The sequence below is a fragment of the Rhinatrema bivittatum genome, chromosome 2 (genome assembly GCF_901001135.1).
Source record: "Rhinatrema bivittatum chromosome 2, aRhiBiv1.1, whole genome shotgun sequence".
NCBI classification, from domain to species: Eukaryota; Metazoa; Chordata; class Amphibia; order Gymnophiona; family Rhinatrematidae; genus Rhinatrema; species Rhinatrema bivittatum.
The window spans coordinates 18,750,435-18,821,336 of NC_042616.1; the positions used below are offsets into that span (position 1 = coordinate 18,750,435).

A 70,902-nucleotide genomic window follows, 5' to 3' on the forward strand; every position below is an offset into this window, starting at 1 on the left:
TCTGTTCTGTCTTTTGAACATTTGAAAAGTAATTGCATAACAAACATGTACTGGCAGAGCAGACACATATTCAGAAAATATCGCAAAATGTAATCATCTTTGCCCAGGACTCAAGGTTTAAGAAACGAACACACTTTCCTTCTGGTACAAACTAAGCTTTAATAAGGAAAAAAATGAGGATTTCAGTGCCTTTTGGCGCAATCCTGGACTGCACTTTTAGGAACACAGATAACAGAACAAATCAGATTGGCCTCTTTAGATAGCTGCGTTCTCTACCACCATTGATGCCAAACTTCAGGAAATCCAATTGAAGATAAGACCTAAAATGTATATAGATGGGGTGAAGGCATATAAAATGAAAGTGAGGGTAACAGATGGTTGTATTAAATGTCAGTGTTTCACCTGGACAGCTGCATCAGGGAGAACTTGATAACTCTTCCTACGACAAGAAATTCACAATTGTAAAAGGAATTAACATCTTTAAAACAGAAAATCCTCCTTTTAACCAACCTTGAAAATGATGCACTGCTCTCATAGAATTCATCAGGTATTCAGACGTGACCGCAGCCTACCTCATTTTGAATCAACTCGAAAAGTAGCAACTTATGTAGTAGTGCTTGGTTGTGAACCCACGTTTACTATTGTGGGAACTGTTTGTCAATCAAAAGAACTTGACGAATCACACCCAAACCACGTAGAGCTAAAGAGCTCACTTCGTTGGTCCATTGCTAAAACCTAAGTGTGCTCTTGGATTAATTGCATGGCTTTAACGATATTTACCTTTTTACCTACGTTTCGAATTTAACTCAAGTCAACCCACCAGACATCCCTCTCAACCAAGCGCACGAAAAAGCAGAGGATTTGGCCAGCTTCTTCAGTAACAAAATTTCCAACCTGCAATCACAGCTGAAACCCAACACCATAGCTCCATTCAGCACATACCTTCATCCTTGCAAAGGCTCTTCTATACAAGCTTTTGATCCTATTGCAACATCAGAGACAATCTCAGTTTTGAAGAGAATGAAACCTTCCTCTCACCCATTTGACCATATCCCTTCCAAACTACTGCTACTAATTCCAGATACCATCTCTAAGGCCCTGACTGACATTATCAATTGTTCCTTAACACAAGGAATCTATCCAGATGACCTGAAAATTGCTTCCATCAAACCCCTCTTAAAAAAACCTAATTTAAATCCCAAAGACCCCTCAAACTTTCGCCCAATCTCCAACCTCCCGTTCATTGCTAAGGTAATGGAAAAATTAGTTAACGCCAGACTATCAGAATACCTTGAAGACCACAATATATTACTCCCACCTCAATATGGCTTCCGTAAATCTTTAAGCACGGAATCACTTCTCATATCACTAACAGATTACATCATCATGGGCCTGGACAAAGGTCATGCCTACCTGCTGATACTCCTCGACCTATCTGCCGCCTTTGATACTGTTAACCACGCACTCCTCATAAATCAACTAGCGAACATCGGAATAACAGGCGCCGCACTGGCCTGGTTCAAATCATTCTTGGGAAACAGAGGATATAAAGTCAAAATACATAACAAAGAATCTCAGTTTTATCCTTCCACGCTAGGAGTTCCTCAGGGCTCCTCCCTTTCTCCCACGCTCTTTAACATTTACCTCCTCCCTTTATGTCAACTATTAACTAATCTGAACCTCAAATATTATCTATACGCAGATGACGTTCAGATTATCATCCCTATCAAAGAATCCCTTACAAGAACCATAAAAGTCTAGGAAGATTGCCTTCTAAAAATTGACAACCTCCTATCCAGTCTAAATCTAATCTTGAATACTTCGAAAACTGAACTTCTCATAATTTCGCCTGAAAACAGTAACCTCGCCTCAAATCCACCAACCGGCTTTCAAACATCACAAGTGAGAGACTTAGGAGCCATCATTGATAATCGGCTAAATCTAAAATCTTTTGTTAATCAAACTACTAAAGACTGCTTTCATAAACTGCATGTCTTAAAAAGAATTAAACCACTTTTCCACTCCCACGACTACAGGACAGTCTTGCAATCAATAATCTTTTCTAAATTAGATTATTGCAATTCCATTCTTTTGGGTCTACCTGGCTTCTCACACTAAACCCCTTCAGATGGTTCAGAACACTGCGGCAAGAATATTGACAAACACAAGAAGAAGAGAACACATAACTCCGATTCTCAAAGACTTGCATTGGCTGCCAGTTCATTACAGAATCTTATATAAGTCTATTACCACCATTTACAAAGCTTGTCATCAACTCTCTCCGCTTAACCTCCAAATCCCATTTAAAAAACATACCTCCGCCAGACCAATCCGAGAGTCCTACAGAGATTCACTACAGGTTCCCCCTGCTAAAACCTTTCACCACACGACTCTTAGAGACAGGGCATTCTCTACAGCAGGACCTACATTGTGGAATTCTATACCACCAGAACTGAGACAGGAACCCTGCCTTCCAACTTTTAGAAAAAGACTAAAGACCTGGTTATTTATGAAAGCCTTTCCAGACAACAATCAAACCCAAAATCAATATAATTAACTCAGAACACCCTTCAGGATAATCAACAGTTTTGACAATCCCATCAATTGTACAATCCCTTTTAAACTGGCAGGCTTTCCCAGTTATTCTTCACTGTTAAATTACTATCTCCTTTTCTTCAGTTCCAAGTTGTAATATGTCCCTGTTTTATTGTAACTGCAATTTTCCCTTCTTTTAGCACTTGTTAATGTTTTTTATCACTTTATTGTTGTTCACTCCCTGTTATTTGTAAACCGGCATGATGCGATTCCCTTCGCGAATGCCGGTATAGAAAAAACTCAAATAAATAAATAAATAAATATTGATCCTTTATAGAAAATGTACCCATTCAATACTCGTATTTAAACCATGTGGTACTATGCTCTGCAATTCAAAAACCCACCTTTGTTCTCTCTGTAATAGATACTTATCGTTATTTCCTCCCTGCGGATGTGATTTTACTAACTCAATTACAAAGAAATGTCGCTCTTCAAATGTACGATTGTTTTCAAGGCAATGAGAGACCATGGGGGAGCCTCAATCCTTTTATTTTTGAAGCAACTGCGATGTTTAGAAATGCGTGTTCCTAACATTCTGCTGGTCTTTCCAACAGAAATCCTCATACAGGGACCCAGAACTATATAGATAACATCTTTGGTAGCCCAAGTGGAAAATTGTTTGAGTTTGTATTCTTTTCCAGTGGCTGAAGCTCAAGAGCTACTTTGCAGGCTAAACAATGTCTGCACTGAGAGCGCGTAGAGTGAGCTATGACGCCCCGAGGCGGGTCCCGACCCGCACCGATATAAGCCGCAGAGATGGCGTCCTTTATCCAGCGCGCAAATGTAGACTTCGATGCCGATAAACCTTTCTTCGGGCCCGACCAGAGCACAAACAAATGATCGGATACCTGGAAGTCATTTGTAGCCTCCAGGTAGTGGAGAAGCGTGCGCTTGACGTCTAAATGACGAAGAGACCTCGATTCCTCTGGAGCGAACGCCGGGAGTTCCACCGTCTGATTCAAGTGGAAGGGAGAAACCACCTTCGGGAGGAAGGACAGCACTGTACGAAGGGAGACACCCGCTTCCGAGAATCGAAGGTAAGGCTCCCTGCAGGATATTGCTTGCAGCTCCGAGATGCGGCGAGCGGAGCAGATGGCTACGAGGAATACCGTCTTGATAGTCAGATCCTTAAGAGTAGACCCACGGAGTGGTTCAAAAGGTGCGCCCGACAGGGCCCGGAGAACCAGGTTGAGGCTCCAAGACGGACAGGGATCCCTGACCGGCGGTCGTAGGTGCTTAACACCCTTAAGAAAACGTGCGATGTCCGGCTGAAGAGGAAGAGAGATCTCCTTCTGTACTAGCGCATTCAGGGCTGCCACTTGAACACGGAGAGAATTATAGGCGAGTCCCTTGTCCAGGCCATCCTGCAAAAACTGAAGAATCAGTGGTACCGTCGCCTCCGTGGGCCTGGCCCCATGATCGGAACACCAGGCCTCAAAGACCTTCCAGACTCGAACGTAGGCAACGGAAGTAGAAGGTTTACGGGCCCGTAGCATAGTCGAGATCACCGCCTCCGGATAGCCTCTGCGGCGGAGACGGCGCCATTCAAAAGCCATGCCGCAAGACAGAAGAGTTCTGCCTGCTCGAAAAATACCGGCCCCTGGTGCAGTAGACGAGGAAGATGACTCAGTCGTATCGGACCGTCCACCGCCATTTGAAGAAGATCTGCGAACCAGGGACGACGTGGCCACTCCGGGGCAACGAGGATCACGGACCCGCGGTGGTTTTCTATTCGGCGCAGGATCTTGCCCACTAGGGGCCAGGGGGGGAAGGCATAGAGCAACTGATCTGACGGCCACGGAAGGACTAGAGCATCTACCCCCTCCGCGCCGCGTTCTCTCCGACTGAAAAAGTGCGGGGCCTTGGCGTTGAGGGCGGTCACCATCAAATCCAGTCGTGGTGTTCCCCAACGGCGAACCAGTAGTTGCATCGCCTCGTCGGAGAGAGACCATTCGCCGGGGTCCAGCTGCTGACAACTCAGGTAATCTGCCTGAATGTTGTCCACCCCGGCGATGTGAGAGGCCGCGATTCGGACGAGATGAATTTCCGCCCATGCCATCAGGAGCGTGGTTTCGAATGAGACAAGCTTGCTCCTCGTCCCCCCTTGTCGATTGATGTAGGCCACGGTGGTTGCGTTGTCTGAGAGGATCCGTACCTCTCTGTTCCGAGTCAGGGGAAGGAAACGCTGAAGCGCCAGGTGCACTGCCCTGGTCTCCAGGCGATTGATCGGCCACCTCGCCTCCTCTGGTGACCACGTCCCCTGCGTGGCGCTTCGTTCGCAGACGGCGCCCCATCCCACGAGACTGGCATCGGTGGTCACCACCACCCAATTGGGAACTTCGAGCGAGACGCCGCGAGCCAAGTGAGACGGGACCAGCCACCAAGCTAGACTTTCCCTGGCAGTCGGTGGAAGTGGTAGGATCATCTGATACTCCTGTGATACCGGTTTCCAACGGGAAAGAAGAGACGCCTGCAGGGGTCGCAGGTGCGCAAATGCCCAGGGTACCATGTCGATGGTGGAGGCCATCACTCCCAGGAGCTGCAGATAATTCCAGGCGGTGGGTTCCGACAAGGCAGAGAACTGACGTACGTGTTCCCTCAAGGAGTGGGCCTTGTCCGGACGCAAAAACACCATGTCTTGCTGAGTATCGAAGCTCGCTCCCAAGAAATCCATGCGTTGGGAGGGCACGAGGGAACTCTTGGAGAGATTCACCACCCAGCCCAGGGAGCGGAGGACTTGTAGAACCCTGGCCACTGAAGCCTGCCCGTGTGTGAAGGACTTCGCGCAAATCAGCCAGTCGTCCAGATAAGGGTGCACTAGGATACCCTCCTTCCGAAGCGCCGCCGCCACCACAACCATGAGCTTGGTGAAAGTCCGAGGAGCGGTCGCCAAGCCGAAGGGTAGAGCCCGGAATTGAAAATGCTGTCCGAGGATCTTGAAGCGGAGATAACGCCGATGAGCCGGAAGGATGGGAATGTGCAGGTACGCTTTCGTCAGATCCAGGGAGGCAAGGAACTCCCCCTTGTGCACTGCGGCAATCACCGACCGTAGGGTTTCCATGCGGAACCTGCTGACTCGCAGGGATTGGTTTACCTCCTTCAAGTCCAGGATGGGCCGAAAGGAACTGTCCTTCTTGGGCACGACGAAGTAGATGGAATAATGTCCCAAGCTCACCTCGGCGAAGGGCACGGGAACAATGGCCTCTATGCTCTGTAGCCGGTCTAGTGTTTGTTGAACCGCCATCCTCTTGAGATCCGAACCGCAGGGGGAAAAGAGAAACCTGTCCCTTGGCGGACGGACAAACTCCAAAACGTAGCCGTGCCTTATAGTGTCCAGGACCCACTGGTCTGTGGAAATATTTACCCACTCCTCGTAGAATTCTGTGAGACGGCCCCCGATGGTGAAATTGGAGGAGTGGACTACTCTGGCATCATTGGGCGGACTTTGCGGAGGGGTTCCCCTGCCCTGGACCGTCTCGCGCGGATCTCCGCCCACGAAAGGAACGCAACCAGGCCTGGGGCCTGCTGGGGGTTGACCGAGGGCCAGGCTGCCAGTACGACCTGTATCGCCGCTGTGCCCTAGCCCTGGTTCTGGCTGAGGCAAAGGACCGGAAAGGGCGCTGTCTATCTTCGGGTAGTCGATGCACTGAGTTTTCCCCCAGAGACTTGATGATTTGGTCCAGATCCTCCCCAAATAGAAACTTCCCCCGGAACGGAAGGGAGCCAAGACTCGACTTGGAGGAGGCATCCGCCGCCCAGTTACGGAGCCACAGAAGCCGACAGGCCGCTACCACTGACACCATGGACCTCGCTAGCACTCGAAAGAGGGCGGCCTCTTCGGGAGGTAACTCCTGAGACGTGAGAAGCTGTTTAACCTAGAGTAGACTGGCCCACTGTGCAAGTGAGCTGCACATGACGGCACGCATCCCTAGAGCGGAGACTTCAAAAACCCGCTTAAGGAAAGTCTCCAGCTTGCGGTCCTGCGTGTCCCGTAGGGCCGTCCCGCCTGTGACCGGGATTGTCGTCCTCTTCGTCACCGCCGAAACCGCTGAGTCCACCTTGGGAACCCTAATGAGATCCAAAAAATCCTCCGGCAGGGGATACAATTTTTCCATGGCACTGGTGACCTTCAATGACGCCTCAGGAGTGTCCCATTCCCTGGTGAGAAGCTGTAGAAAGGACTCATGAATGGGAAAGGCCCGCGCCCTAGGCCGGAGGGCGGCAAGAACTGGGTCCCCTTTCCTTGAAGACGTAGCAACGGCAGGGGCCACTGGCGCTGGAGGATCCGGTGGAGGATCAAGGTCTAGCTCCTGTATAATCTGGTGAATGAGCTCATCTAGCTCCTCCTCCTGAAAAATCCATAGGGCGCGTGGATCGTCTCCATCCGCCTGCCCGTCAGTATGCGCTGTGTCCGGCGGATCCGAGAGGTCAAAACCTGTTGGTGAAGCCGCCCCCGCGGCACGAGGCCGGGGTGGCAAACCAGTAGTCCCTGGGACAGGGCCAACTGGGTTCTGAGAACCGGGAGGGGTAAGCGAAATCTTAGGGGTCTAGGGAGGAGGAGGGTCCCGCGGAGGGACCCACCGGGCCTACCAGTCCCTGCAAATAAGCACTGTGCATCTTTAAAATAAAGTCAGGAGAAAAGAACGGCAAGCTGGATGACATCCCCGAGGAGGGGCCCTCCTGAGGCCCCCGGTCGGGCAAACCCCCCTCAGAAGCCCGATTCGGGAGAGAGACCTCTCGATAGACCCCTACCCCTTCTGAAGACCTTGCCGCATCGCAATCCAAATCCAAAATGGCCGCCGTTCCCGCCAGTGGCGGCAAAGTGGCCGGCCCACGCTTCCCGGGCTGTGGGGAGGGGGGAACTGAAGTAGAGCCAGGACCGTGCGAGGTGCCTTCCCCCTCGGGGAGGCACCGCGGACAAACCCCCTCCCTCGAAAATCGAGACCCCGGCTCACCTTGAGGACCGCGGCATGGGAACGCCAGGTTCAGAAACGCCTCGGCGGGGGGGGGGGGGCCTGAAAGAGTGAAGCGCACCGCGGGGGGGCCCGGAGTGGCCTTCGCAACCCGCCGAAGAGGTCCCAATTCGCCGGGGGATTCCCCCTGCCGGTGCAGCCGAACCTGCGAAAAAGCGTCGCCGGGCCACGGGACCGTCAGCCGTCGCGTGAAGAGGCCGGCACCACCGGCATCCACAGGGCACCGTCTTGAAAAGGAAAATACCTGTTAAAAAATAAAAAGGTGTCCACTTACCCCAGCAAAGAAGAAGGGAACAGTGGAGTGAGGCAGAACAGAGCAGAGACACGCCTCCTCAAAAATTAGAACTTACTTTGTTTTGGGTTTTTGTTTTTTTTTTGTAAAACTTAACTTGATCCAAAATGCTTAAAGAAAGTGACAGGAAAAGAAGCTCAAAAGAAAGAAGATTGGGATCCTGTCACCCTGGGGAAGTCACTGGTTTCCCCAACTCTCATCTGCTGGAGTCATTAAGATACTGAGCTCCAGCAGAGGGTGTACTGGTATCTATGGTGACGCCCTCGAAGCTTGTTCTGACTCCATCTGCTGGACGGGGGACATAACCCACCGTCTGGACTGATCCTGGTACGTACAGGGAACGTAAGATTTTGTGTGAGTGTACATCAAATACAACAATCCACTTAGCAGTTTATTTGGGTAACATAGATGTAGTCCAATTTATCTTACGTGGAAAATCTTCTTTGCATGTATACTGCATTTTTGTGTTTGAGATGTGTAACCCTCTATTGGGGCTAAATGTTTATCTAAGCTTAAGACCTCACTATTTGCATGTTGAATAATGATATTTAATGAATCCTAAGTGCAAAAATGAAAGGTTAAAAAAATTATAAATATTTATTTTATTTTATTTATTTTTAATTTTTATAGACCGAAGTTCTTGTAGGAACTACAAATCAATCCGGTTTACATACAACTTTTAAATGCCCAAAAAGAGTAGTGGGCTTTACATAGAAACAGTCGAACTTGTATTTCTTGAATGTTTTTCTGTAGTCAACCTTAGGGCTTCCAACTGCCTGCTTTTTACGAGACAGTCCAGCTTCTATGGACTTGTACAGAAGAAATGAGTGGGCACTGGAATTCCTGTTCCTGTGGCACTTCCTGTTTACAGATGGGGAGGGAAGGCAGAACCAGCAGCACCGCAGCAGCCATAAAAGGGGAGATGTGGCTCCTTCCGCCCGAGGCCCCCTCCTCTCCCCTGCAGTGACTGGAAGTGTAGGGAGGACGGGTGATTCCCATCGCCCTGGCAGTGACTCCCTGCACCTCTGGCAGCCCCGCTGTGTGCTGGGAGGTGAGAGCAGAGAGAGCTGCTTCCTCCACAGGGGAAAGTGAACAGAGAAATGACAGGAAATGGAGGGGAGACAGAAAGAGTGGGGGGCAGGGCATGGAGAAGGGAGAGAGAGAGCGAAGGCACATGGGAGAGAGGAGAGGGAACAGAGAAATGATAGGAAATGGAGGGGAGACAGAGAGAGTGGGGGACAGGGCATGGAGAAGGGAGAGAGAGAGCGAAGGCACATGGGAGAGAGGAGAGGGAACAGAGAAATGATAGGAAATGGAGGGGAGACAGAGAGAGTGGGGGACAGGGCATGGAGAAGGGAGAGAGAGAGAGCGAAGGCACATGGGAGAGAGGAAAGAGAACAGAGAAATGATAGGAAATGGAGGGGAGACAGAAAGAGTGGGGGGCAGGGCATGGAGAAGGGAGAGAGAGAGCGAAGGCACATGGGAGAGAGGAGAGGGAACAGAGAAATGATAGGAAATGGAGGGGAGACAGAGAGAGTGGGGGACAGGGCATGGAGAAGGGAGAGAGAGAGCGAAGGCACATGGGAGAGAGGAGAGGGAACAGAGAAATGATAGGAAATGGAGGGGAGACAGAGAGAGTGGGGGACAGGGCATGGAGAAGGGAGAGAGAGAGAGCGAAGGCACATGGGAGAGAGGAGAGGGAACAGAGAAATGATAGGAAATGGAGGGGAGACAGAGAGAGTGGGGGACAGGGCATGGAGAAGGGAGAGAGAGAGAGCGAAGGCACATGGGAGAGAGGAGAGGGAACAGAGAAATGATAGGAAATGGAGGGGAGACAGAAAGAGTGGGGGGCAGGGCATGGAGAAGGGAGAGAGAGAGAGCGAAGGCACATGGGAGAGAGGAGAGGGAACAGAGAAATGATAGGAAATGGAGGGGAGACAGAGAGCGTGGGGGACAGGGCATGGAGAAGGGAGAGAGAGAGAGCGAAGGCACATGGGAGAGAGGAAAGAGAACAGAGAAATGATAGGAAATGGAGGGGAGACAGAAAGAGTGGGGGACAGGGGATGGAGAAGGGAGAGAAACACAGACGGGGGAGACCAAAGGCACATGGGAGAGAGGAGAGAGAAGACAGGCAGTGGTTGTAGAAGGAACAGATGGAATCCTGAGAGAGGAGGGAAGATCAGGGGCTGAGGGGCAAATATATGTAAATGTATGCAAATATGGGGAGGCACCTGGTCCCCAAGTGTCCAGCCCTGGTCCCCAAGTGTCCAGCCCTGGTCTATGGAAAAGTTGGTAACTTTTTTTTGTTTGTAATGCGCTTTATTCATTTTCAACCAGTTATACAGTATTGCATGAAAACAACATCATCCAGGAGTAACAATATGAAAGACTAGCCTAACAATATGCAATCTGAACAGCAAAGCCTCCTGAACACCAGGAGTAACTCCCCCCTATCCCTTACCCCACCCATCCCTCTCCTACCCACCCTCCCCATGCCCAGCACCTTAATCCGACAATCCAGTAATAATGGTCAACTACAGTCTATATCAACTATGTGTTTCACATCATTTGGCAACAAGTTCAGGTAGGGCTTCCCAGTGGCAGCAAGCATCATTTGTTTCTTCTTAGAATTTAACGGAATAGATTTCTTTTCCAAAAGATAGAGATCCAGCATGGGGTCTGTCCATTCTTTTCAGCGTCGGTGCGATGGGAGATAGCAAGTGACGGAGAATTACACGGAGAGCCATCAAACGACTTTTATGTAGTAGGTGAAGAAGGAGGCCCGGTGTTCTTCTCTGTGAATCAGCAATTCCCAATATGCAAAAGGGCGCCTCCCAAGCCAGAGGAGAGTCGTTGAGGTACCGGAGTATAGAAACCCAAAAATGCTGTATGGGAGCACAGTTCCACAGACAATGCAAAAGTGTTGCATTGGGTTGATTGCATTTATGACAAGCATGGGAGGTAGAAATTCCTGCGAGAAAAGCTTTCCTTGGCCATATGATGAGACTGTGAAGAATTCTAAAGTGCAGTTCCCTCATGTAGGCACTACGTGCAACCAACTTATTAAAATTCCAGCTACGTCGAATGGCTGACACTGGGATAGACTGTGTAAGAGCTAGAGACCAATGAGCAGCCACAGCCGCATGTAGCCCATAAGAGTTAGTATCATGCAGGAAATTGTAATATGTTGAAATGGACACCATACTTTTATCTAACCCCCTCTCCCCCCCCAAAAAAATAAAACACAGATGTACATTCATCAGCTATGATTTCCAACACATTTTAATTACATTTATATATAAGATACAGAGTTTCATATTTAAAGGTACCCATTGTTACAGGATTGCACTGAGATGGTGGTGCTGGGTTTCATAATGAATGATGAATGTAATTATCTCAGGGGAGGGTCTATGAGCCTGAAGTTATTTTGGGAGAAAGGGGTACAAGGCTGAAGGTTCACTTAGGGTATTTAATACTCTGGTACCAGCTCTGCCCATAGCACAAAGCCCTTAACCCCACACTGGCACCAGCCTGCAAGGGTCAGAAGGTGGAAGTAGCCTCATGCTGCTCTTGCATGGTCCTGCGAGGGCTGGAAGAAGGTAGAGATGTGTGTGCATTGGTCAGCATGGGCCAGAGGGAGGAGGCAACATGCGACTGCCTCCCATCAGCCAACACGGAGTAAAGCTGCAGCAGCATCAGATTAATGGGGCAGGAGAGATGGAGGAGGGAGCTGGGATTGGGGAGGAGAGGGAGCATGCTGGTCAATAAGTTAAAAATAAAGGGGACCCCCATCTACTAAAGGTTTCCCATGGCCCTCAAGTGGTTAAAGTGGCCCTGGCTGAGTCTGATCTTAGTCTCTCCAATTCACTGCTAATGCCCTCTTAGCACTCGCATTGAGTGAAAGGGAATGTCCTGCTGGAGTTCAGGGGAGTTTTATGCACAGAGAATGTCACATTGCACCTGGAAGTTCTTTTACATCAGGCCCACAGCGCTCAGTATAGTTCAAACAATTTATGTATCGTTCTGGCACATTTTCTTGGTCTCTCACTGGACCAGATCGAACACAGTTATATAAAAACAAATAAATAAACATGTCACCTGTGTGCATTTTCTGGCGTGGTGAGAGGGGAGCGATCTAATGATATATATTCTACGTTTATTGCAAGAGAATGGTCTCTCTCGGGAGCCGGCTCTCCTTATGGGTTTGCTTTGCACACAGTATACCTTGACAGGAATGAACCTCATTTATAAGCCAGAGTATGTTGGGATGATCTCAATCACATGTATTTATTGCTAATATTCTTCTTGGTACTTGCATTGTGCCAAAGAAAGTCTCCTTCTGGAGTTCACAGGATGTAATCTTAACAGGCAACATATCAAGATGCGCTTGGAAATTCTTCTTAATCAGACCAGTGTCACTTGATATGATTGGAACTATTTCTTTTTTTTTTTTTTTAACAATTTTATTGGTGCCACAAATTCTCAAATACAGCAAACATTCTACAATTCCAAGCCTATAAGCACCACATTTTCCGTTTAACACCTTGTTAACCCCCTCCCCTCTTATACATGTAAGTCTTAAACCAAGAAAAGGCAAGAACATCTACAACCTCATTTAACAAAGCTTAAGTAACCATATATTTATAATACTTAAGATACTTATAAGTGTTCATAAGTGTGACATGTGCGTCCAGGGCTCAATGTATGTCCAACAATCTATGGGTCCCAGGTATTTCTCCATCGTAAATATAAGTCCCATGTCTGATGAAATTTCTCTGTCTTCTTGTGTTTACCGGCTGTAATGTGATTCATTGTGCACAGGTGGTCCATTCTACGTAAAACTGCTGCAAAGGACAGACCGATTCTGTTCTTCCACGCTCTCGCTATTTCAAACCGCATCGCTATACATGCCTGCACGCAAAACTCAGGTGATGTAGTTAAGTCTCCAGACTGAGGAGTATTCAACAATGCACTTTCCATTGATAGGCAAACTTTAGTATCCAGTACAGTCATGAGCCATTGTTCTAGTTGCGACCATAAAGGTCTGATACAGTCCCCCTCCCACCACATATGTAAAAAGGTACCTCGAGTATTACATCCCCTCCAGCATGTTCCCTCATGATTTGGTATTATTTTTCGCAAGCGGTCAGGTGTTATATACCAACGGTACAACATTTTATATCCATTCTCTATAAGTATCGATGAAACAGATGCTTTACGAATATTGAGATATATCTGCTCCCACTCGCCCCCATCAACACATCGTTTGAGATCACAGTTCCAAGCATTAATATGTGAGGGTACCTCTGTACATTTAATATTTAATAATTTATAGATTTTAGATAAAAGTCCCTGATGTTTATGAGGAGCGGAACAATATCCTTCAAATAACGTTTTCCCAGCCCTCAAATCTGCTGGAATACTCTGGACTTGGCAAAAGTGTGAAATTTGCTTATACGATAAAAATTCTGTTGCTGGTAGGGAGAATTTCTCTCTAATTTGGACAAAGGTAAGTAGCCTATCATCACCCCAAATATGTTCCAGTCGTAGACTGGATCTCCTTTTCCAAGTCTGGAATGCTGACTCCGGGATGCCTGGTAGAAAGGATGTGTTATGGCAGTGGTTCTCAACCCTGTCCTGGGGACCCCCCCAGCCAGTCGGGTTTTCAGGATACCCACAATGAATATGCATGAGAGAGAATTTGCATGTTATGGAGGCAGTGTATGCAAATTTTCTCTCATGCATATTCATTGTGAGTATCCTGAAAACCCGACTGGCTGGGGGGGTCGCCAGGACAGGGTTGAGAACCACTGTGTTATGGTAAAGGCTGGTGAGATGGTGATATGATTTTGCCCCCACGACTTTAGATTTCCATTTCCTCCAGATGGATAATGTGTGTCTAGTGGTTGGAAGCATGCCTGGGCAATCCTTCCATGTGTTTTTAGGTTGCCAGGGCAGGGCTGCCAAATTCATACTCCCCACCTGTTCCTGCTCTTGCAAAAGCCAAAAGATCTTCATTCAAACATTGGAAGAAGGATCCAACAGAAGAAAATAGGACAAAGCATAAACATTGGCAAGTTAAATGTAAGACATTGATAAGACAGGCTAAGAGAGAATTTGAAAAGAAGTTGGCTGTAGAGGCAAAAACTCACAGTAAAAACTTTTAAAAATATATCCGAAGCAGAAAGCCTGTGAGGGAGTCAGTTGGACCGTTAGATGATCGAGGGGTTAAAGGGGCACTTAGAGAAGATAAGGCCATCGCGGAAAGATTAAATGATTTCTTTGCTTCGGTGTTTACTGAAGAGGATGTTGGGGAGGTACCCGTAATGGAGAAGGTTTTCATGGGTAATGATTCAGATGGACTGAATCAAATCACGGTGAACCTAGAAGATGTGGTAGGCCTGATTGACAAACTGAAGAGTAGTAAATCACCTGGACCGGATGGTATACACCCCAGAGTTCTGAAGGAACTAAAAAATGAAATTTCAGACCTATTAGTAAACATTTGTAACTTATCATTAAAATCATCCATTGTACCTGAAGACTGGAGGATAGCAAATGTAACCCCAATATTTAAAAAGGGCTCCAGGGGCGATCCGGGAAACTACAGACCGGTTAGCCTGACTTCAGTGCCAGGAAAAATAGTGGAAAGTGTTCTAAACATCAAAATCACAGAACATATAGAAAGACATGGTTTAATGGAACAAAGTCAGCATGGCTTTACCCAGGGCAAGTCTTGCCTCACAAATCTGCTTCACTTTTTTGAAGGCGTTAATAAACATGTGGATAAAGGTGAACCGGTAGATATAGTATACTTGGATTTTCAGAAGGCGTTTGACAAAGTTCCTCATGAGAGGCTTCTAGGAAAAGTAAAAAGTCATGGGATAGGTGGTGATGTCCTTTCGTGGATTGCAAACTGGCTAAAAGACAGGAAACAGAGAGTAGGATTAAATGGGCAATTTTCTCAGTGGAAGGGAGTGGACAGTGGAGTGCCTCAGGGATCTGTATTGGGACCCTTACTGTTCAATATATTTATAAATGATCTGGAAAGAAATACGACGAGTGAGATAATCAAATTTGCAGATGACACAAAATTGTTCAGAGTAGTTAAATCACAAGCAGATTGTGATAAATTGCAGGAAGACCTTGTGAGACTGGAAAATTGGGCATCCAAATGGCAGATGAAATTTAATGTGGATAAGTGCAAGGTGATGCATATAGGGAAAAATAACCCATGCTATAATTACACGATGTTGGGTTCCATATTAGGTGCTACAAGCCAAGAAAGAGATCTAGGTGTCATAGTGGATAACACATTGAAATCGTCGGTTCAGTGTGCTGCGGCAGTCAAAAAAGCAAACAGAATGTTGGGAATTATTAGAAAAGGAATGATGAATAAAACGGAAAATGTCATAATGCCTCTGTATCGCTCCATGGTGAGACCGCACCTTGAATACTGTGTACAATTCTGGTCGCCGCATCTCAAAAAAGATATAATTGCGATGGAGAAGGTACAGAGAAGGGCTACCAAAATGATAAGGGGAATGGAACAACTCCCCTATGAGGAAAGACTAAAGAGGTTAGGACTTTTCAGCTTGGAGAAGAGACGACTGAGGGGGGATATGATAGAGGTGTTTAAAATCATGAGAGGTCTAGAACGGGTAGATGTGAATCGGTTATTTACTCTTTCGGATAGTAGAAAGACTAGGGGACACTCCATGAAGTTAGCATGGGGCACATTTAAAACTAATCGGAGAAAGTTCTTTTTTATTCAACGCACAATTAAACTCTGGAATTTGTTGCCAGAGAATGTGGTTCGTGCAGTTAGTATAGCTGTGTTTAAAAAAGGATTGGATAAGTTCTTGGAGGAGAAGTCCATTACCTGCTATTAAGTTCACTTAGAGAATAGCCACTGCCATTAGCAATGGTTACATGGAATAGACTTAGTTTTTGGGTACTTGCCAGGTTCTTATGGCCTGGATTGGCCACTGTTGGAAACAGGATGCTGGGCTTGATGGACCCTTGGTCTGACCCAGTATGGCATTTTCTTATGTTCTTAATGCCTAGGATCTCGTTCTTCGTGCCAAGCGACTAGCGGTCTCAGTTGTCCAGCTATATAATACCATTGAATATTGGGTACTCCAAGTCCCCCCTCCAGTTTAGATTGGTACAATACTCGTTTGCTAACCCTAGGAGGGCGTCTTCTCCAGATAAATCCAAAAAACCACCGCTGCCAGTACTTTATGGCAGCCTCTGGAATGGCAATTGGGAGAGACTGGAACAGATATAATAATCTAGGCAACGTGTTCATTTTAATGGTAGCAATTCGACCTAACCAAGAAATAGGTAATCTATGCCATTTATCTAGATCAAAAAAGATTTTTTTGATGAGAGGTGCATAATTTGAAGAGTATAAATCTTTGGGATGAGAGGTTAAGTATACTCCTAGGTATTTAAGTTTTTGGTTGGCCCATCTAAATGGATGTAGAGGTTTCACATATTGCACCGTGACTTGGGAGCACGAGACATTTAATATTTCTGATTTGTCCCAATTAACTTTGTACCCGGAGGCCGCACTGAACACCCGTATTTCTTGTTCTATGGCTAACAAAGAGTTATGTGGGTTCCGGATTGTAAAAATGATATCATCAGCGAAAAGGCAAAGTTTATGGCATAGTGTACCCACCTCAAAACCACGTATTGTAATATTGTTACGGATACGAATGGCCAGTGGTTCCAGGAAAATGGCAAAGAGCAATGGAGATAGTGGACAACCTTGCCTCGTGCCCCTTCCGACTTCAAAACTATCTGAGTACCCTCCATTGATTTTGAGGCAAGCTCTGGGGTGCTTGTATAGTTTGTGGAGCCATTCACAAAAGTATGGACTGAAACCCATCCTCCTTAATACCCCAAATAAAAACGGCCAATGGACCATATCGAATGCTTTCTCCGCATTCATGGAGAGAAGCAAGGATTCATCTTTGTTCTCATGTGCTAACCATAATAAGTTTACCAATTTACGTATGTTGTCTCCTGCCATCCTCCCTGGCATGAATCCCGCTTGGTCCTGGTGAATAATGCTGAGAATGTATTTATTCATACGGCCCGCTAAGATTCTGGCTAATATTTTAAGATCTACCGTATTTTTCGCTCCATAAGACGCACTTTTTTCCCCCCAAAGGTGGGGGGAAAATGTATGTGCGTCTTATGGAGCGAATATAAAAAAAAAACCAAACAAAAATCTAACAACCCCCCCCCCGACTCCCCCAAGACCTGCCGACTTAATTTCCTACAACCCCCCACCCTCCTGACCCCCCCCCCAAGACCTGACAAATTAATTTCCTGCAACCCCCCACCCTCCTGACCCCCCCAAGACCTGCCAAACGTCCCTGGTGGTCCAGCGGGGGGCCGGGAATGATCTCCTGGCCGTGGGCCGTCGGCTGCCAGTAAACAAAATGGCGCCGACGGCCCTATGCCCTCACTATGTCACTGAGACCGACCGCTGCTATTGGTCGGTCTCAGTGACATAGTGAGGGCATAGGGCCGTCAGCGCCATTTTGTTTACTGGCAGCCGACGGCCCACGCCCAGGAGATCGTTCCCGGACCGCTCCTGGACCCCCGCTGGACCACCAGGGACGTTTGGCAGGTCTTGGGGGGGTCAGGAGGGTGGGGGGTTGCAGGAAATTAATTCGGCAGGTCTTGGGGGGGGGTCAGGAGGGTGGGGGGTTGTAGGAAATTAAGTCGGCAGGTCTTGGGGGGTCAGGGGGGTGGGGGTTGTTAATTTAAAGGGTTGGGATGGGGGGGTTTGGGGGGAGGGGTTCCCAGAGAAAGAAAAGTTTTCTGATCTGGGGAGTGGACCGAAATGGCCCTCCCCAGACCCGAAAACAAAATGGGGAGAAAAAAAAAAGCTATGCACTCCCCTAATTTGCTCCATAAGACGCCCAGACGCAGAGCCGGTTTAGCACAATTTTTATTTTTTTTTTAATTTTCCCCCTCTGAATCCTAGGTGCGTCTTATGGAGCGAAAAATACGGTAAGTTAATTAATGAAATTGGGCGGTATGAGCCACAGATCGTGGGGTCTCGCCCAGGTTTGGGAAGGACGATAATGCCCGCCAAATTTGCTTGGGCCCCCAAAGATTCGCCTCCCCTCAATGAATTGTATACTTTTTGCAGTTGTACAACTAAGTGTGGACCGAATTGCTTATAAAATTTTGCTGTCAAGCCATCGGGTCCGGGCGATTTCCCTGTTTTCATAGAGTGTATGCTTTCTAATATCTCGACCGTTGTAATCTCGGCTTCCAGTTCTCCTCGCGCTTCGGATGATAAGCAGGGTAAGGGCCTGTTAGACAGATATTCATCTACGTGTGTTTGGTGGATATCCTGGTTCGCTCCATATAGGTTGGAATAAAACTCTAGAAATCTCTTACGTATATCTGTATTATTGGTGAGTATGATATCATTTGCAGTTTTGATTTTGGAAATATTATTCTGATATTGGAGCTTTTTTAGTTTATTGGTAAGTTGCTTCCCCGCTTTATTCCCACCCTCAAAGTACTCTTGCTTCGTTATCATCAAATGGTGATTAATCTTATGGGATTCTAGTCTTAATAAGTCTTCTCTTGCTTTCGATAATTTAGTTAAAATCTTCTCTGCTCCAGATGCCTGATGCTGTTGAGTCAAGCTTTTTATAGTGACTCTTAACTCCTGCGCAGCCTTCGAATCTCGTTTTTTAATATAAGTTCCTCGCGAGATCAATAGTCCCCTAAAGTACGCCTTAAAAGCATCCCAAACCACTGGAGAAGGAACATCACCAGTGTCATTTAGTGTGAAAAAGGATTTTATATTATCAATAAGAGTCTTATTATAGTCCTCGTCCCCCAACAGTGATTCATTCAGGCGCCAGAACTTTAGACCGGCATCATACCTGCTTAGCTCAACCTCTGTGATTACAGCAGCATGATCAGTCCAGACCACTGGCATGATATCCGCCTGCTCTATATGATTGAATAGCCCTTTATCTGATAAGAAATAATCTATTCTGGTATAAGAGGAGTGGGGTGTAGAGTAAAATGTGTATGAACGTGATGTTGGATACAGCATCCTCCACACATCTAGTAGGAGCCAGTGATCCATCAGCTCTTGTAACCGGGCTCTATGAAGGCCAGTAGTGGAAACATATCCCCTCGAAGCATCTATGGAGGGGCACCTCACCAAATTAAAATCGCCTCCCACCAGTAGAAAACCTTGGCGGTGGGCATCCCAGCAGAGTATTCAGCTGATCTATAAATGGTCCCTGTTCTTTATTGGGAGCATATATGTTGACTAAAGTATACAGAACCCCATTAATAGAAATAACTAAGATAAGGTAGGAGCCCAGAGGGTCTCAGACACACTCCTTGCATTCAAAAACCAGTGATTGCGCCAACAAGACCCCTACCCCTGTATATTTTGATTTGTTAGTACAGGCTCCATAATATTGATATATGTAAGTAGTTGAAGTCATCAACGATTCATACCTGGCCTTCAAGTGTGTCTCCTGTATAAAAAGGCGATAGCCACCCTTAAATGACCCAATTCCCTATAGAGAAAACGTCTCTTTTCAGGAGTGTTTAGTCCCTTCACATTAAGGGACACAATACGTATGGTCGTCATTTTATCTAACTGCTAAATCCTCTAACAGACAAGCGGTGGACTCGGATAGCACATGTAACCATTAACCTGTTTCTCCGGTATCTTGTCTCCCCCTGGTACACACTCACACATTCCGTAGCACATGTTTGGACTTGATTTCCCATTCCTGCCCTTCCCCTTGTTCTTCCCCACCCCCCTCCCCTCCCTCTGATCTGCTTGTACCTCCCTGCAGCTCTACTTTTCACAACCTGTGGAGGAAGACAATAACTGTCATCACTCCCCAACCTCCCATATCTTCCACAACCATTTTACTATATTGTAACTTAAAGTCCAGTTAACTTAACCAACTGATGTGTGAACTTCAACAAACACTTATCTCCTCATCGTGCTTTGTTCATGGGAAAACTTTAGATAATGCTGGGTATAGTCGAAAGAATCTGTCCCTCAGGTTTTCCCATCTGTTGTCTTGGCGGAGTCCGAGTTCCTTTTCAGTCTGCTGTTCCTGGATGTAGCCCTCTGCCATCTGGGTGGCTGCTCTTTGGGAATATGTGTGCGCGTTTTCCTATCCACCTTTGCCGCGGGTTGAAATCCCTTATCCTTCAGCAGGGTGACTGCTTCTTCTGCCAGATGTATCTGCTCTGTCACCCCGTCCCAGGTGAAGCTGAGGCCGAACGGATGGAGCCAGCGGTATTTTACATTCTTCTGTCTGAGAAATTGTGTGACCTCTCTAAGTTCAAATCTGCTTTGCATCGTCGCCTGTGACAAATCAGCATATATGGATATTTCTTGAGCCTCCCACTGCCATTTATTTTGCTGCTGTGCTGCCGCCGCTATTCTTTCCTTCTGCGAATAGTTATGGAAGCATAGGATGATATCTCTGGGGAGGTTAGCACTGGCAGCACGCAGCGCGCGATGTGCCCTGTCTATTTTGATATCCGTTGGCAATATTTGGGGGTCACTACCAGCTTCATTTAGTAAGTACATGCAAAAACGGGCCACTAGTTTCTCACAGTCAGTATTTTCTGCATTCTCCAAAAAGCCCCTGAAACAGAGGTTCCCTCGCCGTGCGCGATTTTCAAGGTCGGCCATCTTGGCCCGCATGGCAGCATTTTCCTCTTGTAGTTCAGTACAAATCTCCTGCAGCTGGGTATTTACTTCCAATTGGCCGTCCAGCCTGCCATCTATTTCATCGACTCTCCTGCCAACGGAATGTAGTTCTTCACGGAAGTCCTCCATCATCTCATGGATTTCTTTTTTATAATTTTTCAAGTCCTGCCGAATGCCACAGAACCAAGACCTGAATTCTGATCTCGAAGGCGCCCCAGCTGATGTTATATTGAAATCATCGTCTGTCTCCTGCTGCGCAGGCATCGGCGCGTCCGCGGCCTTCTCTCTGGTTTCGTTGTCGGCGTTTCCCCCCTTCTGGTACGAGAAACACTGGAAGTCCACCGTTTTTCGTTTTGCTGCCATTCTTGCAGTTTCCTGTGGTAAACCGCTTCCAATAGATAGCTTTAGGCGTCGGCTAACCCTTATAAAAATTCTTTTAAAGCGGGAGGTTGCCGGGAGCTCGAGAGTTAGGCAGCCATCCGAGTGGCTGACGTCACTTCCTCCGATTGGAACTATTTCTGTATCTTTCTGCCACATTTTCTTGGACTCTGATTGCATCTCTTGGTACTTAAGGATCTTTGCTTTCTCCGTGTAAGTCACAGAATAGTGGCTGGGTACTGACAGCTCTATCAGCAATTCCGTTCTTGTGTTTCTCTCCTTCCCTACAATATCTGGTTTTCACGCATTGTTCTTCCTGTCTGTGGGAATCGGAATGTGCCCGGTGATCACAACTTCTTTGATGTCCCAATGTTTGTTTGGAATGTCGATGTTATAATATTTACACAGCTCCCAATGAATAAACCAGGCTACCTTGTTGTGTCTCTCTGTATACAGGCCTTCGGACATCAATCAAAACATCACATCCGGCAACAAGATATGTAACTGTTTCCAGGTCTGTTCTGCAGAATCTGCATTTGTTCGTTTCACCAGTGTTTTCTATGCTGGCTGCAAACTACCTCGTCCATAGTCCACTCTTCTGACCTGCAGTTAGCAATCTCTCATCCTTAGGTCTGAAGTCACATTTCCTTAACCTCTGCTGGGTCAAATCTTGATCCATGTGGGATTGCTGAAGTAGCTCTTTGTATTTCATATTGTACTTATGCTTCTGCCAATTATCCTTCCTTGTTTGCTGGTCAATTCTTTAAAGAGTTTCTTCTCTTGTCTTGCTAATTCTGTAGCTTCTTTGCCTTCATGTACTGGTGGATCTTCACTCATTCCCTCCATTCGCTGGAATGATTTTTGGACTGAGAAGGATGCTTGCTTGCATTCATCCTGCTCTTCATAAGGAAATTTTTATTACAATCTCTTCATGAAAACAGTTCCTCTCCTGTGTGGATTTTCTGGTGCGATATTAACATATTTTACATAATGGAACTTTTTTCACATTCAGAATAGGAAAATGGTCTCTCACCATTGTGTATTTGTTGGTGACGCTTCAGCCATGCCTTCCAAAGGAAGCTTTTCCCACACACAGAGCATGTAAATGATTTGTTGCTTGTGTGGATTTTCTCATGTTGTAAGAGGTCTGTCTTTTTAATGACATTTTTTCCACATTTAGCACATAAGAATGGTCTCCTGCCTGTGTGGATGTACTGGTGAGATATTAGCAAATACTTACTAATGAAGCGTTTCTCACATTCAGAACATGAGAATGGTCTCTCACCAGTGTGTATCATTTGATGTCCTTTCAGTTTTGCCTTCTGAAGGAAACTTTTTCCACACTCAAGAGCATGTAAATGGTTTGATGCCTGTGTGGATTTTCACATGTCTTGAGAGGTATGTCTTCTTAATGAAACATTTTCCACATTTAGTACATGAAAATGGTCTCTCTCCTGTGTGGATTTTCTCATGTTGTGAGAGGCTTATCTTCCTAATGAAACATTTTCCACATGTAGTACATGAGAATGGTCTCTCCCCTGTGTGGATCCTCTGGTGCAAGACTAGTCTATACTTAGTAATGAAGCCTTTTCCACACTGAGTACATGTAAATGGTCTCTCTCCTGTGTGGGTTTTCTGATGTTGTGAGAGGCTTGTCTTCCTAATAAAACATTTTCCACATTTAGTACATGAGAATGGTCTCTCTCCTGTGTGGATTTTCTGGTGTTGTGAGAGGCATGTCTTCCTAATAAAACATTTTCCACATTTAGTACATGAGAATGGTCTCTCTCCTGTGTGGATTTTCTGATGTTGTGAGAGGTGTGTCTTCCTAATAAAACATTTTCCACATTTAGTACATGAGAATGGTCTCTCTCGTAAGTGGATTTTCTGATGAGATATTAGCATATACTTGGTAATGAAGCTTTTCTCACACTCAGTACATGTAAATGGTCTCTCTCCCATGTGGATTTTCTGGTGCAAGGTTAGTATCTTCTTACTAATGAAGCTTTTCCCACACTCATTACATGAGAATGGCCTCTCTCCTGTGTGGATTTTCTGGTGTTGTGAGAGGCTTGCCTGCGTAGTGAAACTTTTACTGCATTCAGTACATGAGAAATTTTTTTCTCCTGTGTGGGTTTTCTGGTGTTGTGAGAGGCTTGTCTTCCTAATAAAACATTTTCCACATTTAGTACATGAGAATGGTCTCTCTCCTGTGTGGATTTTCTGGTGTTGTGAGAGGCATGTCTTCCTAATAAAACATTTTCCACATTTAGTACATGAGAATGGTCTCTCTCCTGTGTGGATTTTCTGATGTTGTGAGAGCTGTGTCTTCCTAATAAAACATTTTCCACATTTAGTACATGAGAATGGTCTCTCTCCTGTGTGGATTTTCTGGTGTTGTGAGAGGCATGTCTTCCTAATAAAACATTTCCCACATTTAGTACATGAGAATGGTCTCTCTCCTGTGTGGATTTTCTGATGTTGTGAGAGGTGTGCCTTCGTAATAAAACATTTTCCACATTTAGTACATGAGAATGGTCTCTCTCGTAAGTGGATTTTCTGATGAGATATTAGCAAATACTTAGTAATGAAGCTTTTCCCACATTCAGTACATGTAAATGATCTCTCTCCTGTGTGGATTTTCTGGTGTACATTTAGTTGATACTTAGTCATGAAGCTTTTCCCACATTCAGTACATGTAAATGATCTCTCTCCTGTGTGGATTTTCTGGTGTACATTTAGTTGATACTTAGTCATGAAGCTTTTCCCACATTCAGTACATGTAAATGGTCTCTCTCCTGTGTGGATTTTCTGGTGTACAATTAGTTGATACTTAGTCATGAAGCTTTTCCCACATTCGGTACATGTAAATGGTCTCTCTCCTGTGTGGATTTTCTGGTGTACAATTAGTTGATACTTAGTCATGAAGCTTTTCCCACATTCAGTACATGTAAATGGTCTCTCTCCTGTGTGGATTTTCTGGTGTACAATTAGTTGATACTTAGTCATGAAGCTTTTCCCACATTCGGTACATGTAAATGGTCTCTCTCCTGTGTGGATTTTCTGGTGTACAATTAGTTGATACTTAGTCATGAAGCTTTTCCCACATTCGGTACATGTAAATGGTCTCTCTCCTGTGTGGATTTTCTGGTGTACAATTAGTTGATACTTAGTCATGAAGCTTTTCCCACATTCGGTACATGTAAATGGTCTCTCTCCTGTGTGGATTTTCTGGTGTACAATTAGTTGATACTTAGTCATGAAGCTTTTCCCACATTCAGTACATGTAAATGGTCTTTCCCCTGTGCAGATTTTCTGATGTGATATGAGCATATGCTTATTAAAAAAGATTTTTGTACATTGAAAACATGAGAATGGCCTCTCTCTATTGTGTATTGGTTTATGTTGTCTTAGAGCATCCTTGCTCATGAAGCTTTTCCTGCATTCAGTGCATGGAAAGGGTTTCTCTCTTCTGTGTAGTCTTAGGGGGATATTTAGATTGTTCCTCTGAATGATACTTTTCTCATATTTATTGCATAGAAATGTTAGTTTGATTATGGGGGAGTTTTGGTGCAATTGTAAATGCAATTTCTTACAAAAGCTTTTTCCACAGGAGTCACAAAGAAACAATTTCTTCCCTTTTCCCTCCATCTGTTGGAGGTCAGAAGTCATTAGATCATGGTTATTACTCTGGCAGGTTCTCTCTGCACATAAGTGTCGCTGACACTCAGGGGTGACTGTGCTCTCCCTCTCACACTCAGTGACTCCATCCCGTGAGTCTCCTGCAGAGTAGCTCAGTTTCTTGTCCAATTCCTGCAGACTACTCTTTGTGTTCCCCTTCGCTGTCCCCTGGGAAACATTCTCGCAGGCAGTTCCTGATTCTCTTGGGATCAGTCCTACTTCCACAGGATATTCTGTATCATTATTCTCCTCCTTTATATTCTGTGTGATCTCATCACTTGCTGGTGAAAAAAGAAAAAAATTAACCAAGTATTAGTGACCAGATAAATGTTTGTGATCCTATAATCATTGCTCTGGAATTGTCACAAAGTTTAAAAATGAGAAGATGGAGAGAATAAGAGATAAAGATGTCATGAATGTAGGTGAACTTGTTGGAAACAGAGCAGGTTTTCCATAGAGAAAAAGATAGAAGAGAGAGAGAGATAGAGGGGGATAGGATAAGCTTGGAGGAGAAATTAGTTGATGTGCCCCGATAGGATGTGAGTTACCATAAAGGGCCAAGGATGAGATTGCTACTTCCAGCTGAGAGGAAGATCAGAAGAGAGGATACAAGAGAAGTGGAGATATGATAACAGTGACCAGGTGAGAAGCTCTGAGGATGAGAAGTGATGGCTGAAGGACAGGAGGAGAAAGTTGAAGAGCAGTGGAAAGGGCAGAAGATAGAACAATTGGGATGATGGAGAATATAGAGAAAGGGGACTGTGCATGTGATGTTCCTAATGGAGCTTTAAGAACCAAAGAGAAGAGAAAAATGGAGAAATTACTTACCTGATAATTTCCTTTTCCTTAGTGTAGACAGATGGACTCAGGACCAACGGGTATAGTGTACTCCTGATAGCAACTGGAGACGGATCAGATTTCAATCTGACGTCAGCCCTAGTACATATACCCCTGCAGGAAGTGCAGCTCTTCAGTATTCTCCTCAAAAAGCATTGTGGTTTTATGTGTGACTGACTAATTTGAATAACTTGATTAACTTAACCTAGTACATATACCCCTGCAGGAAGTGCAGCAGATCAGTATTCTTCCTTGCAAAGCAGTATGGATATATGTGTGATTGATTAACTTAATGAGTTTAACTCTGATAATTTAGGTGCAACGTTAAAATTTGATTAATTTTGATTATTTGAACTGGTTGATTGGCTATAGCTAGAGACCGTCAGTATCTTCAACCGGAAAGCATCGACACCCGGCAGGGTGGATGCCCTATGTAAGGAAAAACATGGCTTACCTTGATTTGATGAACAACCATGTATAACGGCAGCCGAGGGTGGGCTGCTGAGTCCATCTGTCTACACTAAGGAAAAGGAAATTATCAGGTAAGTAACTTCTCCATTTCCTAGCGTGTAGCAGATGGACTCAGGACCAATGGGATGTATAAAAGCTACTCCCGAACTGGGTGGGAGGCTGCCCGAGGTCCGATTAGGATAGCTCTTGCAAATGCTGTGTCCTCCCGTGCCTGAACATCCAGACGGTAAAATCTGGAGAAGGTATGGATGGAGGACCAAGTTGCCGCTCTGCAGATCTCGGCAGGCGACAGTAATCTAGTTTCTGCCCAGGAGACCGCCTGGGCTCTGGTAGAGTGGGCCTTGACCTGTAGAGGTGGTGGTTTTCCCGCTTCTACATAGGCCGCCTTGATGACTTCTTTGATCCAGCGGGCAATGGTTGCCCGTGAGGCCGCTTCCCCTTGCTTCTTCCCACTGTGAAGGACGAACAGATGGTCCGTCTTTCGTACTGGTTCCAACATTTCCAGGTATCTGGATAGCAATCTGCCGATGTCGAGATGGCGCAGGGATCGACCTTCTTCCGACTTCTTCAAACCTTCCATGGTTGGTAATGATATGGTTTGGTTGAGGTGGAAGTGTGAGACTATTTTGGGTAGGAAGGAGGGAACCGTGTGTAGATGGATGATCCCTGGGGTGATTCTGAGGAATGGATCACGGCAGGACAGTACTTGTAGCTCTGAGATGCGGCGGGCCGAGCATATGGCCAGCAAGAACACCATCTTAAGGGTTAGTAGACGGAGAGATAGGCTTCGGAGAGGTCTGAAGGCAGATCCCGCTAGGAATTCCAAAACTAGGTTGAGGTTCCATAGGGGCACTGGCCACTTCAGGAGGGGGGCGAATGTGTTTGACTCCTTTCAGGAAGCGTGAAACATCTGGGTGCTTGGCAATGCTGTTGCCCTCGCTCCTGGGTCCGTAGCATGACAGGGCTGCCACCTGAACCTTGATTGAGTTGAGGGACAGTCCCTTCTGAAGTCCATTCTGCAAGAACTCCAAGATTATGGGAACTTTAGCGGAATGTGGTTTGGTGTCGTGATCTTCTCACCAGGCTTCAAATACTCTCCAGATCCTTATGTACGTTAGAGATGTGGAGAACTTGCATGCTCGGAGGAGGGTATCTATTACTGACCCCGAGTATCCCCTCTTCCTCAGTCGGGCCCTCTCAATGGCCAGACCGTAAGAGAGGATTGAGCTGGGTCCTCGTGGAGGATGGGGCCTTGTTGTAGTAGGTCCCTGTGTGGAGGCAGGGGTAGAGGATCCCCTGCCAGTAGTCTTCTCATGTCTTCGTACCAGGGTCTTCTTGGCCAGTCCGGGGCCACCAGAAGGACTAGACCTCTGTGTCGCCGAATCTTGTGAATGATTGCTCCCAGCAGGGGCCATGGGGGGGAAGGTGTATAGCAGGGTCCCCGGTGGCCAGCTCTGTTCCAGGGCGTCGATCCCTTGTGACTGTGGGTCTCGCCTGCAACTGAAGTATCTGAGTACTTGACTGTTGGATCTGTTCGCCAGTAGGTCCATTTCCGGAGTCCCCCACCGATCCACTATCATCTTGAAGGCTGTGGAGAACAGCTTCCATTCTCCCGGGTTTAGGCTTTCTCTGCTGAGGAAGTCTGCTGTGGTGTTGTCTTTCCCGGCGATGTGGACGGCGGAGATGTCCTGGAGATTTGCTTCCGCCCAGGACATCAGGGGGGCCATTTCTAAGGATACCTGTTGGCTTCTGGTTCTGCCCTGTCGGTTGATGTATGCCACCGTGGTGGCGTTGTCCGACATCACTCTAACCGCTTTGTTTCAAAGTCTGTGGGCAAATCGCAGGCAGGCTAGCCTGACTGCCCGTGCCTCTAGTCGGTTGATGTTCCACCCCGACTCTTCTTTGTTCCACCGCCCTTGGGCGGTTAGCTCTTCGCAGTGTGCTCCCCATCCGCTTAGGCTGGCATCTGTGGTGAGCAGGGTCCAGGTTGGGGAGGATATTCTTGATCCCCGGCTCATGTGGTTGGACCGTAGCCACCACCGTAGCTGGGTCCGCACTCTGGTCGGTAGAGGTAGATGTAAGGTGTAGTTCTGTGATCGTGGACTCCACCGAGATAGGAGAGAGCATTGCAAAGGTCTCATGTGAGCTCACGCCCATGGTACCACTTCCAATGTGGATGCCATTAGACCGAGGACTTGTAGATAATCCCAAGCTGTGGGCCAGGTGGCGCTCAGCAGGGTCTGGAGTCTGTTCCGCAGCTTTGATCTCCTCATGGGGGTCAGGCTGACCTTGTCCTCCTTGGTGTCGAATTGGACTCCTAGGTATTTCAGCGACTGCGATGGCTGTAGTGAGCTCTTGTTCGTGTTGACTACCCATCCTAGGCTTTCCAGTAGAGTTATGACTCTGTTGGTTGCTCGGTGGCTCTCCTCCAGTGACTTCGCCCTGATCAGCCAATCGTCTAGGTAGGGATGGATGAGGATTCATTCCTTCCTGAGTGTCGCCGCTACCACTACTATTACCTTGGTAAAGGTCCGCGGTGCAGTGGCTAACCCGAAGGGTAGTGCCCGGAATTGGAAGTATTGGTTCAGGACCTTGAAGCGTAAGTAGCGCTGGTGTTCCTGATGGATGGGGATGTGCAAGTAGGCCTCTGACAGGTCCAGGGATGTGAGGAACTTTCCTGGCTGTTTTGCACGTATGACTGACCGCAGGGTTTCCATGCGAAATCTTGGGACCTTTAGGTGTCGGTTGACTGACTTGAGGTCCAGGATGGGCCTGAAGATGCCCTCTTTCTTGGGTACAATGAAGTAAATGGAGTCATGTCCAGAATTTATCTCCCGTGAAGGCACTGGGGTTATGGCCTGTAGGGTGAGGAGTCTGGTCAGCGTAGCCTCCACCGCCGTCCTTTTGCGGGGGTCGTGGCAGGGAGATTCCACGAACTTGTCCGGAGGGATTCGAAGGAAGTCTAGGTAGTACCCTTCTCGGATGATGGCTAGGACCCACTTGTCCGAAGTTATCTCAACCCATCTGCGGTAGAATAGGGTTAGTCTGCCCTTGGATGGGTCGGCTGATTCTCATTGTGGGGTGCGGCTGGGACCTGAACCCGAGCCGGTTTCCCTCTTGCTGTGCCTGTTCTGAAAGGACTGGTTTCTGGCCGGAGGACGAGGTGCTTGGTAGGTATTCCTGTAAGGGTTGAAGCGCTGTGAGCTTGTGCCTCAGGACGGCCTGGGAAAAGGGCGCTGGTTTCTCTTTGACTTGTCTTCTGGCAGATGAGGTAATGGAGAGTCGCCCCATTTGTTAGCCAATTTCTCCAGTTCGCTGCCGAACAGGAGGGAACCTTTGAAGGGCATTCTTGTAAGGCGTGTCTTGGAGGATGCGTCGGCTGATCAATTTCGTAGCCAGAGTTGTCTCCTGGCTGCCACTGAGGATGACACTCCCCTGGCTGCTGGGCGTACCAGATCGGAGGCAGCGTCCGTGAGGAAGGAGAGAGCTGATTCCATGTCTTCTCCCGGGGTGTCGTTCCTGGCTTGAGATAAACAGGAACGTGTCACCACGGTGCAGCAGGTCGCAATTTGAAGGGACATAGCTGCTACCTCAAAGGCTTGTTTCAGTATGGCTTCCAGGCGCCGATCATGTGCGTCCTTGAGGGCCGCCCCTCCCTCCACTGGTATGGTGGAGGGCCGCCCCTCCCTCCACTGGTATGGCGACTGCGCAAACTATGGCGTCCACTTTGGGGCACGCTAACAGCTCCTTGGTCGCTGGGTCCAGGGGGTACATGGTGGATAAGGCTCAACCCCCTTTGAATGAGGACTCTGGCGCATTCCACTCCAGGTCGATTAGCTGTTGCGCCACCTGTAGGAGGGGAAAATGGTGGGCCGTCTGTCGGAGGCCCTCTAGCAGGGGGTTCATTCTAGGTTCCCCCAGGGTGCCTTGGGCCGGGATAGCGAGCTCTGATAGGCATTGAGATACCAGGTCCGGAAGGTCCTCCTTTGCGAAGAAGCGTCTCATGGTTCGATGCGGCCCTGTCCCCGAGGGAAGTTCTCCCTCCTCGAGGGGCTCGACTTCTTCCTCGGAGTAATCTGTTTCCCCGTATACGGGGCTTCTGGGAGGTGGGAGCCTGTGCCTAGGCCTCGAGGGTCCTGGGGCATGAGGGTCTTCCGGTGGGTATGGGTCTGCTCGGTACTCAGACTGCATCCTGACAAAGGCGTGGATCCCTTTGAATAATTCCACCCAGGAGAGCGAAGCAGGTTCTAAGTTGAGGGGTGCCAGGTCTCTGGGGGTCCCCGTCTGAGGGATGGTCTCAGTGGGGCCTGCTAGGTCCGGGGTGTTTCCTGAGGAGCTAGCACTTAATCTTGGGTGAGACTGGCCGTGGGCTCTTCACATTGGGCACATAGGGCGTCTGCTTCCTCGCTCTGTGCGGCTCTGAGGTTGCATGCAGAGCAGAGGCCTAGAGCCATTATGCCTGACTCTGGAGGTGCCGCTTCTGCGGACGCGTGGACTCTTGAGCGATCCACTGTGTCGGATATCTGTGTGCGCCGATGCGCTCCCAGCTGAAGATGTGCACTTAGTAGTGTGCGTGAGGCTTAAGCGTGGAGGATTCCTAATATGTGCCCAAATATCGGCGCCTATAATATGCGCCCAATTATCGGCGCCTATAATACGCGCAATACGCGCCCATTACTTGAGTGCTTAGCTTTATTTGAGCTCTCGAGCGGGCGGAAGGCGGCGAACAAAGACAAGATGGCGACGGCGAGCAGGCAAGCAAGATGGCGACCTCCACGTGGGCAGACCCTGCTAATCCTCGATCCTTGGAGTCCAGTAAATAAAGGATGTACGCCTTACCTTGTCTTCGCCGCTTCCCGGTTGCGGGGTGAGAGGGTGATTACCTTCACCGCCGCGCTCGAGGATGTGCGCCCGCCGCCTCTAAGCCGCGCCCGAACTCGTCTCGCTCGGGGGCTAAGTCCTCGCCGCGAACAGCTCCGGACCGAGGCTGCCTCTAAGCCACGCCCGAGCCCTTCTCACTCGGGGGCTAGGTCCCTGCCGCGAATCGGCCACCGGACCGAGGCTCTTACCTCCGAGGGACCACGGAAATCACCTCGGGAAACTCGACTGGGGGAGGGACCCGAGGGCAGGAGAGCGGGGCTCATCTTCAGGTAGGATATTTCTTTAAATTTGTTTGGTAGAACGCTCAGCGAGCGTGAGATAGCTCCTAACTGCTTTGGAGACGGAAAATACTGATCTGCTGCACTTCCTGCAGTGGTATATGTACTAGGTGCTGACGTCAGATTGAAATCTGATCCGTCTCCAACTGCTAGCACGAGTACACTATCCCCATTGGTCCTGAGTCTATCTGCTACACGCTAGGAAATGATCCTCTGGAGTCCACAATATGTAGCCGAGCTGCGAACCTCCCTACTATCAAGCCAAATACCAGGTGCTCTCTGTGTCCTCCAGGAGTCCATAAGTGAGACAGCTAGAGGTATGCAGACAAGCTGCAACCTCCCCAGTGTATTTGTGCATGGTAAATATGTCACAGGGGTAATGAACATTATAGAGGAATCTCAGGCCTCTTCTATTCTGCTGTTCATATTCTGCTCTGTATCTGGGCTTGTGGGATCTGTAGTCCTGGTTCTATTCCTGTAGGCTCAGTCTGGGACCAGAGGGAGTGCTGAAAGCAGAACCTTCATCTGCAGGTGGTAAGTTGGACTTGCTGGGAAACAGCACTATATCGAGGAAAAAAATTGTTGGAGGATTTAACTATTATATATTGACTGTTTATACTGTGTGCAAGTTTTCAGATTATAATCTGTTTGCCATTGTTAGAATTGTGAATTTGCAAAGGGTACTTACATGATATGAAACGGTGAAAGTACTCATTCGTGGGGAACAAGCCACTGGTTTGATTCCAACCGTCCGGATGTGCAGGACAAAAAAATTCATTTCGATTCATTAATTCATTTCGTTGGGACTCAAGTTTGTTTCATTAGATTCAAAACGAAAAAAAAAAAAAATATTTGTTTATTTGTTCATTGGTTTTCTTTAAAGTCAACGGATGAAACATTGCAATCCGTTTTGGGCTCCAGAATAGTGGTTTTCTTATCAATTCTCTTGAAACTTGTGGGAAGAAATCAAAGGAAGGTGAACAGAACTGTAAGGTACTTAGATTGTGGCAAAGTGGCACCAAAAGTGGCATAAATAGCCTAAGGCTCTGCAGAGGGGGTACCAGCATTGCCAGGAGTTCTCCAAGGCACCAGGAGAGCAGCAACGAAGCAAAAAGAGGAAGGAAGAACACTGCAAGGTGCAAAAAGAGGACCCCAGCAATAGTGACATGAACCCTTGATGGCATCACGAGAGGCAGAGTGGCACCAAAAGTGGCATCAGCACCCTAAGGCACCATGAAGGGGGAATGAGGCAGAAAATGTGGCAGAAACAACCCCAAGCCTCTGTTAAATGGGCCAAGCAGCACAATTTATTTATTTTTTTATTTTATTTATTTTATTTTTAATTTTTATATACCGGAATTCCTGTATGCAATACAAATCAATCCGGTTTACAAGTAACAAAAAGGTTGCCCTGGTCTGGGAGGTTAGACCAGGGTTTTTTACATAGAACATTGAACAATAACAATCAACCAATGAACATTATTACAAGGAACAGTGAAATATCAATAATATTTAACAAATAATAAATAACCTTGTTCGTGTTTTGAATAGTATGTGTGTGTTCCCCTTTTTACAATGGACTTTAGTAGCGTATATCGACTGCAACGGTTATATAATATGTCCTCTGTTAAATGACTGTTAAGTAGGCAATTTTAAATAGTTAAATGAGAGGTGCAAAGCTCTCATTTAACTATGCTCCTTTGCTGCTTTGCAGCTCTGGGGGAGCTGCTTTGCACCTCTCATTTAAATGAGAGGTGCAAAGCACTCTCTCATTTAAATGAGAGCTGCTTTGCACCTCTCATTTAAATGAGAGGTGCAAAGCAGCTCCCCCAGAGCCTGACTTCAGTGCCGGGAAAAATAGTGGAAACTATTCTCAAGATCAAAATCGTAGAGCATATAGAAAGTCATGATTTAATGGAACACATTCAATATGGATTTACCCAAGGGAAGTCTTGCCTAACAAATCTGCTTCATTTTTTTGAAGGGGTTAATAAACATGTGGATAAAGGTGAATCGGTAGATGTAGTGTATTTGGATTTTCAGAAGGCGTTTGACAAAGTCTCTCATGAGAGGCTTCTACGAAAACTAAAAAGTCATGAGATAGGAGGCGATGTCCTTTTGTTGATTACAAACTGGTTAAAAGATAGGAAACAGAGTAGGATTAAATGGTCAATTTTCCAGTGGAAAAGGGTAAACAGTGGAGTGCCTCAGGGATCTGTACTTGGACTGGTGCTTTTCAATATCTACCTTATAAATGGGCTCTGACCGACGGCCCGCAAATGCGCAGTAGAGACCAGCTCTACCGCGCATGTGCGGGCGAGCACGTCGATCTGAGCCAGCGTCAGAAAAAAAATGGCGGCGCCCAGTGGCAGCAGCGGGCGGCGACGGCGGGCGGCGGTAGCGGCGGCGGTAGCGGGCGGCGGTAGCGAGCGGCGGCGACGGCGGTAGCGGGCGGCGGTAGCGGCCAGTAGCGAGGGAGGGAGAAGAGAGAGAGAGGGAGGGACGGACTGAGTGGGAGGGAGGGACGGAGAGAGAGAGTGGGAGGGAGGGACTGAGTGGGAGGGAGGGATTGAGTGAGGGAGTGGGACTGAGAGGGAGGGAGTGAGTGGGACTGAGTGAGAGGGAGAGGGGGGACTGAGTGAGAGGGAGTGGGACTGAGGGAGGGAGTGGGACTGGGAGAGAGAGGGAGGCAGTGGGACTGAGGGAGAGTGAGTGGGACTGAGTGAGTGAGAGAGGGGGGAGGGAGGGACTGAGTGGGAGGGAGGGATTGAGTGAGGGGGAGGGACTGAGTGAGAGGGAGGGGGGACTGAGTGAGAGGGAGTGAGTGGGACTGAGGGAGGGAGTGGGACTGAGGGAGAGAGAGGGAGGGAGGGAGTGGGACTGAGGGAGAGGACGGAGGGAGTGGGGACTGAGTGAGAGTGAGTGGGACTGAGTGAGAGGGAGGGAGAGAAGGGGGAGGGAGTGAGTGAGACTGAGTGGGAGGGAGGGACTGGGGGGGAGGGACTGAGTGAGAGGGAGGGGGGACTGAGTGAGAGGGAGTGAGTGGGACTGAGGGAGGGAGTGGGACTGAGGGAGAGAGAGGGAGGGAGGGAGTGGGACTGAGGGAGAGGACGGAGGGAGTGGGGACTGAGTGAGAGTGAGTGGGACTGAGTGAGTGAGAGGGAGGGAGAGAGGGGGGAGGGAGTGAGACTGAGCGGGAGGGAGGGACTGAGTGAGAGGAGAGGGAGGGTGGGGAGGAGTGGGTGAGGGAGGGGAGGGAGGTAGGGGGTGGTGAAGAGTGAGGGGAGAGAGAATGAGGGGGAGGTGAGAGACAGAGGGATGTAGCCCGTTTTAACGGGCTTAACGGCTTGTATATATATAAATGATCTGGAAAGGAATACGACGAGTGAGGTTATTAAATTTGTGGATGATACAAAAATATTCAGAATACTTCAATCACAAGCAGACTGTGATACATTACAGGAGGACCTTGCAAGACTGGAAGATTGGGCATCCAAATGGCAGATGAAATTTAATGTGGACAAGTGCAAGGTGTTGCATATAGGGAAAAATAACCTTTGCTGTAGTTACACGATGTTAGGTTCCATATTAGGAGCTACCACCCAGGAAAAAGATCTAGGCATCATAGTGGATAATACTTTAAAATTGTCGGCTCAGTGTGCTGCAGCAGTCAAAAAAGCAAACAGAATGTTAGGAATTATTAGGAAGGGAATGGTTAATAGAACGGAAAATGTCATAATGCCTCTATATCGCTCCATGGTGAGACCACACCTTGAATATTGTATACAATTCTGGTCGCCGCATCTCAAAAAAGATATAGTTGGGATGGAGAAGGTACAGAGAAGGGCAACCAAAGTAATAAAGGGGATGGAACAGCTTCCCTATGAGGAAAGGCTGAAGAGGTTAGGGCTGTTCAGCTTGGAGAAGAGACGATGAGGGGGGATATGATAGAGGTCTTTAAGATCATGAGAGGTCTTGAACGAGTAGATGTGACTCGGTTAGTTACACTCTCGAATAATAGGACAAGGGGGCATTCCATGAAGTTAGCAAGTAGCACATTTAAGACTAATCGGAGAAAATTCTTTTTCACTCAATGCACAATAAAGCTCTGGAATTTGTTGCCAGAGGATGTGGTTAGTGCAGTTGGGTTCAAAAAAGGTTTGGATAAGTTCTTGGAGGAGAAGTCCATTAACAGCTATTAATCAAGTTTACTTAGGGAAGAGCCACTGCTATTAATTGCATCAGTAGCATGGGATCTTCGTGTTTGGGTAATTGCCAGGTTTGGCCTCTGTTGGAAACAGGATGCTGGGCTTGATGGACCCTTGGTCTGACCCAGCATGGCAATTTCTTATGTTCTTAGATATATTTAAACCATATAGATTAAGTAGGTTAGTGGAGAGTCATACACCCAACTAATATTATCAACCACCCATTGTAATGGAAAAGGTCTCCCCCCATCTCTCCTTGAGAGCTTCAGGAAAGGCAAAGCCTCAGATTTATCTTGATTTTAATGGAGACCCGAGAAGACACCGAAGTCCTGGAATATCAATAACAGAGAATCTAACAATCGCCTTGGATCTGTTAAAAATACCAATATGTCATCAGCAAAGGCTGCATATTTAAACAATACAGACTGTAGGCGCTTCCCTTTCACCTCCTTAGTGGATTGAATAACTAGTAACAAAGGCTTGAGATTCAGAAGAAAGAGTAAGGGAGAACGGGGGCATCCCTGATGCATACCCCTGGTGATAGAAAAAACAGCATACATAGCTCGGAACCATCCAACAAACTATTCAGGCAAACCAAACTGTTGCAAAACCACAAATAAGAATGGCCACGAAATCCGGTCGAAGAACTTCTCCGCCTCTAAAGATAGAACAACCCCAGAAATTCCCCCGACGTTTAGCCAAGTGGAGAACGTTAAACAACCACCAGGTATTAAAGGTGAGAACCTGCCCTTTAATGAAACCTATCTGTTCCCTGTACAACAGGGAGGGGCAGAACAGACTCCAAACGAAGCTGCAGCACCTTAGCTAAGATCTTCACGTTGGAATTAAGGAAGGAGATAGGCCTATAAGACCCACGCTCCGAGGGATCAAGCCCGGGTTTGAAAATGAGAGACATAGTGACATCAGCAAGAGTCCCCAGCCCAGGATCCGGGTTCCCAGCAATATTAAACACAGGTACTAAAAAGGGAGCAATCTCTAGCAAGTATTGTTTGAAAAACATCAATAGAATAGCCATCCAGGCCCGGACACTTATTTATTTATTTATTTAAATAATTTATATACCGGAGGTTCCTGTATAATATACATATCACCCCGGTTCACAAAGAACAGTAACTATCGCTACAAATAGCGGTTTACATAGAACAGAATAAAAAAGAAGTTTTACATTGAACAAGAACTAAGTAAACAAGATTTTACATTGAAGTCACTTACCTCTAGGCAACAACTTAATCACATTCTGTACCTCAAGGGAGGTAATGGGAGCCATCAACATATTCTTCTGGGCTGCTGAAACTTGCGGGAGCCCTAAAGGCTCCAAAAACTGAATAATTTCTACAGGGGAAGCCGGAGCCGAGTCAGTATATAATTTAGAAAAATATTGCAAAAAAGCTTGCTCTATATTCATAGGGTAAAGTTAAGGGTAGACCTTGATCCCCTTTAATACATAAAATAGCAGATTTCCCTACCCGTTTCGAACTGCCCATGCCAGAAAGGTCCTATCCCCATTCCCATGCTGATAAAATGTAAGTTTCATCAATTTATTAGCTGATACTGAACATTTATGCTTTGCTTTACAAAACGTAAGTTTTAAATATCAAAATCTATGGTGCCATTATTACGCCTGCTATAAAGTAGGTTGAAGAGTCTTTTTTTTATTGCAAAAGGGATTGTGGATTGTAATGTCTTTATTTGCCATTATTGAAGCACGATGTGTATTTGTCTTTTTTTTTGTTTATGTACCTTGAAAATTTTGTTAAATAAAAAGTTCTAAAAAAAAAAAAAAAAGTTAAAAAAAAACAACAACAACAACATCATCATCATCAAGCATTGTGAGTTCCTGAGCAGGACATTGGGTTTCCTGTGCAGGTGGTCATGTCTTTGCTGGTACTGCTCAGGGATCCTGGGGAGCAGGTAGTAAGCACACCATGCAGCTCCACTCTGCACGCAGCTCCCAGAAACATGCAGCTCTCAGCCTATTGAGCTTACATGCGGCTTCCGCCACCATGCAGGCTCCTGCCCAAGGGGAGTTATGGGACATGACAAGTGATGCACATCACGTGGAGAGTCGTGCACGCAGGTCTCCAGAGCTTGCCTGTGTTCCAGATGCATCTCCAGAAGGGAAGGCAATTTGGAACTAGGTGCTACAGTGGCTGCACACAAGACTGCTCTGAGGACATCGGGGCATGCTATGGATGTTTTTGCGTTAGCTGCCATTTTGGGGAAAGTAGCAGCAGCAGCAGGAGGTTTCTGCAGGAGCCGGAGATTCCTCACCTCCTTTATCACCAGCTGTGCAGGTCTCCGGGGAGGGGCAGAGAGCCTCCGAGTTGAAGTAGGACAGGCTGGGGGAGGATTCAAATGATTCCTTTGCCTTTTCTTCAGATTTCATCTTGCTCTTGCACAAGGCTTCTTTGGCCAGGAAAGCAGATAAGAGGTCTCATTCCCAGGATTGCCCTAAGGATGATTCTGGTTCGATAAAAAGGTCTAAAGTCTCCATGAAGAAGAAGTCGGCTAGTGTCGGGGGGATTCTGGGAAAGTTGACTCGCCCGGATAATTCCAGGGAGGACTCTGATGAGTCAGAAGTTTTAGAGGCTTCACCGGATGACTCTCCTAGGGCAGTGTGTGCTCCGGACTTGTCTGGGCTGGATAATGGTCCAGAGTAGGTGCCGATGGCTGAAGGGGCAATCATAAGGTGGTACAACATTTCCATAAAGAAGAACTGTGGCCGTTGATTCCACATGTTCTTAAGGAGCTGAATATCAGAATTCCACAGGAAGAGGCAGACCAGGAAGGAGCAGACCCCGTTATGTTTGGTTTTAGAAGTCCAGCAAAGGCTTTTCCTTTTCACAAGTCAGTGAGGAAATTGGTGTTCAGGGAGTGGGACCATTCCTGAGACCGGCCTGAAGATTGGTAGAGCTATGGCTAAACTATATCCACTGCCTAAAGAGACACTCAAGCTTTTTACGCTTCCAAAGATGAACACTTCAATGGTGGCGATGACTAAGAGGACCGCCATTCCGGTAGCTGGCTTAGCTGCGCTGAAAGATGTTCAGGACCAGAAATTGGAAGTCCATCTCAAGAGAATTTTTGAGGTTTTGGCTTTAGGCATACACGCTGCAGTTTGCAGTAGCTTAATGCAAAGAACTTATTTGCGTCAGGTCCAACACTTGCAAGCAAAGGAGCCTATCCAGGCTTCTGCAAAGTGGTTGGAGGCAGTGATGGCATATGTGGTGGATGCCCTATATGACCTAATTGGAAAGTCTTCCAGGTTTATGATGTCAGCGATGTTGGCCTGGAGACTGCTTTGGTCCAAGTCAAAATAAGGAGCCCTCCTGTTCAAGGCCAAATTCCTGTTTGGAGAGGACTTGCAGCAAGTGGTAAAGCATCTCCGAGAGTCCAAAGGGCATCAGTTGCCAGAAGACAGACCGAAGGGTGGAAGAAGATCCTTTCCCAGCCGTTCCCCATTTTCAGAATAATAATAATAGGAGATTTCACCAAAATAAAGCCTCTTTGGGGACCCCCAATGACAGGGTTCGGGTAGAATGCAGTCTTGGGGGCAGCTCTTTCAAGGTGGATGGAAACCAACCCGGGACAACCTTCTCAGGGAACTGGAAGAGCCAAGTCACAATGAAGTGAGGTCGGTGCACTCTTTCAGCCATTGGGGGTCATTTGACTTTTTTTTTTTACAAGAAGTAGATCAGAGACAGCTACACATTACAATTTGCTCATCCGCTTCAAGAAGCCTACATCATCTCTCTATGTGCCCTGCATGCCAAGAAGGTGGTAGTACAAGGGACTGTGGACCACTTGCAGAATCTGTTCCATTTATTTTCTGGTACCCAAAAAGGGAACCTTCAGACCGATTTTGGATTTAAAAAAGGTCAATGCGGCCCGCAAGATACCCCAGTTTTGGATGGAGACTCTGCACTGTGACATAGTGGCAAAGGAGAGTTTCTGGCATCCCTAGACTTGATGGAGATACATCTATATATAGTGATCAGAATGTAACACCAGCAGTTTCTCTAATTCATGATTCTGGGGAAGCACTTTCAGTTTTACGCCCTTCCTTTCGAGTTGGCGACTGCTCCATGTACTTTCACCAAGGTAACGATGGTGGTGGTAGCAGCAGCAGGACTCAGAAGGGAAGGAGTACTGGTGCACCCATATCTGGACAACTGGCTCATTCAAGCAAAGTCGGCAGATCTGTCAGTAGTCTGTGCAGGAGGTCCTCGAGAGGTTGAGGTCTCCGAGCTGGATGGTTAATTTGGCAAAGAGCCAAATCACACCATCTCAATCCCTGGAGTACCTGGGGGCTTGCTTCGGCACTTGAATGGGGAAGGTGTTTCTCACGGAGGACAGGATGTTGAAACTTCAGTCTTAGATTCGTTACCTTTTGGGACTTTTGGTACCCAAAGTTTGGGGCTATTTACAGGTCCTGGGTTCTATAGCATCCACCCTGAAACTGGTTCCTTGGGCATTTCTTCATATATGACTTCTTCATAGTCTATTGTCTCCAGTTGAAATCATTTGTTGGAGGAGTTTCATTTACAATTCTGCTTAGGGGGGATGCCAGGATAATGTTTCGTGGTAGCTTGGTCAGGCTTATCTGAGTTGAGGAGTGCAGATAGAATGGGTGATAGTGACCACCAATGCCATCTTCACTGGCAAATGGTGTGCCAAGGTCAGTGGCACAAGGCCAGTGGTCGAAGGAGGATGCATCATGGTCTATCAATCAGTCAGAGATAAGGGTGGTAGATTTCATGTTGCTTGCCTTTCTGCAACAGTTATGAGGTCAGCCAGAACAGGTTCTGTCAGACAATGTAATTATATGTATTTATCTGATCTTCCTTTTCCTTCTTACTCCATGTTCTATCTTTCCTTGTTACATGTAACTGCTTTTTCTGCACTATTGTTCAAGTTTTAAGTTTATTTTGCACTCCTGTTTCTTGTGAACCAGCATGATGGGACTATCGTCTTGAACGTTGGTATATAAAAAACTTAAATAAATAAATAAAATAAAATAAAATAAAACAATGCAACAACGGTGACTTATATCAACAGGCAGGGAGGAGCCAAGAGTAGGACAGTGGCTCAGGAAGCCGAGGAGTTGGAACAGCATCTGTCACTCCTATCAGCAAGTTCATTGCTGATATAGAAAACATCCAGCTGGATTTTCTTAGCCAAAGGTGGCTAGACCCTGCAGAGTAGGATCTATCAGAAGAAGCAATGTGTCTCATTAGGAACAGATAGGGAATGTCCCTCATGAACTTAATAGCATCATGGCAGAATGCCAAGGTGACACATTTTTATAGGTGAGAACACTGGGCAGAAGGCATCAATGCTCTAGTGCTTCCATGGCCCAGGGGAATTCTGCTTTATGTGTTTCTTCCATAGCTGCTAGTGGGCAAGGTGCTTTGGTGGATAGAACAACATTTTGAGCAGGTAATTCTGGTGGCCCTGGAGTGGCCACATTGTCCTTGGTACATGGATCTGGTCAACATGGCAGAGGACGGTTCTCTAAGGTTCTATCACCTATCAAGGCTTCTTCACCTGATATTTCTGGATTAGATGGCTCAGTTACGTCTCAAGGATGGCTTTTGAGAGGAAACGTCCGAGATAGAAAGGTTATTCCGAGAAAGTTATCTCCACCTTACTACAGGCTAGAAGACCAGCTACATCCTTGGCCTATTTGAGAATTTGGAGAGTTTTCGAGTCTTTGTGTTGTTGGCAAGCAGTATGGCCAATTCATGCTTTGGTTTTACATATTTTACCCTTTCTGCAAGAGGGGATGGCAAAAGGACTAGCCTTTAACTACCTTCAAATGCAAGTGGCAGCTTTGGACTGTCTTTGAGGTAAAGTACAGGGAATGCCCCTGGCAGTGCACCCGGATATAATTCTCTTTCTTCAGGGGTGGGACATTTGCAACCTCTAGTGCGGTGGACATGCCCATCATGGAATCTTAATTTGGTTCTGAGGCATGTGTGAACCTCCATTTGAAACTCTGCACAGGGCGACTATAAAGGATTTAAACCTGAAGGTGGTTTTTCCGGTGGCAGTGTGTTTGGCTAGGAGGATTTCTGAACTTCAGATATTATTGTATAAAGATCCTTTTCTGTTGCGGTCCCAACCGCTTCCCTTCTGCTGGGGCCCAAGCCCGCCTACCTCCGCTTCAGGGATCACCGCATTCCGCCCGCTCCGGACCCCGGGGGCTTCTCTCACTCCACGTGGCGGCCGCCATTACGTGCCTGCTTCTCGTCAGCCTCACGCGCGAGGACGTCCCTCTTGAGCGCCCAGCTCCCGGAAGCCTGGCCCCGCCCGCGCTGCTGACATCACGCCTAAGTCCCGATATAACCGGCGCTCAAACTCTCTCTCTTCGCCTTGCAACGAGGTTCACAACTCCGTAGTTGTTCTTAGTTGTGTTCCTGGTGATCTTCACGTTGTCTGCTTCCGACTCCGGTTTGCCCCTGACTCCGCTTCAGCCTGCTGCCTGCCTCCGACTCCGGTTTGCCTCTGACTCCGCTTCAGCCTGCTGCCTGCCTCCGACTCCGGTTTGCCTCTGACTCCGCTTCAGCCTGTTGCCTGCCTCCGACTCCGGTTTGCTTCTGACTTCCGCTTCAGCCTGCAGCCAGCCTCTGACTCCGGCCTGCTTCCGACTCCGCTTCAGCCTACAGCCAGCCTCTGACTCCGGCCTGCTTCCGACTCCGCTTCAGCCTACAGCCAGCCTCTGACTCCGGCCTGCTTCCGACTCCGCTTCAGCCTACAGCCTGCTTCAGCCTCCGGTTTGCTCCAGACTCCGCTGCCGCCCGCTGCCCTGCCTTCAGCCGGCCCTCGGCCCTGTGCAGCCGGTCCCCTGCCTTCCGGGAACCTTGGACTTCCTTTCTCCTCACTCTGGTCCCAGCCTACGCCTATCTCAGCCTCTGGACTTTCTTTCTCATTTCCAAGTCCCGAGGACCCGGGACCCTACGGGCTCCTCCCGGGGGGTTCCTGGGTGAACTCCTCCGGCTTGTGGCTCCGCCTCCCGGCCTACCCTGCCTCCCTAGGTAGGTCGGCCCAAGGGTCCACTATCTCTCCAGCAGTGTCCAACTGCAACACTTTTCTACAGATTTCAGACTCCGGGGTTTCATTTGGCACAGAACCCCTCTTTCTCCTGAAGATTGTTTTTGAGTTCCATATTTATCAAATGGTGGAGTTTGCAGCCTTTCTAGATTTGGATTCATCTGCGGACATTCATCTGAAGGACATTTGGATGCTAGATAGATTGTGGGCTTTGTTGAGGTATTTCAAGGTTAATAATAGGTTCCGTCTGTCAGATCACCTCTGTGTTTTGGAATGGTCCGAAGAAAGGATGTAAGATGTCTAAGGCTATGATTGCCCATTGCCTAAAAGAAGCTTTTGCCTCAGCTTACATTTGTAAGGGTCGCCTCATACCAGACGTTTTGTGGGCTCACTCGACTTGCTCACAGGTGACCTCCTGGGTCAAGTATCAACCGGTGTCCCCGCAAGAGATTTGTCAGGCTACTTGAGCTTTATCTTGCTACTGGGTGGAATTATATGGGCTTCTGTTGAAACAGGGAATACGTATCCCTGTCAGATTTGGCTAACCATGCACCTGGCTGATCTACCTGGCTCCCTCCCTACCTCTCCTAGCTCCTCTACCCTGGCAGCCCTGTCCCTCTCTAAGTTCTGAGTTCAATTCTAAGTTATCCTTACCAGGTTATCCTGATTTCCTCTTGATTCATCCCTTGTTATATGTAACTTTCTCAGGTTTGGTTTGATGAGACTTTTGTCCTGAATGTCGGTATAGTAAAAAGAAGTAAATAAATAAATAACTACATCTACGAGTAGCATCTGCTTTCAATAGATACCAACAGTCACGCGGTGCCTAGAGTGGCACGAAGGGCCCAAGGAGCGGTGCAGCAAGTGTGCAGAGCAATGGATAGGCAAGGCAAGAGCAAGAGATGAGGACCAGAGAGGAAGAATGGGATCAAAATCCCAAGGAGTGTTTCAGTGAGTTTGCAAAGTAACGGGGAGAGCCAGGGAACGTACTCTGGTGAAGGGCATGGGGCAAGAAGTTTGAGTGCAGCTGGAGCAGTGGAGAAAGCACCCCAAGGCAGGGCTTCCCAAACTATGGGTTGGGCAGCGCAAATGGGGGGGTCACAAAACCTTCAGATGGTGTCACAAGTGCCTCAAATGAAAGCGCTGTTAAGATGCTAGAAGCGGCACCCTTTACGGTGGAAGGCAGCGTGGGGCCTGCGAGCCAGCACACACTCACAGGCTCTGCAGGAGCCCCGCCATCACATGAGTTTCTGTGGTAACAGGAAGTCCTAGGCGAGAAGGAATTAGGAACACTGCAGAGCCTGAGAGCTTGCACTGCCTTACAGGCCCCATGCGGACTTTCATACTAAAGCTGCTGCTGCTTGGGATTAGCTGAGGAGATGCGAGAGAAGAGGCGGTGAGGCTGGGATGTGATTGAGGGGATAGACAGGAAAGTGAGGAGGGAACGAGAGATGGGGGTGCAGGGGTGACAGGATCAGAAGGGATTGGGGGGGGTGAGAGAGGATCAGCTGGGGGATGCAAAATAAGGTCGGAGGGGGCAAGCTGGAGAAGTAAGAGATGCTGGGGGGATGTAAGGGGTGATCAGCTGGTTAAGTGAAGGCAGAGAAAGAGGTCCACTGGAGGGGAAGAGGCGAAGGGAGGAGGTCCTCGGGATGGGATGGAGGCTGAGAAAGAGGAGGGTGGAGGTTGAGAGAAAGAATCAGCTGGGGTGTGGTAAGGGAGACGGTGGAGTGATTGTTGAAGGGGGACCACACCCCCTGCTAAATTTGTTTTGGTTATCCTCTGGGGGTCATGTGAATTTTCAAGTGTTAAAATAGGTCCCATCGGCTAAACGTTTGGGAAGCCCTTGCTCTTAAGGTTCCAAGATTGGCTCCGACTGGTAGCGGCAGCAATGTTGTTGTTAACTTTAAAAAAAAAAAATGAAAATCGTAGGAGCAGAGCAATACAGCGAGAAGGACCAGCCACAAGAGTCCCAAAGGTGTTTGCCAGTTCTTCCACATGCACAGAGCTGTGGCGTGAGTAGGCCCTATAATCTACCAAGATTGCCTTGGAGAAGTGGCAACAGAGTGGTGTTGGTTAATAATTTTTAAGAACTGGAATGGTAGGATCAGAGAACGCGGTGACTGCTTGCCTTTAAAGACTTCTTTCTGGCCTGACATGAGGAACGGTAAGGCCATGTTGGTTTTTCACAAAGTTGTTCTTTCTTTTTTTTGTTTTTTTAGAGATAGCACTAAAAAAAATGCTCTTTTGTGGTTGCAGAGGTAGTAAGGCAAATAGGTAACTAAAGAATTCTTAGGAGACACACAAAAATGCTTCAGCTTGGACAATAAATGGCTGAGGAGGCTCACGCGACAATGCCCACGTGGGAACTCCTGCACATGCTCAGTGGTGCTCAAAGTTTTAAAAGCTAAGAGACAAGAAACCGTTCAGTGCAGCCAGATGACATCACCCACCTGTAAAGGCTAATTCAGCCTGCTTATCGACGGAAAAACAGAGGGTAGGCTAAGCGGTCAGTTTTCCAAATGGAAAAAGATTGTTAGTGGGGTGCCCAGTGGGCTGTACTGGGACATGTGCTATACGCCTAAAAGATCTGGGGAAATGAACAAGTGAGATGAATACATTAGTAGATGACACAAAATCGTTCAGTAATTAAAATAGCAGCAAGTCGTGAAGAACTGCAGAAGAACCTGGTGAGACAGAAGCCTGGGCATCTAAATGGCAGATGCAATTTAATGTGGACAAGTGCAAACTAATGCACATAGGGAAATATGATCCCAACTACAGGTACAAGATGCTGGGTTTAGTGTTAGGAGTCAACACCCAGGAAAAGGACCTGGGGTACCTTATGGGCAATTTCTTAAAATCCTCGGCTCAGTGTGCTGCAGGACAAAGAGAATTCTTTGGAAAGAAATGAAGAATAAAACGGAGAATATCATAATATCCTTTCATAGATCCATGATGTGACCGCACCTTGAGCACTGGGTGCAGTTCTGGTCGCCCCCATCTGATAAAAGACATTGCAGAACCAGAAGCGGTAAAGAGATGGATAACAGAAATGAAAAAGGGGATAGAAAAGCTCCCTCGTGGAGAAAGGATAAACAGATCAGGGCACTTTACTTGGAAACGAGATGACTAAGAGGGAATACGATTGAAATGTATAAAACCGTGAGTGGGGCGGAACTGTAGACTTCTCCTGCACAGATTTTATGTTAAATATACCAGTAAAAGGTACAGCCCTAAGCAGTGAAGCACAGAGGAGCAATAATAAAGGCCACAGTATGAGTCGTTATTCTTAAGTAATGGATTGCATTTTGCTTAATATTAAATGTAGTATTTGCAAGGCAAAGACAATATGAAACAGAAGTTTCTAGAAACGGCTATTAAGAAGCTTTCTAGACCTCAGTGTACTGAAAAGTGGGATAAAGTCCAGGGATATGGGAGGCGTGGGCTGTAGCCAGCTTTATTCTAAGCTCATTTTAGATATTTGCATATTAAAGATAAGAACATTTGCATTAGCCACTTGTAGAAATGTTTTGCTTATGAAGTAGCTGGTTCATTGGTGTACGGATTAGAGGTGTCAAACTATTTAACCCTCTGTATCCATAAGCGATCCCGGAGAGACTGCTCTTGTTCATCTTGCATGCTAAACTTGTGGCAACTCTCCAGAAGATCTTATTTGCTTTTTTCATAAAAGACTTTTCTATGTCGTCGGTATTAAGAGTTACATTAATAGCCATCATCAGAATGGGTAAATAGGGAATGGTTTTTAACCCTGTCAAACACCACTAGGACTAGGGGGCACTCCATGAAAATAGCAACCTGCAGATTTAAAGCAAATTGCAGGAAGAATTTTTTCACCCGGTGCACAATCGAGCTATGGAATCTGTTGCCAGAGGACGTGGGTGGGGCAGCTTACCTAGTGGAGTTCAAAAGAGGATCGGACAAATTACTGAAGGAAAAGCCCAGCTATTAATCAGGTAGACTTGGGAAAGCCATCGCTTATACTTCAGACTGAGATACAAGAAATAATTCAACTCTTGGGGATCTGCCGGCTACTTGTGACCTAGAATGGCCACTGTCAGACACAGGATGCTGGGCTTGATGGACCTTGATCTGACCCCGCATGGCATTTCTTATGTTCTTAACTTTGTAGAAACTCTCCAGCAAGTGTCCTCATGTGAGATATCAAAATATATGTAAATCTGTTCTGAGGCTCCTTATCTCAGCAGAAACAGGGGATACATTTCAGACTGATTGGAAAGGACTTGTCTCAAGAGAAAAGACCAAAATAACCAATCTCAGGTACCAGGCCAGACCAGAACAATGTAGGAGCTGCAGTCAGGATAAAAGTCAGAAATGACCTTCAATAAATCAGTCCCAGGGTCTGCTAAACATGCAGATAATGCAATCCTTACCGAGGGAGCTCAGGATCTCATAATTCTCCTTCATCACCTCCCTGTAAAGCTCCTTCTGGCCTTCATCTAAATACCCCCACTCGTCCTGGGAGAAAGAGACAGCGATGTCCTCAAACGTCACCCGCACCTGAAACACAAACCAGAGACACTCAGGGACACGTGGAGGGGCTCAGCGTGCATTAGATCTCAGCTGGATTTATTCTCCTAACATTTTATCATGGAAGAGAGGATCCCAGCTTCCCTCTCCCCCAGGCACTATCACACGTTCCCCTCCGGTTATGCCCCTACAGTCATTTTCCTCCATGGACTCCAGGGTCTGCAAATCAAACTGTAAAGAGATTCTCTAATATCAGAAACACAGAATATGAAATGGCATTGCCTGAATAAATCACTGTATAATAAAACCGAAGCTATAAGAGAGCATCAGAGCTTAATTTCTGGGGGAGTGGCCTGGAACGGAGCCCCTACACTTTTTTCTCTTCAGATATAAGAGCCAGAACAGCAGGGACAATCATCCCCAGTGCTTCCCCTTCCAGGAATCCTGCAGGGAAGAAGGGAGGAGACAGAGCAGAGAAAGAGCCGCTCTGCTCCCTAATCCAGCCCCTCCCCTTCCAGGAATCCTGCAGGGAAGAAGGGAGGAGACAAAGCAGAGAAAGAGCCGCTCTGCTTCTTAATCCAGCCCCTCCCCTTCCAGGAATCCTGCAGGGAAGAGACAGAGCAGAGAAAGAGCCGCTCTGCTTCCTAATCCAGCCCCTCCCCTTCCAGGAATCCTGCAGGGAAGAAGGGAGGAGACAGAGCAGAGAAAGAGCCGCTCTGCTCCTTAATCCAGCCCCTCCCCTTCCAGGAATCCTGCAGGGAAGAAGGGAGGAGACAGAGCAGAGAAAGAGCCGCTCTGCTTCCTAATCCAGCCCCTCCCCTTCCAGGAATCCTGCAGGGAAGAAGGGAGGAGACAGAGAAAGAGCTGCTCTGCTCCCTAATCCAGCCCCTCCCCTTCCAGGAATCCTGCAGGGAAGAAGGGAGGAGACAGGGCAGAGAAAGAGCCGCTCTGCTCCCTAATCCTGCCCCTCCCTTCCAGGAATCCTGCAGGGAAGAAGGGAGGAGACAGAGCAGAGAAAGAGCTGCTCTGCTCCCTAATCCAGCCCCTCCCCTTCTGTTCCACCTCCATCTGAAGCTTAGATCAGAGCTTCCCAAATCCTGCAGGGAAGAAGGGAGGAGACAGAGCAGAGAAAGAGCCGCTCTGCTTCTTAATCCAGCCCCTCCCCTTCCAGGAATCCTGCAGGGAAGAAGGGAGGAGACAGAGCAGAGAAAGAGCTGCTCTGCTCCCTAATCCAGCCCCTCCCCTTCTGTTCCACCTCCAGCTGAAGCTTAGATCAGAGCTTCCCAAATCCTGCAGGGAAGGGAGGAGACAGAGCAGAGAAGAGCCTCTCTGCTCCATAATCCAGCCCCTCCCCTTCTAGAAATCCTGCAGGGAAGAAGGGATGAGTCATACAGAGAAAGAGCCGCTCTGCTCCCTAATCCAGCCCCTCCCCTTCTGTTCCAACTCCAGCTGAAGCTTAGATCAGTGCTTCCCAAATCCTGCAGGGAAGAAGGGAGGAGACAGAGCAGAGAAAGAGCCGCTCTGCTCCCTAATCCAGCCCCTCCCCTTCTTTTCCAACTCCAGCTGATGCTTAGATCAGTGCTTCCCAAATCCTGCAGGGAAGAAGGGAGGAGACAGAGCAGAGAAAGAGCCGCTCTGCTCCCTAATCCAGCCCCTCCCCTTCTGTTCCACCTCCAGCTGAATCTTAGCTCAGGGCTTCCCAAACCTGTCCTGGGGACCCCACAGCCACTCGGGTTTTCAGGATATCCAAAATGACTGTGCATGAGGTAAATTTGCATATCATGGATACTCCGTGCATGCAAATTTATCTCATGCATATTCAAATTTGCACATCCTGAAAACCCGACTGCCTGTGGGGTCCCCAGGGCAGGTTTAGGAAGCCCTGAACTAGATGGCTCATGGTATCCTGTGTGCCCAGCTCTGGTCCTCGAGAGCCACAAACATGGTAGCCACAATGAATATGCATGAGAGATTTCTGTAGCAGACCCTTTGTTCTGTTTCCATGAAGGTCTGAGTGTCAGGAGTCAGCGAGCTAGTGCAGGATGTTTAATGGGGAGGATCCATTCAGATACAGCCCCTCCTTCTGCGGGGTCAGGAATGGCCGTCCCTCTTTAACTGTATATAACCACGCCCATGCTACAGCTCCGGAGACAGTCCTTTGAGTTTAGAACAGAGTTCAGTCGTAATGTAGAGATTACTTACCTGATAATCTCCTCTTCCTTAGTGTATGCAGATGGACTCAAAAAAATGGGTATAGTGTGCTCGTGCTAGCAGTTGGAGACGGATCTGACGTCAGCACGGGTACATATACCCCCACAGGAAGTGTAGCAATTCAGTAATCTTCCTTGCAAAAGCTTTATGGCTATATGTGTGACTGACCGATCGATTAAATGAACAGGATTACCCTGACCAATTGATGGTAGCTGGAGACCGCCAGTGTACTCAGCTGGAAGGCGTCGACACCCGGCAGGGTGGATGCCCTATATAAGAAAACATGGCTTACCGTGAGTCGGTGAATCCCCATGTATACCGGCAGCCGGGTGGGATGCTGAGTCCATCTGCATACACTAAGGAAAAGGAGATTATCAGGTAAGTAATCTCTACATTTCCTAGCGTGTAGCAGATGGACTCAAAACAAATGGGATGTACAAAAGCTACTCCCGGACTGGGCGGGAGGCTGCCCAAGGACCGCGTAGGACCGCCCTCGCAAATGCTGTGTCCTCCCTGGCCTGGACGTCCAAACGGTAGAATCTGGAGAAGGTATGGAGGGAGGACCATGTCGCCGCTTTACATATCTCTGCCGGCGACAGCATCCTAGTTTCTGCCCAAGAGGCCGCCTGCGCTCTGGTAGAATGAGCCTTGACCTGTAGAGGTGATGGTTTTCCTGCCTCTACGTAGGCTGCCTTGATAACTTCTTTGATCCAGCGGGCGATGGTTGGCCATGAGGCCGCTTCCCCTTGCTTCTTCCCGCTGTGCAGGACGAACAGGTGGTCCGTCTTTCGTACTGCTTCTGACATTTCCAGGTATCTGGACAGCAGTCTGCCGATGTCGAGATGGCGTAGTATTCGACCTTCTTCCGACTTCTTCAAACCTTCCGTGGTAGACAAGGATATGGTTTGGTTGAGGTGAAAATGTGAGACCACTTTGGGTAAAAAGGAAGGAACCGTGCGAAGATGGATAGCCTCTGGAGTGATTCTGAGAAACGGATCCCGGCAGGACAGTGCTTGTAGTTCTGAGATGCGGCGTGCTGAACACACAGCCAGTAAGAACCCCATCTTCAAGGTTAACAAACGGAGAGACAGGCCTCGAAGGGGCCTGAAGGCGGATCCCGCTAGAAATTCCAACACTAGGTTGAGGTTCCACAGGGGCACTGGCCACTTCAGTGGCGGGCCAATGTGCTTGACTCCTTTCAGGAAATGTGAGACATCTGGGTGTTTGGCAATGGTGTTGCCGTCACTCCTGGGACCGTAGCAAGACAGCGCTGCTACCTGAATCTTGATGGAGCTGAGGGACAGACCCTTCTGAAGTCCATCTTGTAGGAAGTCCAAAATGATCGGAATCTTAGCGGCATGTGGATTGGTGCTATGAGAGTCGCACCAGGCTTCAAAAACTCTCCAGATCCTGATATATGTCAGTGATGTGGAGAACTTGCGTGCTCGGAGAAGTGTATCTATTACCGCCTCAGAGTATCCTCTTTTCTTCAGTCTAGCCCTCTCAATGGCCAGACCGTAAGAGAATTGAGCTGGATTCTCGTGGAGGATGGGACCTTGCCGCAGCAGGTCCCTGTGTGGAGGCAGGGGTAGAGGATTCCCTGCCAGTAGTCTTCTCATGTCTGCATACCAGGGTCTTCTTGGCCAATCCGGGGCCACTAGAAGAACTAGGCCTCTGTGCCGCTGAATCTTGTGTATAATGGCGCCCAGCAGGGGCCATGGAGGAAAGGCATATAGCAGGATCCCCTGAGGCCATGGCTGTACCAGGGCATCGATCCCCTGGGATAGCGGATCCCGCTTGCGGCCGAAATATCTGGGTACTTGAGTGTTGGACCTGTCTGCTAATAGGTCCATGCCTGGCGTCCCCCACTGATCCACAATCATATGGAAAGCTGTGGGCGACAGCTACCATCCCCCTGGATCTAGGCTTTCTCTGCTGAGGAAGTCTGCCGTGGTGTTGTCCTTCCCGGCGATGTGAACGGCGGAGATGTCCTGGAGATTCGCTTCCGCCCAAGTCATCAGGGGGGCTATTTCTAGGGATACCTGTTGGCTTCTGGTTCCGCCCTGTCGGTTGATGTATGCCACCGTGGTGGCGTTGTCTGACATCACTCTGACCGCTCTGTTGCGAAGTCTGTGGGCAAATCGCAGTCACGCTAGCCTGACTGCCCGTGCCTCTAGTCGGTTGATGTTCCACCTTGACTCTTCTCTGTTCCACCGCCCTTGGGCGGTGAGTTCCTCGCAGTGTGCTCCCCATCCGTTCAGGCTGGCATCTGTTGTGAGCAGGGTCCAGGTTGGGGAGGACATTCTTGACCCCCGGCTCATGTGGCCGGGCTACAACCACCACCGTGGCTGATCCCGCACTCTGGCTGGTAGGGGTAGGTGTACGGTGTAGTTCTGTGATCGTGGGCTCCACAGGGATAGGAGGGCGCGTTGCAACGGTCTCATCTGAGCCCACGCCCATGGTACCACCTCCAGAATGGATGCCATGAGGCCGAGGACCTGTAGGTAATTACGAGCTGTGGGCCGGCTGGCGCTCAGCAGGGCCTGCAGATGATTCCGGAGTTTTGACTCTCTCTTGGAGGTCAGGCTGATCTTGTCTTCCTGGGTTTCGAATTGAACCCCTAGGTATTCCAGCGACCGGGATGGCTGTAGGGAACTCTTGTTTATGTTGACTACCCATCCGAGGCTTTCCAGAAGAGCTATAACTCTGTTGGTTGCCCGGTGGCTCTCCTCCGGTGACTTTGCCCTGATCAGCCAATCGTCCAGGTAGGGATGGACGAGAATTCCTTCCTTCCTGAGTGCTGCCGCCACTACTATTATGACCTTGGTAAAGATCCGCGTGCGGTGGCTAACCCGCACGCTGATTCAGGACTTTGAAGCGTAAATAGCGTTGGTGATCCCGATGGATTGGGATATGCAAATAGGCTTCCGACAGATCTAGGGAGGTGAGAAACTCCCCTGGCTGTACTGCATTCTTGACAGACCGTAGAGTTTCCATGCGAAAGCTGGGGACTCGTAGGTGTCGGTTGACTGACTTGAGGTCCAGGACGAGCCTGAAAGTGCCCTCCTTCTTGGGTACTATGAAATAAATGGAATAATGCCCAGAATTTATCTCCCCTGCAGGTACTGGGATTATAGCTTTTAGGGCCAGGAGCCTCTGTAAGGTCACTTCTAGTGCCGCCTTCTTGAGAGGTGAACAAGGAGATTCCACAAACTTGTCCGGCGGGAGCCGAAGAAAATCCAGGTAATATCCTTCTCGGATGATGGCGAGGACCCACTGGTCCGAAGTAATCTCGACCCACCTGCGGTAGAAGAGGGTTAGCCTGCCCCCTATGGCTGCTACCCCCGGATGGGTCGGCTGATTGTTATTGTGGGCTGCGGCCGGGACCAGAACCCGAGCCGGTTCTCTTCTTGTTGTGCTTAGCCCGAAAGGGCTGGTTCCTGGCCTGAGAACGAGGTGCTTGATAGCGAGCCCTGTAAGGGTTGAAGCGCTGAGAGTTTCTACCTCTAGATGGCCTAGAAAAAGAACGCTGGCTCCTCCTCGACCTGTCTTCAGGTAGACGGGGTAATGGAGAGGCACCCCATTTATTAGCCCAGTTCTCGAGATCGCTGCCGAACAGCAGGGAACCCTTAAAGGGCATTCTTGTGAGGCGTGTCTTGGAGGAAGAGTCGGCCGCCCAATTGCGTAGCCAAAGGTGCCTCCTGGCTGCCACTGAGGAAGACACTCCCTTGGCTGCCGTACGGACGAGGTCGGAGGCTGCGTCAGTGAGGAATGCGAGAGCTGATTCCATGTCTTCTCCCGGGGTGTTGTTTCTAGCCTGCGATAAACAGGAACGCGTCACCACAGTGCAGCAGGTCGTGATTCGTAGGGACATGGCTGCTACCTCAAAGGCTTGTTTCAGAATGGTGTCCATGCGCTGGTCATGTGTATCCTTGAGGGCCGCTCCCCCCTCAACCGGAATGGTGGTGCGCTTCACAAGTGTGTTAACTATGGCGTCTACCTTGGGGCACGCCAGCAGCTCCTTGGACGCTAGGTCCAGAGGGTACATGCCTGAAAGGGCCCGACCCCCTTTGAATGAGGCCTCCAGTGCATTCCATTCCAGATCGATTAGCTGCTGTGCTGCTTGTAGGAGGGGAAAATGGTGAGCCGTTTGGCGCAGGCCCTCTAACAGGGGGTTCATTTTGGGGTGTCCTGGCCCGGAATGGCCAGTTCAGATAGGCATTGTGAGACCAGGCCTGGAAGATCCTCTTTCTGAAAGAAGCGTCTCATGGTCCGATATGGTTCTATCTCAGAGGGAAGTTCTCCCTCCTCGGGGGGCTCCTCATTTTCCTCGGAGCAATCCGAATCCCCATAATTGGGGCTGTCGGGTGGCGAGTGGCTGTGCCTGGGTTTCGAGGGTCCAGGGGCCGGATCATCCGGAACGGAAAGACCCATTCAAGGAGCAGACTGCATCTGGACAAAGGCGTGAATCCCCTTGAATAATTCCACCCAGGAAAGCGAAGCCGGATCTGGCCTTAGGGGCACCAGGTCTCTCGGGTTCCCTGGCTGCTCGCCGCGGCCTGCTAAGTCCGGAGTGTTCCCTGAGGAACCGCTGGGCTAGGACCGGTCCTGGCCTGGAACTCCCATGGCCTCCTCACATTGGGCACATAGTGAGTCTGCTTCCTCGCTCTGTGTGGCTCTGAGGTTGCATGCTGAGCAGAGGCTTAGAGCTCTCGTGCCTGATTCTGGGGGTGCCGGCTCTGCGGACGCATGGGCTCTCTTATGCTCCATTTCGTCTGTTATTTCCTCCCAGTCGGAGTATGCGCCTTGAAATAATGTGCGCTTAACAGCATGCGCCTAGAACGGGCGTCTTATAAATGTGCGCCTATGACCGGGCGCCTATGAACGTGCGCCTAGCGCGTGCGCTCAACAACGTGCGCCTAGCGCGTGCACTCAACAACGTTCGCCTATCTCAAGCAACGTGCGTCTAGGTGGCAAAGGCGAGTAGGCAGGCAAAATGGCGACCTCCTTGGCGGGCTGCCTCGTAGGCAGGCCCAGTTAGTCCACACTTCCTCGGAGACCACAGTAAAGATGTACGCCTTACCTTGTCTTCGGCGCTTCCCTGCTGCGACCCGGGCGGTCTCCCGCTGCGGGGGGAGAGGGCGAGTACCTTCACCGCCGCGCTCGAGGAAGTGCACCCGCTGCCTCTAGGCCGCGCACCAAACTTGTCTCGCTCAAGGCCAAGTCCACGCCAGGACCGAGGCTGCCTCTAGGCCTCGCCCGAACTCGTCTCGCTCGGGAGCCAAGCCGTGCCCGAGCCCTTCTCACTCGGGGGCTAGGTCCCTGTTGCGATCCGGCCACCGGACCGAGGCTCTTACCTCCGAGGGACCACGGAAATCAGCTCGGGAAACTCAAGTGGGGGAGTGACCGAATGGTATCACCGCAGGAGTGCGGGGCTCGTCTTCAGGTAGGTTTCTTCTAAGAATTTAATCGTTAGAATTTGGAAACACGCTCAGTGAGCGTGAGGTAGCTCCAAACTGCTTTGGAGACGGAAATTACTGAATTGCTACACTTCCTGTGGGGTTATATGTACCCGTGCTGACGTCAGATCCGTCTCCAACTGCTAGTACGAGCACACTATACCCATTTGTTTTGAGTCCATCTGCTACACGCTAGGAAAAGAGAGTTAAGCTTTTTGTTCTTTTACAGGCCCAGCGCGCCCTGTTTGCTGGTCCTGCTCTCTGCCCAGCCAGTGCCCAGCCTGCCTGGTGGGGCGATCCCTCTGGGTGCATTTGTTGCACTTTTACCCTTTTGAGTGCAGGGGGCCTCGCTGGAGCCCGTTCAGCTCCTGAGGCTCAGGGCACGAGGAACCCTGGGTCTGACCCTGGAAGGGTTAGGGAAGACCTGCGCCCCATTGCCTCGCTGAGGAAGGGGGGTGCAGGGACCTGTTGTGAGCCACCCCGCAGTTATCCTGGGGCTTTGTAAGGTTAATTTCAAGCTGCAGGTTGGAAGCTCTGACTGCCCCTTCCTTCCCGCTGGGAGCATGGAGCATTCTGCTCCTGGGAATCCCTCCCATCAGGGGCGTAAAGGAAAGGACAAGGACTGCGTAAGAACAGAGAAGCTCTGAACCAGCTAACGGTGAGTAAAGGCAAAGCTGCCATTCAAGGGACCCCCATCCACTGATCCCTCAAACCCCTGGGGCTCTCTGTGCAGCAGCTCAGTATCCCGGCCATCTGGAAGGGGGGCTCTGCCCATCCACAGCCCACCCTGCCCACCCGGGATCCTCTGCCCTGCTCTGCTCAGGCTGCTGGGAGAAGCTTTCAGATGAACCTACAGACACCACATCCTCCTAAGCCCAGCGATATAAAGGGGGGATTTTCAGAAGCAGAGGACGGGAAGGCTGCATTGCATCCCCTGCCCCCCTCCTACCTGCTGAGCAGAAAGCCCTGCAGCCATTCTCCTGCCCCTTCTCCAGAGCAGGATTTCCAGCCCTGGCTCCCTCCCTGCACGGTCCCTGGGGTGGGGGGATGGGATCAGTCCCAGGCTGCATCCCCTGCCCCCCTCCTACCTGCTGAGCAGAAAGCCCTGCAGCCATTCTCCTGCCCCTTCTCCAGAGCAGGATTTCCAGCCCCGGCTCCCTCCCTGCACGGTCCCTGGGGTGGGGGCAGCTTTGGGCTTTGCTGGGTGCCCACGATCAGCTTCTCTCTTAACGGCCACAAAAGGAAACAAAAAGGAGGAAGGAAGAAAAGGAGAGAGGAGCAGAGCAGGGAGAAGTGTAAGAGAGAGGGAGGGAGGGAGGGATCCTGGGGGTTGAGCGGCCTGTGACTGCTGCCCTCTGCCTCCCCCGCCCAGCACTGACAGCAGGAGCTGAGGCTGCACACGAGGCTGCAGGATTCAGGATCAGCTGGGACTGCACTCTCAGGAATATTGGGACTGGCAGACTGGGAGCTCAGATTCATACATTATCTGATTTACAGAAATAACAGAGAATCATAGAAACCTGACAGCAGGAAAAGGCTCCACAGCCTATGGAGTCTGCCCATCCACACCAACTATTCAGAGTTACAGTCCCTCCCACTCCCTCAGAAATCCTCTGTGTGTATCCCATGCTTTCCTGAATTCAGATCCTTTCCTTATTCCCACCACCTGCACAGGGAGGCTGCTCCAGGCATCCACTTCCCTCTCTATAAAGCAATATTAGATTACTCCTGTGGGGGGCTGCAAATGTGGTACCGCGGGGGAAGGTGCATGCAGTCGCTGGGGGACCCGATCCCACCAGTGGCCGAAAAACAGAGAGAGAGAGGCTGTACAGCGGCCAGTGGATCTCATCCCACCAGCAGCTGAGCAGAGAAGGACCCAGATAATGGATTAGATCTGGCGAGAGTAGCACTTTCTCTGAGCAGATCTCGCAATGCATGAGATCAGCATGGAGGAAGTGCAAGTCCATCCAATGTTTAATATTGCAGGGCCTGCACAGAGGAGGAGGTAGCAGAACGGGGCTTCAGTGTCAGAAGCAGCGATGAGCAATTGACTCCTCCCCAGCAGCCACGAGGCGGCAGTGTCAGCGGCAGTGGGAATGAGAGATGCTCTGAGGCTGCTGCCAACACACAGAGAGGGGGCCTACCTTCAGTGTATGAGTATAAATGGGAGCTTGTGTGTGTGAATGAGTGCCTGCCGGGGGTCTGTCTGTGTGTTTGTGAGAGAATGAGTGCCTGCCTGGGGGTCTGTCTGTGTTTATAAGAGAGAATGGGTGCCTGCCTGGGGTCTGTGTGATTGTGTGTGAGAGAATGAGTGCCTGCCTGGGGGTCTGTCTGTGTGTGTGTGAGAGAATGAGTGTCTGCCTGGAGTCTGTCTGTGTGTTTGTGAGAGAATGAGTGCCTGCCTGGGGGTCTGTCTGTGTGTGTGAGACAATGAGTGCCTGCCTGGAGGTCTGTGTGATTGTGTGTGAGAGAATGAGTGCCTGCCTGGGGGCCTGTGTGATTGTGTGTGAGAGAATGAGTGCCTGCCTGGGGGTCTGTGTGATTGTGTGTGACACAATGACTGCCTGCCTGAGGGTCTGTGTGACTGTGTGAGAGAATGAGTGCCTGCCTGGGGGTCTGTGTGATTGTGTGTGAGAGAATGAGTGCCTGCCTGGAGGTCTGTGTGATTGTGTGTGAGAGAATGAGTGCCTGCCTGGGGGCCTGTGTGATTGTGTGTGAGAGAATGAGTGCCTGCCTGGGGGTCTGTGTGATTGTGTATGTGTGAATGAGTGCCTGCCTGGGGGTCTGTGTGATTGTGTGTGAGAGAATGAGTGCCTGCCTGGGGCTCTGTGTGATTGTGTGTGAGAGAATGAGTGCCTGCCTGGGGCTCTGTGTGATTGTATGAGAGAATGAGTGCCTGCCTGGGGGTCTGTGTGATTGTGTGTGAGAGAATGAGTGCCTGCCTGGGGGTCTGTGTGATTGCGTGTGACACAATGACTGCCTGCCTGAGGGTCTGTGTGACTGTGTGAGAGAATGAGTGCCTGCCTGGGGGTCTGTGTGATTGTGTGTGAGAGAATGAGTGCCTGCCTGGGGGTCTGTGTGATTGTGTGTGAGAGAATGAGTGCCTGCCTGGGGGTCTGTGTGATTGTGTGTGTGTGAATGAGTGCCTGCCTGGGGGTCTGTGTGATTGTGTGAGAGAGAATGAGTGCCTGCCTGGGGGTCTGTGTGATTGTGTGTGAGAGAATGAGTGTCTGCCTGGGGGTCTGTGTGATTGTGTGTGAGACAATGACTGCCTGCCTGGGGGTCTGTGTGATTGTGTGTGTGTGAATGACTGCCTGCCTGGGGGTCTGTGTGATTGTGTGTGAGAGAATGAGTGCCTGCCTGGGGGTCTGTCTGATTGTGTGTGAGACAATGAGTGCCTGCCTGGGGGTCTGTGTGATTGTGTGTGAGGGAATGAGTGCCTGCCTGGGGGTTTGTGTGATTGTGTGTGAGAGAATGAGTGTCTGCCTGGGGGTCTGTGTGATTGTGTGTGAGACAATGACTGCCTGCCTGGGGGTCTGTGTGATTGTGTGTGTGTGAATGAGTGCCTGCCTGGGGGTCTGTGTGATTGTGTGTGAGAGAATGAGTGCCTGCCTGGGGGTCTGTCTGATTGTGTGTGAGACAATGAGTGCCTGCCTGGGGGTCTGTGTGATTGTGTGTGAGGGAATGAGTGCCTGCCTGGGGGTTTGTGTGATTGTGTGTGAGAGAATGAGTGCCTGCCTGGGGGTCTGTGTGATTGTGTGTGAGAAAATGAGTGCCTGCCTGGGGGTCTGTGTGATTGTGTGAGAGAATGAGTGCCTGCCTGGCGGTCTGTGTGATTGTGTGTGAGAGAATGAGTGCCTGCCTGGGGGTCTGTGTGATTGTGTGTGTGTGAATGAGTGCCTGCCTGGGGGTCTGTGTGATTGTGTGTGTGTGAATGAGTGCCTGCCTGGGGGTCTGTGTGATTGTGTGTGAGAGAATGAGTGCCTGCCTGGGGGTCTGTGTGATTGTGTGTGAGAGAATGAGTGCCTGCCTGGGGGTCTGTGTGATTGTGTGTGAGAGAATGAGTGCCTGCCTGGGGGTCTGTGTGATTGTGTGTGACACAATGACTGCCTGCCTGAGGGTCTGTGTGACTGTGTGAGAGAATGAGTGCCTGCCTGGGGGTCTGTGTGATTGTGTGTGTGTGAATGAGTGCCTGCCTGGGGGTCTGTGTGATTGTGTGTGAGAGAATGAGTGCTTGCCTGGGGGTCTGTGTGATTGTGTGTGAGAGAATGAGTGCCTGCCTGGGGGTCTGTGTGATTGTGTGTGTGTGTGAATGAGTGCCTGCCTGGGGCTCTGTGTGATTGTGTGAGAGAGAATGAGTGCCTGCCTGGGGGTCTGTGTGATTGTGTGTGAGAGAATGAGTGTCTGCCTGGGGGTCTGTGTGATTGTGTGTGAGACAATGAGTGCCTGCCTGGGGGTCTGTGTGATTGTGTGTGTGTGAATGAGTGCCTGCCTGGGGGTCTGTCTGATTGTGTGTGAGAGAATGAGTGCCTGCCTGGGGGTCTGTCTGATTGTGTGTGAGACAATGAGTGCCTGCCTGGGGGTCTGTGTGATTGTGTGTGAGGGAATGAATGCCTGCCTGGGGGTTTGTGTGATTGTGTGTGAGAGAATGAGTGCCTGCCTGGGGGTCTGTGTGATTGTGTGTGAGAGAATGAGTGCCTGCCTGGGGGTCTGTGTGATTGTGTGTGAGGGAATGAGTGCCTGCCTGGGGGTCTGTGTGATTGTGTGTGAGAGAATTAGTGCCTGCCTGGGGTCTGTGTGATTGTGTGTGAGAGAATGAGTGCCTGCCTGGGGGTCTGTGTGATTGTGTGTGAGAGAATGAGTGCCTGCCTGGGGGTCTGGGTGATTGTGTGTGTGTGAATGAGTGCCTGCCTGGGGGTCTGTGTGATTGTGTGTGTGTGAATGAGTGCCTGCCTGGGGGTCTGTGTGATTGTGTGTGAGAGAATGAGTGCCTGCCTGGGGGTCTGTGTGATTGTGTGTGAGAGAATGAGTGCCTGCCTGGGGGTCTGTGTGATTGTGTGTGAGAGAATGAGTGCCTGCCTGGGGGTCTGTGTGATTGTGTGTGACACAATGACTGCCTGCCTGAGGGTCTGTGTGACTGTGTGAGAGAATGAGTGCCTGCCTGGGGGTCTGTGTGATTGTGTGTGTGTGAATGAGTGCTTGCCTGGGGGTCTGTGTGATTGTGTGTGAGAGAATGAGTGCCTGCCTGGGGGTCTGTGTGATTGTGTGTGTGTGAATGAGTGCCTGCCTGGGGCTCTGTGTGATTGTGTGAGAGAGAATGAGTGCCTGCCTGGGGGTCTGTGTGATTGTGTGTGAGAGAATGAGTGTCTGCCTGGGGGTCTGTGTGATTGTGTGTGAGACAATGAGTGCCTGCCTGGGGGTGTGTGTGAGGGAATGAGTGCCTGCCTGGGGGTCTGTGTGATTGTGTGTGTGAGAGAATGAGTGCCTGCCTGGCGGTCTGTGTGATTGTGTGTGAGACAATGAGTGCCTGCCTGGGGGTTTGTGGGTTTGTGAGAGAATGAGTCCCTGCTGGGGGTCTGTGTGATTGTGTGTGAGAGAATGAGTGCCTGCCTGGGGGTCTGTGTGATTGTGTGTGAGGTAATGAGTGCCTGCCTGGGGGTCTGTGTGATTGTGTGTGAGAGAATTAGTGCCTGCCTGGGGTCTGTGTGATTGTGTGTGAGGGAATGAGTGCCTGCCTGGGGGTCTGTGTGATTGTGTGTGAGAGAATTAGTGCCTGCCTGGGGTCTGTGTGATTGTGTGTGAGAGAATGAGTGCCTGCCTGGGGGTCTGTGTGATTGTGTGTGAGAGAATGAGTGCCTGCCTGGGGGTCTGGGTGATTGTGTGTGTGTGAATGAGTGCCTGCCTGGGGGTCTGTGTGATTGTGTGTGAGAGAATGAGTGTCTGCCTGAGGGTCTGTCTGTGTGTGTGTGAGAGAATGAGTGCCTGATTGGGGGTCTGTGTCATTGTGTGTGAGAGAATGAGTGCTTGCCTGGGGGTCTGTGTGATTGTGTGTGAGAGAATGAGTGCTTGCCTGGGGGTCTGTGTGATTGTGTGTGAGAGAATGAGTGCCTGCCTGGGGGTCTGTCTGTGTGTGTGAGAGAATGAGTGCCTGCCTGGGGGTCTGTGTGATTGTGTGTGAGAGAATGAGTGCCTGCCTGGAGGTCTGTGTGATTGTGTGTGAGACAATGAGTGCCTGCCTGGGGGTCTGTGTGATTGTGTATGTGAGAATGAGTGCCTGCCTGGGGGTCTGTGTGATTGTGTGTGAGACAATGAATGCCTGCCTGGGGGTGTGTGTGTGAGGGAATGAGTGCCTGCCTGGGGGTCTGTGTGATTGTGTGTGTGAGAGAATGAGTGCCTGCCTGGCGGTCTGTGTGATTGTGTGTGAGACAATGAGTGCCTGCCTGGGGGTCTGTGTGATTGTGTGTGTGAGAATGAGTGCCTGCCTGGGGGTCTGTGTGATTGTGTGTGAGACAATGAATGCCTGCCTGGGGGTGTGTGTGAGAGAATGAGTGCCTGCCTGGGGGTCTGTGTGATTGTGTGTGAGACAATGAGTGCCTGCCTGGGGGTGTGTGTGAGGGAATGAGTGCCTGCCTGGGGGTCTGTGTGATTGTGTGTGTGAGAGAATGAGTGCCTGCCTGGCGGTCTGTGTGATTGTGTGTGAGACAATGACTGCCTGCCTGGGGGTCTGTGTGATTGTGTGTGTGTGAATGAGTGCCTGCCTGGGGGTCTTTCTGATTGTGTGTGAGAGAATGAGTGCCTGCCTGGGGGTCTGTCTGATTGTGTGTGAGACAATGAGTGCCTGCCTGGGGGTCTGTGTGATTGTGTGTGAGGGAATGAATGCCTGCCTGGGGGTTTGTGTGATTGTGTGTGAGAGAATGAGTGCCTGCCTGGGGGTCTGTGTGATTGTGTGTGAGAGAATGAGTGCCTGCCTGGGGGTCTGTGTGATTGTGTGTGAGAGAATGAGTGCCTGCCTGGGGGTCTGTGTGATTGTGTGTGAGGGAATGAGTGCCTGCCTGGGGGTCTGTGTGATTGTGTGTGAGAGAATTAGTGCCTGCCTGGGGTCTGTGTGATTGTGTGTGAGAGAATGAGTGCCTGCCTGGGGGTCTGTGTGATTGTGTGTGAGAGAATGAGTGCCTGCCTGGGGGTCTGGGTGATTGTGTGTGTGTGAATGAGTGCCTGCCTGGGGGTCTGTGTGATTGTGTGTGAGAGAATGAGTGTCTGCCTGAGGGTCTGTCTGTGTGTGTGTGAGAGAATGAGTGCCTGATTGGGGGTCTGTGTCATTGTGTGTGAGAGAATGAGTGCTTGCCTGGGGGTCTGTGTGATTGTGTGTGAGAGAATGAGTGCCTGCCTGGGGGTCTGTCTGTGTGTGTGAGAGAATGAGTGCCTGCCTGGGGGTCTGTGTGATTGTGTGTGAGAGAATGAGTGCCTGCCTGGGGGTCTGTCTGTGTGTGTGAGAGAATGAGTGCCTGCCTGGGGGTCTGTGTGATTGTGTGTGAGAGAATGAGTGCCTGCCTGGAGGTCTGTGTGATTGTGTGTGAGACAATGAGTGCCTGCCTGGGGGTCTGTGTGATTGTGTGTGTGAGAATGAGTGCCTGCCTGGGGGTCTGTGTGATTGTGTGTGAGACAATGAGTGCCTGCCTGGGGGTGTGTGTGAGGGAATGAGTGCCTGCCTGGGGGTCTGTGTGATTGTGTGTGTGAGAGAATGAGTGCCTGCCTGGCGGTCTGTGTGACTGTGTGTGAGACAATGAGTGCCTGCCTGGGGGTCTGTGTGATTGTGTGTGTGAGAATGAGTGCCTGCCTGGGGGTCTGTGTGATTGTGTGTGAGACAATGAATGCCTGCCTGGGGGTGTGTGTGAGAGAATGAGTGCCTGCCTGGGGGTCTGTGTGATTGTGTGTGAGACAATGAGTGCCTGCCTGGGGGGGTGTGTGAGGGAATGAGTGCCTGCCTGGGGGTCTGTGTGATTGTGTGTGTGAGAGAATGAGTGCCTGCCTGGCGGTCTGTGTGATTGTGTGTGAGACAATGAGTGCCTGCCTGGGGGTTTGTGGGTTTGTGAGAGAATGAGTCCCTGCTGGGGTTGTGTGTGTGTGTGTGTGTGTGAATGACTGCCTGATTGGGGGTCTGTCTCTGTTTATAGGAGAGAATGGGTGCCTGCCTGGGGGTCTGTGTGATTGTGTGTGACAGAATGAGTGCCTGCCTGGGGGTCTGTGTGATTGTGTGTGAGAGAATGAGTGCCTGCCTGGGGGTCTGTGTGATTGTGTGAGAGAGAATGAGTGCCTGCCTGGGGGTCTGTGTGATTGTGTGTGAGACAATGACTGCCTGCCTGGGGGTCTGTGTGATTGTGTGTGTGTGAATGAGTGCCTGCCTGGGGGTCTGTGTGATTGTGTGTGAGGGAATGAGTGCCTGCCTGGGGGTTTGTGTGATTGTGTGTGAGAGAATGAGTGCCTGCCTGGGGGTCTGTGTGATTGTGTGTGAGAAAATGAGTGCCTGCCTGGGGGTCTGTGTGATTGTGTGTGAGAGAATGAGTGCCTGCCTGGGGGTCTGTGTGATTGTGTGTGAGAGAATGAGTGCCTGCCTGGGGGCCTGTGTGATTGTGTGTGAGAGAATGAGTGCCTGCCTGGGGGTCTGTGTGATTGTGTGTGAGACAATGAATGCCTGCCTGGGGGTGTGTGTGAGGGAATGAGTGCCTGCCTGGGGGTCTGTGTGATTGTGTGTGTGAGAGAATGAGTGCCTGCCTGGCGGTCTGTGTGATTGTGTGTGAGACAATGAGTGCCTGCCTGCCTGGGGGTCTGTGTGATTGTGTGTGTGAGAATGAGTGCCTGCCTGGGGGTCTGTGTGATTGTGTGTGAGACAATGAATTCCTGCCTGGGGGTGTGTGTGAGAGAATGAGTGCCTGCCTGGGGGTCTGTGTGATTGTGTGTGAGACAATGAGTGCCTGCCTGGCGGTCTGTGTGATTGTGTGAGAGACAATGAGTGCCTGCCTGTGGGTCTGTGTGATTGTGTGTGTGAGAATGAGTGCCTGCCTGGGGGTCTGTGTGATTGTGTGTGAGACAATGAATGCCTGCCTGGGGGTGTGTGTGAGAGAATGAGTGCCTGCCTGGGGGTCTGTGTGATTGTGTGTGAGACAATGAGTGCCTGCCTGGGGGTGTGTGTGAGGGAATGAGTGCCTGCCTGGGGGTCTGTGTGATTGTGTGTGTGAGAGAATGAGTGCCTGCCTGGCGGTCTGTGTGATTGTGTGTGAGACAATGAGTGCCTGCCTGGGGGTTTGTGGGTTTGTGAGAGAATGAGTCCCTGCTGGGGTTGTGTGTGTGTGTGTGTGTGTGAATGACTGCCTGATTGGGGGTCTGTCTCTGTTTATAGGAGAGAATGGGTGCCTGCCTGGGGGTCTGTGTGATTGTGTGTGACAGAATGAGTGCCTGCCTGGGGGTCTGTGTGATTGTGTGTGTGTGAATGAGTGCCTGCCTGGGGCTCTGTGTGATTGTGTGAGAGAGAATGAGTGCCTGCCTGGGGGTCTGTGTGATTGTGTGTGAGAGAATGAGTGTCTGCCTGGGGGTCTGTGTGATTGTGTGTGAGACAATGACTGCCTGCCTGGGGGTCTGTGTGATTGTGTGTGTGTGAATGAGTGCCTGCCTGGGGGTCTGTGTGATTGTGTGTGAGGGAATGAGTGCCTGCCTGGGGGTTTGTGTGATTGTGTGTGAGAGAATGAGTGCCTGCCTGGGGGTCTGTGTGATTGTGTGTGAGAAAATGAGTGCCTGCCTGGGGGTCTGTGTGATTGTGTGTGAGAGAATGAGTGCCTGCCTGGGGGTCTGTGTGATTGTGTGTGAGAGAATGAGTGCCTGCCTGGGGGTCTGTGTGATTGTGTGTGAGAGAATGAGTGCCTGCCTGGGGGTCTGTGTGATTGTGTGTGACACAATGACTGCCTGCCTGAGGGTCTGTGTGACTGTGTGAGAGAATGAGTGCCTGCCTGGGGGTCTGTGTGATTGTGTGTGTGTGAATGAGTGCCTGCCTGGGGGTCTGTGTGATTGTGTGTGAGAGAATGAGTGCCTGCCTGGGGGTCTGTGTGATTGTGTGTGAGAGAATGAGTGCCTGCCTGGGGGTCTGTGTGATTGTGTGTGTGTGAATGAGTGCCTGCCTGGGGCTCTGTGTGATTGTGTGAGAGAGAATGAGTGCCTGCCTGGGGGTCTGTGTGATTGTGTGTGAGAGAATGAGTGTCTGCCTGGGGGTCTGTGTGATTGTGTGTGAGACAATGACTGCCTGCCTGGGGGTCTGTGTGATTGTGTGTGTGTGAATGAATGAGTGCCTGCCTGGGGGTCTGTCTGATTGTGTGTGAGAGAATGAGTGCCTGCCTGGGGGTCTGTCTGAATGTGTGTGAGACAATGAGTGCCTGCCTGGGGGTCTGTGTGATTGTGTGTGAGAGAATGAGTGCCTGCCTGGGGGTCTGTGTGATTGTGTGTGAGAGAATGAGTGCCTACCTGGGGGTCTGTGTGATTGTGTGTGAGAAAATGAGTGCCTGCCTGGGGGTCTGTGTGATTGTGTGTGTGTGTGAATGAGTGCCTGCCTGGGGGTCTGTGTGATTGTGTGTGAGAGAATGAGTGCCTGCCTGGGGGTCTGTGTGATTGTGTGTGAGGGAATGAGTGCCTGCCTGGGGGTCTGTGTGATTGGGTGTGAGAGAATGAGTGCCTGCCTGGGGGTCTGTGTGATTGTGTGTGAGAGAATGAGTGCCTGCCTGGGGGTCTGTGTGATTGTGTGTGAGACAATGAATGCCTGCCTGGGGGTCTGTGTGATTGTGTGTGAGAGAATGAGTGCCTCCCTGGGGTCTGTGTGATTGTGTGTGAGAGAATGAGTGCCTGCCTGGGGGTCTGTGTGATTGTGTGTGAGAGAATGAGTGCCTGCCTGGGGGTCTGTGTGATTGTGTGTGAGAGAATGAGTGCCTGCCTGGGGGTCTGTGTGATTGTGTGTGAGAAAATGAGTGCCTGCCTGGGGGTCTGTGTGATTGTGTGTGAGAGAATGAGTGCCTGCCTGGGGGTCTGTGTGATTGTGTGTGAGAGAATGAGTGCCTGCCTGGGGGTCTGTGTGATTGTGTGTGAGAGAATGAGTGCCTGCCTGGGGGCCTGTGTGATTGTGTGTGAGAGAATGAGTGCCTGCCTGGGGGTCTGTGTGATTGTGTGTGAGAGAATGAGTGCCTACCTGGGGGTCTGTGTGATTGTGTGTGAGAGAATGAGTGCCTGCCTAGGGGTCTGTGTGATTGTGTGTGAGAGAATGAGTGCCTGCCTGGGGGTCTGTGTGATTGTGTGTGAGAGAATGAGTGCCTGCCTGGGGGTCTGTGTTATTGTGTGTGAGGGAATGAGTGCCTGCCTGGGGGTCTGTGTGATTGGGTGTGAGAGAATGAATGCCTGCCTAGGGGTCTGTGTGATTGTGTGTGAGAGAATGAGTGCCTGCCTGGGGGTCTGTGTGATTGTGTGTGAGACAATGAATGCCTGCCTGGGGGTCTGTGTGATTGTGTGTGAGAGAATGAGTGCCTGCCTGGGGTCTGTGTGATTGTGTGTGAGAGAATGAGTGCCTGCCTGGGGGTCTGTGTGATTGTGTGTGAGAGAATGAGTGCCTGCCTGGGGGTCTGTGTGATTGTGTGTGTGTGAATGAGTGCCTGCCTGGGGGTCTGTGTGATTGTGTGTGTGTGAATGAGTGCCTGCCTGGGGGTCTGGGTGATTGTGTGTGTGTGAATGAGTGCCTGCCTGGGGGTCTGTGTGATTGTGTGTGAGAGAATGAGGGTCTGTCTGTGTGTGTGTGAGAGAATGAGTGCCTGATTGGGGGTCTGTGTCATTGTGTGTGAGAGAATGAGTGCCTGCCTTGGGGTCTGTGTCATTGTGTGTGAGAGAATGAGTGCCTGCCTGGGGGTCTGTGTGATTGTGTGTGAGAGAATGAGTGCCTGCCTGGAGGTCTGTGTGATTGTGTGTGAGACAATGAGTGCCTGCCTGGAGGTCTGTGTGATTGTGTGTGAGACAATGAGTGCCTGCCTGGGAGTCTGTGTGATTGTGTGTGAGAGAATGAGTGCCTGCCTGGGGGTCTGTGTGATTGTGTGTGACACAATGACTGCCTGCCTGAGGGTCTGTGTGACTGTGTGAGAGAATGAGTGCCTGCCTGGGGGTCTGTGTGATTGTGTGTGTGTGAATGAGTGCCTGCCTGGGGGTCTGTGTGATTGTGTGTGAGAGAATGAGTGCCTGCCTGGGGGTCTGTGTGATTGTGTGTGAGAGAATGAGTGCCTGCCTGGGGGTCTGTGTGATTGTGTGTGTGTGAATGAGTGCCTGCCTGGGGCTCTGTGTGATTGTGTGAGAGAGAATGAGTGCCTGCCTGGGGGTCTGTGTGATTGTGTGTGAGAGAATGAGTGTCTGCCTGGGGGTCTGTGTGATTGTGTGTGAGACAATGACTGCCTGCCTGGGGGTCTGTGTGATTGTGTGTGTGTGAATGAATGAGTGCCTGCCTGGGGGTCTGTCTGATTGTGTGTGAGAGAATGAGTGCCTGCCTGGGGGTCTGTCTGAATGTGTGTGAGACAATGAGTGCCTGCCTGGGGGTCTGTGTGATTGTGTGTGAGAGAATGAGTGCCTGCCTGGGGGTCTGTGTGATTGTGTGTGAGAGAATGAGTGCCTACCTGGGGGTCTGTGTGATTGTGTGTGAGAAAATGAGTGCCTGCCTGGGGGTCTGTGTGATTGTGTGTGTGTGTGAATGAGTGCCTGCCTGGGGGTCTGTGTGATTGTGTGAGAGAGAATGAGTGCCTGCCTGGGGGTCTGTGTGATTGTGTGTGAGGGAATGAGTGCCTGCCTGGGGGTCTGTGTGATTGGGTGTGAGAGAATGAGTGCCTGCCTGGGGGTCTGTGTGATTGTGTGTGAGAGAATGAGTGCCTGCCTGGGGGTCTGTGTGATTGTGTGTGAGACAATGAATGCCTGCCTGGGGGTCTGTGTGATTGTGTGTGAGAGAATGAGTGCCTCCCTGGGGTCTGTGTGATTGTGTGTGAGAGAATGAGTGCCTGCCTGGGGGTCTGTGTGATTGTGTGTGAGAGAATGAGTGCCTGCCTGGGGGTCTGTGTGATTGTGTGTGAGAGAATGAGTGCCTGCCTGGGGGTCTGTGTGATTGTGTGTGAGAAAATGAGTGCCTGCCTGGGGGTCTGTGTGATTGTGTGTGAGAGAATGAGTGCCTGCCTGGGGGTCTGTGTGATTGTGTGTGAGAGAATGAGTGCCTGCCTGGGGGTCTGTGTGATTGTGTGTGAGAGAATGAGTGCCTGCCTGGGGGCCTGTGTGATTGTGTGTGAGAGAATGAGTGCCTGCCTGGGGGTCTGTGTGATTGTGTGTGAGAGAATGAGTGCCTACCTGGGGGTCTGTGTGATTGTGTGTGAGAGAATGAGTGCCTGCCTAGGGGTCTGTGTGATTGTGTGTGAGAGAATGAGTGCCTGCCTGGGGGTCTGTGTGATTGTGTGTGAGAGAATGAGTGCCTGCCTGGGGGTCTGTGTTATTGTGTGTGAGGGAATGAGTGCCTGCCTGGGGGTCTGTGTGATTGGGTGTGAGAGAATGAATGCCTGCCTAGGGGTCTGTGTGATTGTGTGTGAGAGAATGAGTGCCTGCCTGGGGGTCTGTGTGATTGTGTGTGAGACAATGAATGCCTGCCTGGGGGTCTGTGTGATTGTGTGTGAGAGAATGAGTGCCTGCCTGGGGTCTGTGTGATTGTGTGTGAGAGAATGAGTGCCTGCCTGGGGGTCTGTGTGATTGTGTGTGAGAGAATGAGTGCCTGCCTGGGGGTCTGTGTGATTGTGTGTGTGTGAATGAGTGCCTGCCTGGGGGTCTGTGTGATTGTGTGTGTGTGAATGAGTGCCTGCCTGGGGGTCTGGGTGATTGTGTGTGTGTGAATGAGTGCCTGCCTGGGGGTCTGTTTGATTGTGTGTGAGAGAATGAGGGTCTGTCTGTGTGTGTGTGAGAGAATGAGTGCCTGATTGGGGGTCTGTGTCATTGTGTGTGAGAGAATGAGTGCCTGCCTTGGGGTCTGTGTCATTGTGTGTGAGAGAATGAGTGCCTGCCTGGGGGTCTGTGTGATTGTGTGTGAGAGAATGAGTGCCTGCCTGGAGGTCTGTGTGATTGTGTGTGAGACAATGAGTGCCTGCCTGGAGGTCTGTGTGATTGTGTGTGAGACAATGAGTGCCTGCCTGGGAGTCTGTGTGATTGTGTGTGTGAGAATGAGTGCCTGCCTGGGGGTCTGTGTGATTGTGTGTGAGACAATGAATGCCTGCCTGGGGGTGTGTGTGAGAGAATGAGTGCCTGCCTGGGGGTCTGTGTGAGGGAATGAGTGCCTGCCTGGGGGTCTGTGTGATTGTGTGTGTGAGAGAATGAGTGCCTGCCTGGAGGTCTGTGTGATTGTGTGTGAGACAATGAGTGCCTGCCTGGGGGTCTGTGTGATTGTGTGTGTGAGAATGAGTGCCTGCCTGGGGGTCTGTGTGATTGTGTGTGAGACAATGAATGCCTGCCTGGGGGTGTGTGTGAGACAATGAGTGCCTGCCTGGGGGTGTGTGTGAGGGAATGAGTGCCTGCCTGGGGGTCTGTGTGATTGTGTGTGTGAGAGAATGAGTGCCTGCCTGGCGGTCTGTGTGATTGTGTGTGAGACAATGAGTGCCTGCCTGGGGGTCTGTGTGATTGTGTGTGAGACAATGAATGCCTGCCTGGGGGTGTGTGTGAGAGAATGAGTGCCTGCCTGGGGGTCTGTGTGATTGTGTGTGAGACAATGAGTGCCTGCCTGGGGGTGTGTGTGAGGGAATGAGTGCCTGCCTGGCGGTCTGTGTGATTGTGTGTGAGACAATGAGTGCCTGCCTGGGGGTTTGTGGGTTTGTGAGAGAATGAGTCGCTGCTGGGGTTGTGTGTGTGTGTGTGTGTGTGTGTGTGTGTGAATGACTTCCTGATTGGGGGTCTGTCTCTGTTTATAGGAGAGAATGGGTGCCTGCCTGGGGTCTGTGTGATTGTGTGTGAGACAATGAGTGCCTGATTGGGAGTCTGTCTGTGTTTATAGGAGAGAATGGGTGCCTGCCTGGGGGTTTGTGTGTTTGTGAGAGAATGAGTCCCTGCTGGGGTTCTGTGTGTGTGTGTGTGTGTGTGTGTGTGTTTGTGTGAAAGAGAAAATGACTTCCTGCCTGTGGATCTGTGTGTGTGTGTGTGTGTGTGTGTGTGTGAGAATGAGTGCCTGCCTGGGGGTCTATCTGTGTTTATAAGAGAGAATGGGTGCCTGCCTGGGGGTTTGTGGGTTTGTGAGAGAATGAGTCCCTGCTGGGGTTGTGTGTGTGTGTGAGTGCCTGCCTGGGGGTCTATCTGTGTTTATAAGAGAGAATGGGTGCCTGCCTGGGGGTTTGTAGGTTTGTGAGAGAATGAGTCCCTGCTGGGGTTGTGTGTGTGTGTGTGTGTGTTTGTGTGTGTGTGTGTGAATGATGTCAATAATTTCTGGACTCAAAGCCAGGGCAACAAGAACACTTCAACTCAGCAAGAGGTTTAAAATTTAATTTATTTTGGCTTTGTAAAGAAGAGTCAAAGACAAGTGTTCCTGGGAGATTCTATATGCCCTCTATCTGTAATAACTAGCATCTCCATGAATATATGACATGCCCTGACTTATATAATCAAAATACAGCACTACCGAAGTTTCCAGAATCATGTAACTGCCCACAACCCTCATTTACAAAGATACATTATGCTGTTGTCATGACAATCTATCATGTATAGGAAATGCTTGTGAGGACATCCTCCATTCATTTGTAAAAATCATACTATTTACTTGTCTTCCCTGAAACCACCCTTCCACCATAAAAGTTCCTTTATCAACACGGCTTTGATGCACTCTGTTCTTCTGTTCTTCTCTTGATATTCTTTGTTGTGTAAACAAATCGCAAGTCTCTGGCTTCAATAGGAGTTAGGCCTGAATTCCGTTTCTTGGCACCAGGATTTAATTAAAACTGTAACCTCAAAGGATCTTCTTTTCACCTGGCTCCTGTCCGTTGAGATATGCATTTGTAAGACAAAAGCTTGCATCCTGGTTTCATGCGAACCCAGCTTCATTGTATTATGAAGTAAATGTTGCCATTGAATAGGCCTCTTCCTGTTGGTGCCAGTAGGTCTATCTCAGGGACATTCTGCAAGTCATGTTCAGAAAGGCACTCAAAGTTCATTCACCTCTGACAGGCCACAGTACAGCAGAGGCATCTGGGTATTTTTCCTTCCTAATATTGTGTATCTGATCAATCATATTCTTCAAT

The 70,902-nt window shown here is 49.5% G+C and overlaps 1 protein-coding gene across 1 annotated transcript; it reads right to left on the reverse strand.

Moving 5' to 3' along the window:
• Positions 1-21,739: 21,739 nt before the first annotated feature.
• LOC115083626 (oocyte zinc finger protein XlCOF6-like) lies at positions 21,740-46,877 on the reverse strand. The gene is made up of 2 exons (XM_029587546.1): positions 46,823-46,877; positions 21,740-24,939 (listed from the first exon to the last, which is right to left on the reverse strand). The coding sequence occupies exons 1-2, from the start codon at positions 46,854-46,856 to the stop codon at positions 22,322-22,324; spliced, it is 2,652 nt and encodes an 883-aa protein (XP_029443406.1). The 5' UTR covers positions 46,857-46,877; the 3' UTR covers positions 21,740-22,321.
• Between the last annotated feature and the right edge of the window lie 24,025 nt (positions 46,878-70,902).

Excerpts from the sequence above, each read along its gene's own strand:
- LOC115083626 (XM_029587546.1), bottom strand. The coding sequence starts at position 46,856 with ATGAAGGAGAATTATGAGATCCTGAGCTCCCTCG. Across the intron at positions 24,940-46,822 it reads TGAGATCCTGAGCTCCCTCG|CAAGTGATGAGATCACACAG; the intron begins GTAAGGATTGCA and ends TTTTTTCACCAG.